The following is a 58,350-nucleotide window of genomic DNA, read 5'->3' as shown; positions in this document are numbered from 1 at the left end:
GGGAAATGGCAAACGGAATTCCCCTCATGCAAGAAAGCACTTCGGCATAGGCTTAAAGTACTTGGCTGAACCTGCGTCAATAAACCACGGAAATGCCCGACTTTACAAACTATCATTTGAACAAACGTCAATAAAATGTAAATTAATATAATTAGGCTTAAAAAAATGTATACAAACAACACCAAATTTGTAGAAATTGTCTTTATACAAGAAAAATAGTGAGTATCTGCCAAAAACACAAAAGAATAAATTTAATTATTTTAAAATGATATTGGTCATGGGTAGTGGGAGAAGTTCTTTTTTAATAATTACCGCCCAACAATCCATACAATAATATATAAAATATTTCGAGAATAATCAAGCCAAAAGCAATGAAAAGCCGCAACCATTTTGATTACAAACTTTCAACACGGGGCGAATACAAAAAATACAATCGTTACCCCAAAATCAATATCAATGACCAGAAAACAACCGCAATGTAACACATTTTCCCCGCACATTTTTGCTTTGAGTGGTTGTTTCAAATGGCCCGCTCATGGCTGCAATTGTTTGCCAAAAACATTAAAGCCTTTATTTGGAAATTACACAAATGCTGCACAATGATATACAGTATGGATTTCTTTGGGGATATTCACATATAATATATATTTATAAGCGCATAATTTTTTTTTAATTTTAAGATCTTTTGTTAAGTTTGATCTGAATAGAAGAGAACAGTTCTATGACATATAGAGAGCTGCTGCTAGCAATAATAATTTTAACCATGCTAAATATGTTTCATATTTGTTTTCCATTTAGCAATGCTTACCCAAGTCAATGAAACTTCAATTAAGAGTATTCTCACAGAAATGATCCGCTTCCTGGTGAATTTATTTCGCTGGAATTGCGGAACACATATTTGCCGATGCATTTGGAAACATCATTAAACCGAAAATTGTTGTGCGGAGTGCAACGGCCTATGAAGAGCTGGCCCTTATGGCCAACGCATTTCCCTCGATGAATGGACGATGCCAATGAATTTTCATGAATGCAGTCAAGTCTATAAAAATTAATGCATTGCAGTTGGCTGCAGTCGCTGTTTGTCCGCTCTTCGGGCCCTCAATGCATTTTAAATATGAGTTAAAAAGCCTGGAAAATGCCTCCCATCCGACTACAGAAAAGGGATGTGTGAGTTCCGGTACGTCCTTATCAAATGGTCATTTCTGTTTGCATTTAATTAAAAATCAACCCAAAAGTAAAACAGAGAGTCACGTGTCCTGGTCGGCAGGCGATAAATCACGCTAAAACAGAACAGAAAGTGGCCGAATTTATCATTGTCATCAGGACGTTCAGGACTCAAAGGGTGACAGATTCGGCCGAAGGACAGAGATCGCAAGGATTAACACTTTAAATTGCCCTAGTTAAACAAAAGGATAATGTCCAGCCTGCATAATGCCAGTTGTTCCTCGCCAATGTTTGCTTTGCTGCGAAGACTTTTCCCCACATTTTCTGTTTAATTGCGGAAATCCAAACTGGAGGCGAATCTCATGGTCTTTCTATTTACATAGTTGGGAAATTGGAATGGTTGTGTGGTGCACTGAAACAAAATCACCTCAAATGTATGCTGACACTTTTCTAATTGAATAAAGTATAGGGTTTTTTAAATAACAAAAGATAATATCCATAAAAGAAAATAAGGCAATGTAATAATACTTAAATCTTATTTTATCTATTCAACATTAATTAATATATTTTTCTGGTGAATAGTTAAAGCTCTAGGAGCGGTCTTGGGTATATTTTTTAATTCATTAATCATAATAGTATCACTACGAACCGAGGATGCATACTTAACACTTTTCCCAGTATATCTAATGAGGTTTGGGTTGGGGCAAAGTTCACTAAATTGCATTTCGTCACGCAATTAGTGGTTCATTTACTGCCTGACTGAGCCTCCTTGGAAGATCCGACGGTTCTGTTTACTCAAAGCTCCTTCGTCCTTCGTCCCATTTGTGCTGCGAAGGAGTGTGGGAATCAGTGAGGTTGGCCAAACTTAATTTCATCTTATTACGATGCAGAAATTTTGCAATTTCCGCAAGGTCCACTCGTAAGCCTGGTCAATTGCGTTTCGGCCCTGTTGCCCTTCTGCCATCGATGTCTTGCAACGGAAATGGAAAATGTTTGTGGCAATGACTTGGTTATTAGTTTATCGGGATGTCCATCCTTGCAATTACGAAGAGATGGGAAGTTAAAGGTAGCATTTTAACTAAGTGTACAGTTTCAGCTCCTGTAAGAAACTACTGTCAACTAACCAGTTTTTATTTTAAATGGCTCAATTGAAATCGTAAAAAATACTCCGGAATTTTAATGGTTTCCAAATTTGCAGCGCAAATTGGTCCCTAAATTGTTGTCCCCTTTCAATGCCACATAATTAAATATTTTGCGCCTTCATTTTAAGGAACTTCCCCCGGAAAAATTCGTTAGGTTTTTTAGTTTTCCCAGTTTTCGACAGTTTAGAAAATATTTTACGACTAACAAGCAATTTTTCATTGAGTAATAACTAATTTTGTGAAGTTTTATTGCAAGGATTTTGATGCCCATTCAGGAAGGCAATCCCCAGTAGCCGTTCCCTGACTTCCCTTCAGTTTTTTTATGACCACAAACCAGAGTCAAAACAGAGCAAAACAGCAGAGGAAGAAACATTAAAAAAGCTAATTTAATTAAAAGAAAATGCAATGAAAAATGCCATTCTGACAGGACAGCCGGGAACAGTGTGGGCAAAGGACTGCTGCATTGTCCTGTGCGTGCTGCCTGGCAATTTTGCCGATTTTTTATGACACAACCGAACTGAACCGAGTTGAACTGCAGGCAAAAGTGCAACGGAGACGATGACGAGAAGCAGAATTCTTCTTGGCGCGATTTTATGCACATTTATCATAATTTCACACGCAGCCAAGGATCCGAGGAGGAGAATGGATTCGGATAGGATGGGTTGGGTTGGAATGGGTTTTGGTTCTGTTGCTGTTTCGGTTTCGGTTTGGGTTGCACACATAAAAAATAATCGCAGGACTGACGGGGTTTTTAGGGCAGAGCTGAAGGGGCGTGGAAATTGCATTTTGCCTTTTACGAGCAATGACATTTATGACAGTTTCCCTTTGCCCACAAAAAGGAAGATAATGCTCAGGAAAAATGAAACGGAGAAATGAAAAACAGTAACAATGATAACCCATTAAAACTATTCGTAAACACACCTTTTCTTCGCTTCCGACTTCAGGTGAGATGTATGTAGATCCTATATCCTTCGCTCCACACGTCAGCACGGCAACAAAGTTTGACTGGTGTTATTAATATTAATGCATCAAACGGGAAAGGACCTGAAAATAAATAGAACGAGAAATTAATGGAAGCTAGGGAAAAATGTTGAGTCGAATAGGCACTGCCCTATAAAGTAAGCCAACGATTTAGTCACCTTTTTACTTCTTACTAGGAACTAGAAAACATAAAAGTTTATAGTAATTATTTGCTCTCATAAAAAATGTTTAAGATCTCAGATCTTAAGATAAAAAGGTAGCGTTCATAAATATAACTATATAATATTTCAAGACCATTTCGCGTAATATTCTTGCCTGTGAATTTTGGGCCATAAAAATAGAATTAATAAAATGACTTTTTACTTACTTTCCTCGCTGGGCCGAAATCCTCGAAGGTATTATCCGAGACACGTTTTCCGGTAATTGAAGTGTTTGTTGTTGTTCCCGTTCCGGTTTCTTCTGCTGCTGTCTTCGTTGTTGGTGTTGTAGTTGTTGTCTCCGGCAGCTGCTCTACTTGATGTCCTTTGTCCTGGCCTCATAATTCTGCTTGTGACAAATCAACGCCCTCTTGTAGCTGACTTCCTGCTGGTTATGTGTAGTTTTTCGTAGCTTGTCCTCGAGTATCCTTGGCCTTCTTGTAGTCGCTGCTATTACTGTTATCAAGAGTAATTTCGCTTTTTTATTTCCTTCGACTATTGCCAGCGATTTCCGTTTTTTCGCCCCTCTCCTCCGTCGCCAATAATTTCATCTCATTTCATTCTTTGTCATAAAGATGGCCAACATTACGTAGAAATGTTGCCGAAGCATTTGATGCGTGCAATATGCAGAAAGTTTCCTATTTCAATAAAAAGCAAGAAACGACGTCGAATTGTGGATATAAATCTATAAAAATCTCAGCATTTAATATCGTAAAAATATCATCCCTCAGGATTCTGCGGGAAGAAGGATAAGAACGAAATAAAGTTTCTTCATTTTTCTGGCTTTGGTTTAGTTGCTCTATTCTGCTGGCAACAGCTGGCAACCTTGCAACATTGTCGCACGAGGCAAGCTTTAAGGATTTCCAACAAAAATCAATCATTAAAAAATGTTAGCTTACGGTAAAAATTCTGATTTCTTAGCTAGAATTTTTATTAATTGATGAATATTTGAAGTTAGGTACTACGCCTAATTTTTGGTTGTGTTTATATGCTAGAAATTTAAATATAATAATATATAATATATGAAATAATATATGAATTTCATTATGCTGCTAAACCTATTGAAGTTCTCGGGAAATATTAGTGAAACAATGACTCTCAATTAGCACCTACATAAATCCCAATTACCATCGCGCGATATCTTATCATTTATTCAACGATAAGCCTAAGATGTTTAAGGAATATCTTGGGGAAATTAATCCAAAAAGGATCTCTGAGGGTTGTTTGTGAAGCAGTGACAAACTCATAAAGGTGACAATGAAACCGCAGATTTTATTAGCTGACACATTTATGAATATTATTAACATTTCGTTTGGCAAACAATAAGGCGGGGAAAAGAGCGCTGAATGCGAACAGGAAAATGCGCAAAATGAAAATGTTTTTGCATTGCCAGGATCCGGATCCATGATTTTGGATTCTGGATTCCGGATCCCGATCCTGAATGCGAATTTCCAAGGGTGCGCGCCTCCGTGGCTCATTAATTTTTATACGCGGTGCGTGTGTGTTGCATTGCAATAAAAACATATTTTATTAGTCGACGAAGAGCCAGAGGCTGCATTCCGAGCCACCACCAAACCTCTGATGACTGCCTGTCAGCATAAATTCATTATTTATGGTGCAATCAATGGAGCTGCCGAGCGTATGTCGAACCCATCAAACTCGTCAGTTCGCATCGCAGTCATCATCGCAGTCATTTTCCGAGCTGATCTCCGTCTGCCACAAAGCGGAAGTTTGTTTATTTTATAGTTTCTGACGCCCGTCGTTCGCCTCCTGAAGGCGCGAAAATGTGTCCTTTTCAATGCGTGGAATACGGGTACTTTCACTTCTATACAACGCTATTTAATCAAACTGGATAACTAGTAATAGGACCTTTTATTTGTTATCTTGTTATTTAATAAGACGATTGAAGTATTCTGACTAGTTGAAGCCATATTATTATGGAAAGCCACTTGTGCCCTAATGCTTGCCTTAAATAGTTGCTCTACAGCTTAAATTATTTCTAGCATGCTGGCACTGCCAAGTTTGTGTTTTTAGGGTGTTTCATGTTCGGTCTTTCAAATTATTTTGAGTTTCGCAAACAATTTGCGGCCCGACGGGTTGTCCTTTTGTGACAGTTATGTGTCTCAGATGCCATTGGCAAATTTGAATGCATTCTGTTTGGTGGACGGGGTGTACATATTTTGATAGAGGGTGTGGCGGGGTATTACCATAACTCACTTGGCGTTGGGACAATTTGCCTTTTGAGAACTATTAGCTCGTAATCTCGGGTTCAAGCTGCAAATAGAAAAACTAATTAAAATGTTCGCCTGGCTTGATGAATGGCCTGGGACTTCCTATAAGCAGACAGACATCCTGATAGGGAATCCACCCTGTAATTAATACGATTTGAGTGAGTGTGTTCCATCATCATCAACATCATCTTGCGTGATTTGCTTCACCACTGTGGCGGAAAGGTTTCCTTCAGCCTATATTCAAGGCACATCCTGACTGCGAAAGGCGGTCACGCATCGTCCTCTTGTCATAATTTTTCCTATTTCGCTGCTCGGCCAAGTTTCCTATTAAATATTCAAGCGAATCTGGAGGATGTCAGCTCGGGCCTTCCTCTTAATGACATTTCAATAATTAATGTGCTTCTCGGCTTTCTTTTTTGCCGCTCGCCTCGTTTCCTGGCTCGTGTGCGTGTCCTTTCGCCTGGACTTTTCGACTCCGACTATCTGACTAGATATCATCAATCAAAGTATATTTTTAAATGTTTCGCTTCTTTCGGCGAGCTGCTGCTGTCGCGGCTTATAAATGATGTTTTTGTTAAGCACTTCTTCCTTTTTTGATTACATTTTCGAGGGCGCTGCTTTTTGCTGATATTTTTCCAGAGGTTACATTTTGATAATTTCAAGCATCTAATCCAATTTCCTTCTGCGTACAATTTTCCTCCATTTGCACAACTGTCATAATAGCCGAGGTGGAATTCTGGTGGAGTTTTCCAATTGATTACACGACAACCACACGGACAGGCCTTTGGCTAATCCTTGGGCAAGGACCCTTGCTCTCATAATTCCGAAACAGGAGCATTTCTACTTTGCTGCACAAAAAGTCCGACCTAATGACATTAGTCTGCGTGCCATTAGTTCTTGGCTGATTCGATTCGATTTGATTTAATTTTAGTTCATCGCTTGCCTGTCGTAAACGATGGGGGGGGATATTGAAACAAATAACCACAGGACTCCCAAAGAGTACATTTTTGAACAACTATATTATGGCAAAGAATGCTGCAAAACTTACAAAAATATTTGAAAATGCAAGAATCTTAAAAATGCTGTCTAAAAATAAAACGAGTATGAACAAAATGGCTGTGATCCCCCGTCTTTCAAAACATCCCAACTTCAGACTAGGGTTGTTGATAATATATCAAAATATCAATATATCGATATTTTTTCTGAAAATTTTATATTTATATCGTGATATTGTTTTTGCCCAAATATCAATATTGCAATATTTTTATATTTTTTTGATATTTTCCCTTCGGTTACTCAGATTTTCAAAGCGATACCGGGTAAGAGTTATCGTGTTAAAATTATCATAAAATACCTGATCACTCCGGGTAGCTCTGTGCCTTCAGAGCGGTTGGCGTCCGCTATAAAATGTGTAGTCTGCGACGCACGAATGATGACGCACATGTTTGACGCACATACATACATGCATGCATGCATGCTTACATACATGCATACATACATACATACATACATACATACATACATACATACATACATACATACATACATACATACATACATACATACATACATACATACATACATACATACATACATACATACATACATACATACATACATACATACATACATACATACATACATACATACATACATACATACATACATACATACATACATACATACATACATACATACACACATGCATACATACATACATGCATGCATACACTACACATACACTACACTCACTGCTCGACCGGTAAGATAGATTACTTGCAATATTTTGTGACTCTAAATTTGAAGACATGCCTTACCGTCCACGCTAGAACCAGTTGGGAATTATAGGACTACAAGACAATATTTTTCCCAAACGTATATTACAAGCGGCAATAACTCTGTGTTCCGACAGTAAGTTAAACATTCTTCAGGCTTTATTTAAGACAATTTTTACTACTTCGTGCAAGTAACACATACACTACTACATACATACAAACTACATACATACATACATACATAAATACATACATACATACATACATACACGCATGCATACATACATACATATTTAAAATACAATATATAATTCTTGTTAAGAAATTGATTACCCTACACTAAAAGGGATATATATTTTTATGTTTATTCGTATACAAAGTGCTACTTAATTAATCTCGAGCTGTAAGTAATTAAATAATAATCTATTATTTTGTCATATTTGTTAAATAGTGAGGTCTTTACGGTGAGTAGTAAAAATTGTCTTAAATAAAGCCTAAAGAATTTTTAACTTACTGTTGGAACATAGTTATTGCCGCTTTTAATATTTGTTTAGGAAACATATTTTCTTGTAGCCCTATAATTCCCATCTAATTCTAGTGAAGACTGTAAGGCATGTCTTTTAATTTAGAGTAGGGATGTCGTGATATTAACAAAAAAAACGTATCGATGATATTTTCCCTTCGGTCACTCTGATTTCCAAAGCGATACCGGGTAAAAGTGATCGTGTTAAAATGACCATAAGATACCTGATCACTCCGGGTAGCTCAGTGCCTTCAGAGCGGTTGGCGTCCGCTATAAAATGTGTAGTCTGTGACGCACGAAGCTGAATGACTGACACACATATAACACAACGAGTCTTCCTAAAATCACTTAACCCGAAGTATTGGAAATAAGTAGCATTAATTTATATAAACACAATCTGTATTATTATCTGTATTAGATATTTGAATATCCAGTTAAATAAGAAACATGAAGTAAATAAGAAACTTTTATATTTTTATTTTGGGGAAAAAACAAATTTTATTTGAAAAAAACAATATATTTTTTTATGATATTTTAAATATTATCATTTTTTTTTTTTTTTTTTGATAAAAAAAATATCATCGGTACGATATTTTTTTAATATCACGACATCCCTACTTCAGAGCCCTTAATTTTCGTTGTTGCTTGGACCCTTTTTTCGGGTCTTTTTTAATTTCTGCACGACCATCCGCAGAATCGGTCTGATTGCGTTCCTACCTTTTGCCTATTCTACTCAAACGAAAAGTATAGAACCAAAACTGGCCAAAATGTCAGACGATTATGTAGAAGGTAGCTGGGCGATCGAACCAACCGATAAAGATCAGACAAGGCTAAGCCCCGAAACATAAAAAAGGGATGTTCCTCTTGACCGAAAATAGTTCTTGGAAATTTATGGGTAGAGTTTTGTTTTGATTCGAGTTCACTTTACCCTCAGCGGGTTCCCCAGTGCTCTTTGCGCCTTTTTCGCATTATTAGAAACACTTTCCGAACTAATTAACAGCAAAGACAGAAGAACAAGTTTTGGCAGAATTTGCTGTTAGGGATTAAATGCGTTCTGTCAGTGATTTTTACAGCACTTCGCTTACAAATCGCTCGACATTTGGCGCAGCTTCAAACATAATCATAAACTTGTGTTAATTATTTTTCATATGCCAACCCCGCTCCCGTGGGCAAAAGTTTTATCTGTTTAACGTTAATTAGTTTTGTTTGGCAAAGTGAAATTTCTGATTTCTTTTGCGCGAGCTTTGCGAACTTTTATGAACTTTTTTCGGGCAATCAAAGTGAATTGAACTGCAGGATGTGCAAGGATATGGCAGCTGCATAAGTGCAAAAGTTTAATTAAAAGTCCTGGCCGCGTTCGCGGAACACAGTCATATCCTTGGAGCTGATGACGAGACCCTCAAGAATTGCACATCGAATTTTTCCCAGCAATTTGGCGCTTGCCAAAATTAACTTAAGAATGCAAATTGTTTTGTTAGCACCTAATTTTTTGAAATTATCGAGGGGAAAAGATGTCAAGACTGCCGGAGGGGCAACTCCCTGCCTGCCCTTGGTTCAAAGTTTCTGCATCGAAAAATCTTGGAAAATATTTTTGTATTTCCTTTTTGCATAATTGAATTTTCTTTGTGTGCTTTCTTGCTGCCGTTTGTTGCACAATGTTGTCGAAGTGGCTGCAAAGTTTTTCTCAGAGTGGAAAAGTTGGGCTAAAGGACTCATTTTCCTTTAACTTTGCAAAATCCTCGAAACTGAAATTTCATTTGTTCTATTAAACATAAAATATTAAATCACTAATGTAACTTTAAGCTTCTGTTAGAAGGAATTGATTTTGTATATTATACATCAAAAACTCGGAGTTGTGATAAGCCATGTCTACCATAGAATTCTAATTATCTAATTTATAATTTGTTAGTAAAAAGGTACAGAAAATAGAATAGTTTTCTATCACGTGAGGTACAACTATTTTTTAAAACTCTTCGACATCGAAGAGACATCAAAAACTAAAGAACATTGAAGCTTGGATACAACTTTTTGCTGGAAAAATAGTTGATAATAACATACCCAAAATTTATGCAACAAGTAGTTTAAAAATGATCTATAAGTATCCTTTCATAGAAATACAAAGTGGTTCATAAGGAAACTGCCGTATTTTATAAATTTATTCGTTCAACAATAAAACAATTAAAGAAATTTGTTTGATATAATAATATAATTTATTATAATTAGTATTGTAATTAGTTAATTATAATCTACATAAAGATGTAGATCTTGATAACGATCAAGATTTATTGTTTTTATAAAGAATATAATATTTTTTGTTTTGGGATTTTAAATCAGCAGAACTCCTGAAATCTAATGCCATAGTTTGTCGAAATCAAAGAAAACAAATAACGTTTTTATTTATCGATTATTATCCAAACCCAACTAGAAGAGAAATTTACCTAGTCATCGCTGATCTTATTGCTCTTTTAATTAAACGGCTTTTTCTAGGAAATTCCTTTTTACCGTCGGAAATTGAAAGGCCTTCTTCTAGAAAGTTCGTTTTTACCGTCGGAGAAGTGAAATAAAATATGTGCTCAGTTTTCGCGTCATCGGCTGCCGCTTACTTAGCTTATTGTAGATACTCTGAAAAATGGTTTGCCATCAGTTATTGAAAACTCAATTTTATATATAGTTTTCTTTTTTGTTTTATTGACTTTTTGTTCAGCAAAAAATTGATGCAATTTTTAGCCAACTTCGACTCATTTTCGTTTTTTCATGGGTTTTGTTCTTTAAAAAAACTTAGAAAAACTCTTACAAAAGAACTTACAAACTATTACAGTAGTAATTCATTTAAATAGGTTTTACGAATAAATTATTTCTAAAAAAGTTGTTTTTTGTCAATAAAAAATGTTTGTAAAAAATTGGGGAGTCTTCATAAAAAATGTTTTTTTTTTTCAAATTTTTCCTTCGATTTTTCGTGGAAACAAAACCATTATCACAATCGCTTTGATGAGTAAACTAAAATTGGGTGGGTGTTGTGGCTGTATCCTTGGCTGCTGTAGAAATCGAGTGCCGTCGGCTGATGAGTGGTGACTGTTTTTTGGGTTGGCTCATGCTCATTTGCTTTGTACTCTGGATCTTGGACTGGACTATTGGTTTTCCCCGTAGTTGTTAGTTACTCGAATGTTCACTGCGATGGCTTGCGGTATTTGCCGCACTTTCTTCCGGTCTTCGGATGACATGGACTGTACTGGCGCAGCGTTTGCAGGACAACGGTGGCCAGGAATCTCCACTGGGACTCCCGCAAGCGGAGGATCTGCTGCTCCTTCTGCTCCGCCTCCCGCAGCAGAGTCGCCTGGTCGGGTATGTAGAATGCCACTGCCATTGTGGGTTTATCTTTCTTCTCGTTCGGAATTACACAACTGGGAGTGACTCAATGACTTTCTCTTCGGCACAATGAATATTTATCAAGTTAGTTCTTTGTTGCTGGCGCACACACTTTGCTTTCGTATTTTCGAGTTCGTTCACTTTGCTCTGCTGCTGCTCTTATTCAAAGTTATTTTTGAGATGCGTTCGCTGCGATGGCTGCTTTTCAACTGAATGTATTGAGTACTGCTCCGATGCTATTTATACCTGCTTCTCTCCCGCCGCCTTGTTCTCTGTTTTTCTGGTGGTGGCTGCTCTTTTTGGCCTTCTACGCTCTTCGGCTCTCTGGCTGGGGTTTTTTTGTTTTGGTATTTCTGTTGACATCGCCTCATTCGCAGCTCCCAAAAAAAAGTACTACCTTTTGTCGTGGGCGGGGTGGGGCGTGGGCGGGGCCACCTTGCGCCTGTTGCCAAGCGCGTTTTTTATGAGATTGTGTTGTTGTTGCCAGGTTGTTGGCAGCGCCTTTGTTGTAACTGTGTGCGGCGAGAAGTACAGTTAGCATATTAATTGTATTAAATCGTCGGAGCATGACACTCGTTTTCACCAAGGAGTTCGACGGAGAAAGACATACGCGTGTTACTAAAGCTTGAAATACCCTCTATGATTAGCCATCCATATTGGAGCGCCTGATTAGTCAACTTCAACCAAACTAAGCAGGATGCCTGATAAGCGCCAGGTACAACTATCCAGCAGGTTTCATATTAATATCAGCAAAATCAACCGAGTTACTTAAGACTAGATCCATCGCTTTCGTGCATTATTATTTCTGAAATATAAAATATGTATGTCAGTCAGGCAATTAACTTTACAGCTATAATAAATACAGCTATCAGAAATAAAATAAAATTTAATTTTTGAATTGCTGATAATTTATATTACAATGCTGTAAGTGCAAACTATTTACTCAAACAGAACAGCTTCCTGTAAGGGTATCACAGAGTGTGATTCGTGTGGGAGGCAGGTTCACTTGAAATTGAAATATGGGCAAGTGGGCAAAGAAGAGTTCCCATTTCTTGAATTATTCTCTTTTCCATGGACAAGCCCACCTGCCATATCTAGATAGATCTCTCTTTATCAGCGACTCGCGCTCTACAAGTGTTTACACAATCATCCGAAGCTTCCGACTAAGAATTATGACAATCTCATAAATTAAATGTATACTTTATAAAAATATTGACAACAATGGGCTCGTCCCACCTTTTTTTATACTTCGTGTGCAATTTTTATTTTCATTAGAGCGGAACAAGACGTATATAATATGATACGATATGAATGTTTTCGGTGGAAATCATACACGAAAATTTCCTGCGGATTAAAGTATTATTAATTGCCTTTCTGATGGATATGATATCCGAACAATGTATTCATTCTACATATAGGAAGTTTATTGTAATTATCTTTAATAACTTATATTCTGCATTATTATATACTCGTAGGTTGTTTCATAGGACTCGGCTGACTGGTTGTTTATATCTTTAATCTGAATTGAAGCTCTCCCTTTCATGGCGTAAATACTTTTTCATTGCACTCTGACATATGAACATAGATACTATTGTTTATAATTTTCATTTGATTTTGAAATTAATTTCATAAATACCCGTACCTGTAAGTGAAAATGAGCTCTTGCAACACCACCTTCGTATTTCAAAGGCTTACCTCACCCAGAGTCCCGGAATGAGTTCCAGTTCCATTCAAACTCCACCCACAAAGCCGTAGTACCGTACCCACACAGGCAAACAGCCGAATCTTACGGCGTGCGTCTCAAGTGTTTCCACTGTGATAGAGAATAGCCACCACTTTGGGGGATGTTCTGCGTCATCGTCTATAGCGACTACCTCTCCAGCGCCGATGTCTAGGTCTATTGTTGAAGGAACTACTTTACTTTCCTCTGCCGGGCGTTCTCGTTGTCGTTCTCTTTCCCTCAATGCGCCGTCCCGGTCGCACAGCAGAAACATTCGGCTTTATAGTTCTTTTTTCATGAGTCTTTTCTTTCCGGGTTCGCGTCAACACATACGTATATAAATCCGGGACGGTTGGGCGTGGCTTACGTCCTAACAGCGTTTTATGCTCCAGCGGGCAAAAAGAGGAAGCCGAAAATGGGCATTTCCCTCTCTTTCGCACGTTTTGGGGAACCAATGTGGTGCAAGTTGGAAATTTATGTTTTGGGTCCGCTTTCGTTTTCTGGGGCGGAGTTTAGCCTGGGACCTTTTTTTACGTAGCTGAATCATTGCCAGCAAGGGTGGAGCCAGAAGGGCCTTAAGTTAACCGAAACATGGCCAACGTTATCCCTTAAATGTATGTCCTTCGCCGAAACCTGCGGTAATTTGCGCATCAGGCGTAATTGAGGCTCTCGAATGTCAATTAGTTCGATGATTAACCTCTCAAGACCTTTACGATACCTTTTGCGTTCAGTTTTTCTTTTCTTGAGATAGTGATCTAAATTTCTAATTGCCCAATGAGGCGATGTTTTCCAACTCCCAGATAGTTATCTGCGTTTTTGTATACTTGTGATTTCCTAAAGGATTCGGGTAATGCGGGTAATTATTGTAATTTTTATTCAAATCAAATATGCAACAAGTAAAGCCTAATTTCGACTTGTTTAATAACCCATATGTCATTTGCATAGCTGGCTGCCTGACTTCCAATTTAACTTGTGTCTTGCGGCCTTTTGAGTTTGTCAAATTGGATTATATTTCTTCGATTGAGTTTTCAATCTACATGTTAAATGACCCACATGATGCGGCACTCATTCCTGGGAAGTGTGTCAATCGAATATTCGTTCTACCCGGAAGTTTCCCGATCCTGTTTCTGATTGGGATTCCAGAAATTCACTTTACATTTCATGAGACAGCCCACGAGAGATTCCCAAATGAAAGCAAATTTTTAGCGATAATTTCGTCAGTGTTTTTTTGCCCATCTTCTGACGTGTCTCGATCTTTGTCTGGGACTGCCTCAAATCGTTATGTCTTACACATTCGTATACGTATACAAAACATTCGTTACATTCACGAGTGCTAATGAGTAATATCAACAGTATCTTGCGCAATCCGCTTGTTTTTTGTTTTTATTTGATTGTACCGTTTTAAATGCTATCTAGATTAATTCTTAAAAAAATTGAAGTAAATGAAGTAAAATCTCACAATACTTGTACGATCCAAAAACTGTGCCATGCACAATACTCATTAATAATTTTGGATTTGGCTACTTCTACCAAATCTACAGGTTGTTCCACATTGAATGGCTAACAATTAGTTCCAAACGCATATTATCTATAGATCGTTAGATAATTTATTGCAGTCATTTTCAGCTTTCTCCCGTTCCATTTCATTTTAAATTGTACTATTGGGTCATTTATTTACTATTCAGTAGGTAAATTGATAGCGTATACTTCGCAGTTATAAAAATTTAATCGTTTTAAACAATTGTATAGTATAATGATATTCCTTAAGCTATACCATAATTCCTTCATTATCCATTGTTAAAATATTAAAAACCAGTTGCAGGCTTGTAACCTGCTCCATGTTCTCTAATATATCCCTCACAATTCAATTTCCTCAGTCAGGTTGCTCCCCCGCCCCTTGCCTTGCGTAATAATATTCCAAGAATTGCGCAACGGTCTCCACCAGACCCCAAAATATTGTCATCCCTTTGTTGCTCCCGCACTGTTCTCAATCTCGAAAACTCTCAATTTCTCACACATTGGTGTTTGGGTATCTTTTTCGGCTGCGGCTGCGGCTTCTTTTCGTTAATTTGTGTTAATTTTTTATGATCCCAACTGGTGGTCTGGTTGGGTCCGCTTTTCGATCTTGTCAGAAATGTATACATATTTCGTTTTATTTGATTTCCCATTTAGAAAGCCCCGACGGCGAAAAGAAACAAAGACAATTGCCCAGTGATCCGTAGTGCTCGGGTCATTAACTCGCTCTCCTACCTTTTCCCCATCCCATCCCCATCCCATATCCCCTTCCCCTTCCCAAGCGCTATACCCTGTACTCACTCATTTTGTAACGCCTGTCATTGAGGGCTGCTTAGGCAGACGGTCCGAACCGATCTCCAGCCATCCGATCGTCCGGGTCGGAAGCTTAAAGCGCGAACCGCTGGGGAGCTACGATTCCCAGACCCAAGACCAAAGACCCCAGCTCCGATTCTCGGGATGAGTCATACCCATGAGATGGGAATTGGACGGGGGGGGGCACGCTCTCATTCCACCGCCCAAAACGAGACCCATTTAATGTTGTTTAACGACTGTTTGTAGCCGGTGAGTTCTCCGCTTTTGTTACTCATTAGTTGGTCGGGGGTATATCAGGTATATGTAATTCCAATGCTTTTGGCTTCTCTTTGATATAAAAACATTTGCCCATTTATAATGCAAGTACTTACATAGATGTAAATAATTTTAAAATAATAATTATAATTTAAATAATAATTATAAATTTATTTTTCATTTATCGGGTGGATTACCACTGATTGAAGATATATTAACGATGCTATTTATGTACTATTTGTTATCACTCTTTTAATTGCAACTAAGAGGTATCGGCTCGGCGATACCCCACTCGAATCGCACTTGCTTTTTCGCTGCTGATTTTCGAGTAGCTTGGTGAGGAGGGGGCTGATGATCGTCTCGTCGTCTGGGGGTGGGGTAGAACATGTGCATAACTGTGTTCGGGACTCGGACACTGGCTCTCTATCGCGTTTTCTCCTTCTCCCCACTCGTCGTACACCCGCAGCAAAAAGCGATACATGGAGTGGTGGGGAGCGAAAAGTGATATGCCGATAAGATTGCCTTGGACCTGCGATCGACTGGCAGACTGGAGACTGCAGACTGGAGACGGAGACCGACCGGCCTTTGTTTAATTTATTTGATTGTTCTTTTTGTTTGTCTACCGTAGACTTGTCCGTCCGCGCGACTTGTTCAAACATGTCAGTTGGTTCCTCCACTTTTGTTTGAGTAATTTTCGCCCTTCTTCCTTAGATTTTCGTAGATAACGAATTTTCGGAATGGTTTTCAGATTTCTTCGCTCCGCGTGCATCGACGTGATCGGAGTTCCTTTGTGTGTGTCCTATTTGCCTTATGTCATTATTTGTCTTTAGTCTTAGTTGCACTAATATTTTCCCCATGGGCAGTAGTCAAGTGTGCAGCAGTGGAGTGGGACTTTACATCGCCTATGGTCTATGAGTCATGCTGCGAGTTTTCATTCGGTTCGTGTGTGTAAATGTGTGGAAATTAGAGTTAGGCTATAAAAACGGTGGTTAGGCACCTACTTGATTGTCTGTGGAGGTGCAATCAGCATGTGAATAACTCTTTTTACGGGACAACTGATGGATGCGCATGGGCAGTTAAGATTACTCAGGAATATCTGCTGCTGCATTTTTATCAACGATTTTTTTTGGCAAAAGTATGCAATGTGCGGGTGAGTAATGAAATAAGCATTTCATATCTTAGTATTCTTGCTCAGACCAATATGTTCAGCTGTATATCCTTGCCTAACGCACTTTTCTAGTTAGCACTCACAATTCCATTTACCGAATTTATTGACCAAAAGCGAGGTGAAGCATTCTTAATAAGCCCAGCCACCATCAATAACCTGGGCAATTAAATTTAATTTCATTTCACCGAGCAGCAAATTATGATATTGATTTAAATAAAAGTAGAAACACACACGGCGGCGAAGAAATTACGATAATTGCTTCCGTGGGTCTGGTAAAATGTTGAATTACAATAAATTATATAATTTAATTTATATTTATGAGTGGAAGGATTCATGCTTCTCAGATACATGGGGCAATAAAACACTTTCGGATAGTATCGTTAACCATTTCCTGCATAAGTTACTCGTGGATGTGACAGACAGTCCGGCGTCCTCAATCCCCAACCAAAACCCGACGCCCATCCTCGTGATCCTATTCAAATTTCGTCTTTTATCTATTTTATGGCCAAGTGTGTGAAGAAATAGTCAAAAGTTCTGGTAGCAGGAGGCATCCAGTCTTTATATACTTTGATTTCGACGCTTTTCTCCTTAGTTTTATAGCTATCTTTTACGACGTTATGCTGAAAGAGATAACTACAGTGGGAAAATGGAACGTACACTGAAATAACTAAAATAAATATTTCTTTTAATAGTTTAGCATTTGCTTTAAAGTAAATACGTACATTAATAGTATGAACTTTCAATGGAAAATCAAATAGAAATAAAATATTCAAATCAGATAAAGTCAATTGTTTTGCCAGTGTAGAAGGAGGATTGATAAGAGAGAGTTTCGCATACGTGACATTTGCAAATTTTTTAATGCGCCATTTGCATTGGCACAGAAGCTCGAATCATAAAACTCGACTGGTAAATGCAGGAGATAAAGAATCCTGGCGAAAGGGGCGTTTGGGGGTGTGGCAAACCATATAAAAGACAATTTCAGGCGCCATGTGTTGCATATTTCATGGCGTTTTGACGCAATGCATTAAATTGGCAAAGGCGAAAAACGACAAGGAAACTAAAACATCGCCATAACCAGCTGAGTGAATCTAGATGGAATACGTTTTAAATGCTTAAGTGGTCATAAAAACATTATTTCCTGCATGGCCAAGTAAGCGATATGCATATGACAAAAGAATCAATATTAGTTCCTAAGCTATAAATGGCTTCCACGCTCTTTTTTTAGGAAGCAAATAACACTTGTTTTTCTGTGCCCTACAAAAAAAATCATTGAAAAAGTTTCACGGGAAATAATTTTTTTTCCATAGATATCCGCGAAAATAACATTTCTATTTAGACGGTCGTATCCTTCGCAACTCCAATAAGAAATTACAAACCAAAATATCAGTTAGTAATATTGGGGCTGTCGTTCTTGCTCTTTACTTTTAAATTATCTGTTTGGGTATAATTACTTTATTTATTGTAATGCGGCAGTGGCTGAATTGGAATATTCTGTTTTTCCCAGTTCTATTGAAGTTAATTAAATTTATGAGGTTATAAATTCTAGCACATAATAAATGTATTATTTATATATTATATATTATCTTCCGGCATACTTTTCACATGCATCTCTATAAATAATGACCTTAATTTTGTACAATCCGCCAATCAAATTATGTATTTTTACTTATCATTCACGATTTGATGATGGTTTTAAGACTTTTCGGTGCGCACGATATTAAAAATGCGCCACGCCCATTTGGGCCTATAAATTGTGCGAGGTAATTAAGTGCCGCCCAGGCGATAAAAGTCCAGCGTGTTGACTAATAAAGCCCCATGAGCCTTCTGACTCCGGAGGTCCCTTGAGATGCCCCACCCCCCGACAATAATAACTCATATGGCCAGTTAAGTGCCGCCCAGACTAATGACCAGATACTCTGCTATCCGCACAAATTGCGCGCAATTAGTGTGCAATTTTTGAGCGCTAGGTGGCGCGCATCTGCGCCAGCTGCCACGCCCCCTCCCACCGCCTACTCGCATGATTAGTACGGCGTGTGTGTGTTTTTGGCGTTGTAATTGCTTTTTGTAATGTATGCCCTCTAGTCCACTGTCGATTCAATAGCCGTAGTCCTGTGTTCTTCCGTGCCTCCTGCCAATGGACTCACGAGAGTTGTCAGCTTTGGTCGCCATGTGCGCGAGCAAGTGGGATTTTTGATACCCCGTGATGGCCGGGTATATCCCTTTTCCACTAACTGAAGCATACACGTTAAGTAAATAATAAATAGGGCCATTTCGCATTTCTTCGCAACTTAACATTACTGAAATCCCAATCGTAGTATTGCAGCCACAATTATTCTGAATACATATTATATATTATATATATATTTTATATATTATATATATATAAATATTATTATTCTGAAGGTAGCTGAATTGGAATGAGAATCGTGAAATGCAATTAAAATGTTTGCTACCTCCTAAAAAAAATCAAATATATATTTTGTGCAAGTTCAAGCCAGCCATTTGTGCATTTGAAATGTTCTACGAGCAGTACAGGGTATGCTCAGCTGGGTCCAAAAGCTAACGATAAACCTTTTTTCCAACATGTCGCACCTAGCCACAAATGTGGCTGCTTCTGCCGCTGATGATGCACTTTGGTCCATCATTATGACAGCTGCTTGACGACCAAAGGGTCGACTTCGTCATCGTTGCTCCTGCCCAAATTGTTGGTTTGGCTGGGATGGATGAGTTTGGTCCGCTGATTGGGTACATTTTTCTTACCCGGCTGGGGCTAATTTTTTCGCGGCATGAATGCGCTTTGTGGCATTTGACATTTGACATGTTTAAGTGCCGCCTGAACTCGAAGCGCAGCTGATGCTTTCCTATTTGCCATGATTTTCAGCCGTGGGAGGCTGCTTCGTCATGGTGATTAGTTCTTACCATTTGTTGCGCTTTGAGGTTTTGAATATGTTTAATTATTTTTGCAGCTAAAAATGTTATTACATGAGCTTGGACCCATTTGTATTTATAACTTATTTATGTTTATAACTTATTCGTTGGGTCGTTAGGACTCCTCTATTCAGACTTCAGAAAGAGGCTCAATCGGATGCTACTTTACCGGTGTGTATTTCAATATCCTGTGCATTTCGTGAATAGAATCCGAAATCAACGTCCACCTGCCGCTCTTTGGTTGTAATTGCCGTGGTCCTGGCGCTGGCCAGATTCATCCATGCACAAATTGTTCAAAGTGAAATCGTGGCCTGCTGCATTTGTCAGTTTGTCCTTTGCCTATTTGAGGATGGATTTTTTGCTATACCCTTGAAACGGGCTTGTCACTTTGTTGTCAATACCCTACGTATTAAAAAAATGTTTGAATTATAGCTAAAAAATACATCTTCAAGTACCTAAAATTCATGAAAGGTTAAACTGCATTTTCAACGATTTAAAAATAAATCTTGACTTTATGTTCTCAAATCGTCGAAAAAGTTGGCTTCTTAACTAAGGAGCCTGACTCATATTACTTATTTTTGAAGTTTTTTACATATAGTATATAGTAATATTTATTATCCAGATAGCGTATCCGACAGCCACTGTTTTTTTAAGCTTGCTCGAAACTTCTGTTGCAAATGCGCTTTTACGCTTTTGACTTCCATTTGCCCAGATCCGCAGTTTTTTTGATATTTCACTTTGCAAAAATATACCTACATATAGTATGTACACACACATGTGCAGCATTTACGGCTCTTGTTGTGCGGCGTGTGTATTTTTTTTGTAATCGCATTAAGTGCGCTTATTTAACGCAAATCTGCCCGAGCTGAGCGAAGAGTCGCCGGCCTGGAATCCTCGAGTCCTGCAGCCTTGATCCTGGCCAAACGCTAATGATGACTAATTTGTTTGCTCTGCCGGAGTCCCGCCAACTCCTTCCAAAAATCCGGCTGAGTGGGGAACATGTGTGTGTACTGCTGGCCACAAGTGTTTGCCAGGGACTTCATATCCTCCCCCTGAATATCCTTTTTTGGGTTGTTATTTTTGCAACATTTAACGCTTATTTGGGCCTTGCTTACTAAGCTTCTCTGTCCTCGGCCTTCCACTCTGTTTGTTTTTCTTTGCGTTTTTGTTTTCGTTATTTAGAAAAGCCTTTTCGATTCGTTCAGTCGAGTTTGTTGTTTTTAGATGCAGCGCACAATTAATTTGCAATTAGCATTTTGTCGTGAAATGTTTTGGGGTGCTAGCTAAGCATCAAGTCGGGTATTCAGGGGAGGTAATAAATGCGAACATAATACAATTTAAACTTAAAGCTTTATGGGTTGAGTCTGATACTACTCCCTATAAATGTGAATGTATTGTCGTAAATAATCGTTCCGCCTTACATATGGTAACGCATATTTTAAAATAAGCTTGGAAATGATTAGTCTTAATACATAAAACCTACGCCCCAACTGCTCAAATCTTTGATGGCCCACATTTAACTTATCCCTCTGATCAAACTCATTGCCCGAATACTCAATCTCGAAGCAAGTAAAAAAATAGTTCAATCCGATTAACCAATTTACTCACCATGGCAAAACATCACCCTCGTCCAGAATTCATTAATCGGACGTCCCAAACGAGGACCAATTGCTAAATTAACAAATTATGCATCAGCCAAGCGGCAAACAGGGGAAAGATTGTTGGTAATAGAACGAATAGAATGGAAAAAAGGAGACGAGCACTTAATTTAGTTAATGTAAGCGCAGGACATTCCGAAGTCTGGAAGGATGCTTGACATTTGACAGATGAACTTGGGAAAAAAAGTAAATTCGTGGGGAGAAAATAGCATCGCTTTAAATCTTGATGCTTCTCAATTTGTTAGTTGCTAAGAGAAAAGACAAAAAGGGAGAGAAAACTTCTTAGGATTCAAGTTGCTCCGTAATTGTTACAAATAGTGGGTGGGATTAAACTGGAGGAAGGAGGAATGATCGACCTTCCTAAAGAAGCACCTTACTTCGGTCGCATCCTTAATGGGCACTCGTCTATTTGATTCGTCTCAACATGGGAAGATGATAAACAAATAGAAATGGGCATTATATAAATAAATAATATTTCTGCAGTTCAGCTGGTGAAATATTGAAGTAAGCCGACAAAATTATGCACAATGAGAAATCAAAGATTATTGTGAATTACTCATTGCGGAACTAACAATATTTTAAATAATGCTTTTTGCCTTTGCTATTAAAATGAGCTTACTATTACATTACTATTACTTTTACTATTAAATTATGATTAACAAATTATTATTATTTTTCCCTTAACATCTTCACTGCTTAGCAACTTTTAATTTCTGGAAGAGTATCCGTGGCCCTTAGATCCTGAAGGACAACAGGTCCTGGCCACCGACCTTAGGGGTTGTAAGCTGGTCTCTGGCTAGATTTAAGCTGCTTTTGAGACGGTCCCAGTATTTTCTGGGGAATCCCCACTGAGCCCTATCATAATAACAATAAAAAAGCGAAAACTTAATGATTTTATTGCTTATGAAGATGTAATTCATTTTCGCCAACCCCTTCGACAATTATCCTTTTAGATAAACAATTGCAGACGGGGCGTAGTAGAATCGTCGGCAAAAAATGTCATAAAAATTTTCCTTTTCTACTCTGTTCTGTCCTCTGGTTTGTTTCCTTTTTCGCGCTTTTGGTGCACAATTTTTTGGTTGATTTTCCTTTTTATTTCCTTTTGTTTTGCCTTGTCGTAAAACGTTTATTTCATTTATGCGGCATATTCCCTTTGGAGAAGATGTCGTAAAAAATTCCCCAATAAAATTATGCAAAAAGCGCAGAAAAGGATTAAAACCATCCACAGGAAGTGGACTGCTCGGCAGCTGTGTTTGTTCCTCCTTTAATTACTCTCTGATAGCACAAAACTATAAGGAACGTTTCGCTTTTTACGGCGCCGATCGTAAATGTAAATGTCTGGGGACTTGCATTGGAAAATATTTGCTCAGAAGGATGTTTGAGCATCGTAAAGTAGGCAGGAGGCCACTGAATCTTCCACTTATAATCTTGGCTTAAAAATCATCCATCCCCTATATGACGCTCCGTTCAATCTCAAATCGAAATCAAGACTTTTTCGCACATAATTCAGGGCAGACAACAAAAGCACTGGCCCACTGCTTAACCTACAAAGGAAACTCGAACGCAATTAGGATTCGACCAATTCATAGGTCAAAGGGGTTCTTTCTATGGAATACAGTGCGTTTCAAAAATAAAAATCGATCTGATAAATAAATAAAACTATAAGTGACAAATGAAATTGTTTTTAAATGTAAGGCCTAATCATTTAGTGCTGCTTAAAACTTTCTATTTTATTACAGTTTTTTGAAGTCTATCCCAACTTATGTTTTCGAAACGTACTGTTTCTGCCACCAATCAATTCTGCAATCACGCCCGAAAAGCTGACCATACAAATATTCTAAAAAAGGCCCTAAGCTGCTCACCTCGCTTTCTATTTCTATCGCTGACGGAAACGTCATCCACACAATTATTTCTAATGACAGGACATATGAAGGCGAGAAAGGACTTTCCTCCCACCACCCAATATTTTCTCAGTAAGCCAAAACGTATGTCAATTTGTCAATTTCGCATATACTTTTCGGCAATTCCATCATGCATTACTTTTTTTCTTGCCAGGCAACGGCAACGAGGACTTCTTTTTATCGATATCGCCCGGGAAACACGTGTGTGGATGGAAGCTTTCCACCACAACAATGTAATCTGATGCCTGTGTCCATGAGTCCATGTGTCCTTTCGTCCACATGTGGACGGCTGCCGTTGGCTTTGGCCACAGCTTTTCGCCAAATCATTATGCCCGCAAAAATATGCTTCATTTCGGTGCTATTTGCCATGGTTTTGTCAGTTATCCTTGATGGTTATTTGATATTTTACAGTTGATAATGGCCAGGCACGCACAAAAGTTTTCACATATCGGACTTTTATTTGTGCCAGATCATTATGGCTGATTGATGTGTGTGTTCATGTCTTTGGAATTTCTGCTCCCTTTTGCGGTTTTGAATTACTTCGTCGACCAGGAGCACAACTGTACCTGTTTTTATTGCGGGAAATGCAGGTCTTATACTTACGTTTTGTGTCTCTTAATTTTACTAAATTACTAAATGTATTTAAATGAATATTGCTTATAGGTCTTATTGAATTCTTATATCAAGTCACTTTATATAAAATTATTTTGTGTGAATATACTATGTTACGTTCAACTATTAAAACAGAAAATACAATCGATTTACGTATTCAAAACCGGAAACGGATTAATCCTTCAATTTATAAATAAAAAATATAAATAAAAAAAAAAAAATAAAAACCGAATTTTAAACATATTCAATGCAATATTATAAAATTCACGGTATCTAAATTAGCTGTATTGTAATGGCTTACCCCCAAAGAAATAATGTAATTGCTCATATCAAAAGCGTCCACCCAACTGCAACTTAGTTAGCCCAGCACAGCTGTACCCAAAGCACTTGGCAATCAAACACTTCAGCTCACCTCCCTTCGCCGAGGGTTGAGATTTAATTATGGGAAAATAAAACATAGCACAAAAAGTCAACAAACTTTGGCCGCTACACGTAATTAAGCACACGGACAGGGTCCACTCTAAACCACCCCGCCCTGATGTTTCCGTTGCAGTTTAAGTTTCAGAACCGGAGCAGCAGAAACAGAGCGACAATCGCCTGCGCCTGCATGGAATGCATTTAACTCTTTCAACTCTTTCAGTCCGCCTTTATGGTCATTAATATGCTTGATTATTTCCCTTGACTGAACCAAACTGTCCTCCAGCATGTCCTGCTCCTTGCGATCCTTCCGCTGAGGAGGCTGACGGACTGGCACGTGGCCGCCGTCGTCGTCCAGCGCCCGCATAAACATTTTCATCCTCAAGTATCAACTTCCTGTGTGTGCCGAGCATTATGAGTAACCAAAGCATTGTGATGGAGGTATTTGTGAAATACAAAAAGTGAAGTAAGGCTGCGACTGTGGCCTCACCTCAAGCGAGAGCGGAGTTATCCACCCCCCGGGCGGCTAAAGGGTTAAGTAGCAGGCGGGGATTCCCGCTTCGGGGTTGGGCCACGCCCCATTATCAAGGCTGATTGACGCCTGTTTTTGTAATTTTGTAATTGAAACTGAAGTTGTCCTGTTGATTTTCGCCTCGTTTTTACCCCAATTCCTGAACTCCTTTTATGGGGATTTTTTGTTGCGGCCGCATTCATTTGTTTGTCATCCTTTTGATCTTTTCGCTGCTGTCGGCTCATGGGATGTAATGCGCTTTTCTCTGGGCAACCTTCTTTTTAATTTTTGTAATGCAAGTTGACAAATTAAGATATTGTCACACTACAGGGGATTGAATTCGAGGTATTCGTTTATTTACCAATACACTTCGTATGCATATTATATATTTAATATATTCGCTTCCACTCATTCGTCACTCTGAGCTTCCATTTGTGTAATTGTTTCATAAATCTAGAACCCTGTCGATTCACACCCGAGAAGCCAGACATTAACCTCCCAACAAGCGGCCAATAACTCATATCAAGAAACATGGAAAATGTCCTGGTCATCAATTTGGTTGGAAACCACATCGCCCCGTTCTAATCTGGGCATATCAAAGTGTCCCAGGACGAGCTGCTCGGCTGCTCAGCTCCAGATCCCGCTGGTCCACCACTTTAACCAAATTTCGACCAAGCGACAAGCCCTCAATTATCAGATTTGCATGAATGATACTCGCTCCATGCTACTGATGCGGCTGTTCCCGGAACGGCTGGCTGGGTGGTCAGAATGGCCGGGATTCCAGGACACGGCGGATACTCCAACTCCGTGCCCGTCGCTCTGTCGCAGCATAATATTTCAAATCAGGCGAACCAAGGCGAACTGCTCTCATTATCAAAGCACAGCATGTGGTTAGCAAGGCAAAACTTCCTGAAAGGAAGCCGAGGGAATGGCCGGAGCGGATCAGGTTGGGTGAGCAATGGAGAAAACTGTAAGGGAACCAGGCAGCCATGTGGCCCATGCACTGAAAGAGATTTGCTTTTCAAGCATATAGCTCGAAATGAAAATGTCCGGAAGAAATGGCACACTAGCACACAAATTGGTGAATCCTTTGGTATGACCCTTGCCCACTTTGGTACCACACTTTCTTTGCAGTGTGCGAATGATGAAGCAACACTGCAAAATTTCAGTCAATTTCCTTCGAAATTGTTTTTTGTTTGTTTGCCAGACTCCGCTCCGCTCAGCTCAGCTCCACTCGCTTAGGCTTCCTGTCTGCCAATCCCCCAGATGGCCCAACTCCCTCCCAGAAAATATACTACGGCTGCATTGTTCCCGGGCTGCCTTACAAGCGACAGTGTTAAATGGTTGCAATATGTCATCAGGTTCGCCTGCGCCCGTTACTAGATGGCAGCCATGATAGACCAATCATGCCCAGCAGTCGGCAGCAGCAGGGAGCGGGGACTGGAGAATGGGTCCTGGGTCCTGGGCACTGCGATTTGGAGTCCTTTTGGTGCGCAGGTCGACTGGAGTCCTTGCTGCCGGGTCCTTCGCTTGGGTGCGACGGCGCCATTTGTATGAAAAATCGCCAGGATGCTAATACGTTTGACTTCCGTTGACGGATTACCGACTATTTTGGGGTTCCCCTGGCACTCTGTCTCTTCCAGTTTTGCGAAATTGCTGCGTTTCACATTTCATTTGAATATTTTACTCGAATGTTTTTTGCTGGTTGTCTTTTTGGCTGCGGCAGGTGGAGGTGGTGTTTGTGGGCAATGCTATCTGATAATTTGCTGTGGTGCTGCTGAAGGGCAGCAAAACAAAACCAGATAAGTAATAGGGCCTAGACAATAGCGGGTTGGAGTGAAAAGCACTGCTAAAAAATATATAAGTACTAAGAATTAAGAATAAAGCTTATACATAAAATATTTGTACCGTGAGTTGGAGGATACTTCACATATTTTTGATCCGATTCTTGTAAAATGTATTCTTGTCAAAATATATTCATTAATACAGATCTAGTAATTTCGAGATATTAAGGCTTTTGGATTTGCTATTGCAAACAGTTTTTTGAGTGCAAGCCTCTGCTGAACGCATTGATATGCAAATTTTCAAATACGCTTCTGCATTGCCGCCTCCCACTCGCGCTTTTCCTGGTTTTCCCATTTTTTGCAGTCCTGTGTTTTGTGCTCCCTTTGGATGGACTTTTTTCCATTTTGGCACCATTTTGATTGCCATGAATGAGTAACGACCGGAAAGCTGTTTTTATGGCCAGTGATAGCGGAGTAACAGTGGCATCCATTCAAACTGAAGGTAAGCCAGACGGGAACGGACATAAAGTTGGATCCCCAACCCCAGCCCCATCCAGCTCTCCAGCTTTCCACTTTTCCCAACACTGAGCTCTCTATCAGTTGCTGATAAGCACGGGGCAAATTGAAAACGGCGTCAAACATTTTTTGGAGTCGCAGAAATGACGAGTCGGCGTTGATTTCACTGGCAATTTCGTTGATGGATTCCTGTTAATGGACCTGGCAAAAATGCCAAAATTACTTGAAAGCGCACGGGGGATGGAGATGTTTTGTTGCGAAAATTTAAATAAATTGCTGTCATTTGTATGTAGTTGCCAGTTGCCCCTCAAAGCAATCATTGGGCTGCGTTTTATTTTGTTTCTAAATTGAAATTGCAATGCAAACAATTTAAATGGGATTTGCATAAATTTAGGACGATTTTGCAATTGGTCAAGCCGGCGAACACGCAGGACAGCAAACAGGACACAGGACCAAAGGACCAGGCCGAAAACTAAATCGGTTTTGTGTGGCAGGACAAATCACTTGTAAATTGAATTAGTTTGCCTGCAACTTGCAACCCTTTCACCCACCACCGCCCATCCCATCGTTCACACCACTCCAGAGTTTCTCACACTTTTCCGAATCGAATTTCACGCATATGTGCGTTTATACAATTTGGCCAATTTTCAATAATAACCGAACAGAACTCACACAATCAGGCCGGATGGCTTATAGAACCAAATCAACATAAAAGTTGCCGATATAAAATATGGAAAAGAAACAAAAAGGCGTGGATGCATTTCAAGGAGAATTGCAAATACTCTATATTTAGCATAATACAAAAAATTAAGCTCTTTAACTTGAATCTTTAAAAATATTGCATGTTTGCATGTTTGATTTTTAAAAGTATTTTAAGATTTATGATTTGTTTAATTAAAGAAGTTAAGTAAATATTCACAATATCGATTAGGCAGTGGACTTTGAGTACTTTGCGTTTCGCAACGCAGGATAGCCACACATGAAGGGTTAGGTGGGAAAGACGCAGAGATTTTTGAGGTTTTTTCTCGCCAGCAACAACTCAATTATGGCCAGGACACAGCCACACACAACCACACACACCCCAACCACCTCAACGGAGAAACCACCCACTCACAGGAATTGACAGGCAGCCGCACAAGGATCGCATTATGTTCGTGTTATTTTTTCCCTTTCGGTTTTTTATGATAAGTAGCCGCTGGCTATGAAAATCCTTTGAAACCGGGCAGGACTCAATCAACACCCCCAAAGAATCTGTCCGAGTCACGAATATTTCCATCATCAATTTTCGTACATGATTTGCGGGAAATCGTATCGAAATGAGAATCGAAGCCGCTTAAAGTCAATGTCCCTGCCATGTGTCGGTTCGAGTTGGTTGTTATTTCTTTATTTTTAATACCCGTCACATGTTTTGACGTGGTCAGCGGATAAAAAACAATATTCCCTGTATTCGTTTTACAATTTTATGGTAATGCTGTAAAAAACATATTTTGTAACAGTCCGCTGGGAGGAAAATAAAGGATAATAATGCAAAAACGGCCACCAGTATCAGGCCCAAACAGGTTAAGTCGTCCCGGCTTGCCGTTTTCAGCCGAAATTGTTATTGAAAAAATTCACTTTGATGTGGCCTTTTTGGGCATTTTTTGTGCCGTCTCTGGGCGGCTTTAACCCATTAATAAATGCAAATAAAATATGTTTAAATTGCATTATTAAAAAAAAGGCACATTTTTGGCATCGTTAATTTATATGCAAATACATTTTTGATAGCTAAAATGTCACTGCAGTTGCCGCCAATTTTGTTCACACTTTTTGCTTTTCACTTTTTCAGGTATTCAAATATTATATTCCCCATTTTATTCTGCTTTTTCTACGAGACAAGCCCCATTAATTTTGATAGTTCCCATATGCCGGGCAGATATCCTGTGATGGAAACGTTGCGGTCAGGAGGAAAATGGGATGGATATTTACTTTGACATTTCATGGCGATGCCATGGCAATCGTTGGATCCCCGTTTTTGCTCGCTTTTGATTAAACATAATTTTATTAGTCCAATTTCATTAATTTGCAGCTTGCACACAATTTAATATTTATAGTTGACTGACCTCGTTTCTAATTAAATGCAAATATTTCTATAATTAAATCTGCGGAAATTAGGTTGATTCATTGGGAGTTGGGGACTGGAAAGTTATGAATCCCTCGGACTTCATATATATAATATCTATCACACCTGGAGCAAAATGAACATATTCTAGTTGTTTTTAAAAATAAAGTCAATATACGTCTATTAAATTAGACTATCGGAGCTCTTTACCTTTATTTATGTTTTTGGTTCCTAATATCCGCATCTTTTAGTGTGGCTTCAAATTTCTTATTTCAAGGAGCCCTAAATTCAGCCAACATTGTCCATCGTTTTGGGCAAGAGAACCAAGCGAATAAAATCCCTGCGGTGGCTGATTTTTGTTGCTGCCGCACAAAAGCTCTTTCTGCTGCCTAATTCACTTTTAATTAACAAATCCCAGTCAGTCAGTTCGGCTAGGAGCAGAAACTTTGTTAGCAAATGAAAAGAAATTCAATTAAGCTTATTTGAGCGTTAAAAGCCAATCATGTCATGGCCCGAGCCAGTCAAAAGCACAATGCACCAGACAAAAGCCGCTCGACGAAGGGGTTGGGCCGAGTTTTGGCAGGAGTAAGGATGATGATCAAGGACGAGGAAGGGTTGCAGCTGAAGGTGTCGTGACGTCAACACATTGCACTCGGATTTGGCAGAGTGCAGTAGCCGGAGATGGAGTTGGAAATCCTTGCAATCCGTGACTTGGAATCGCTGTAAGCCGGTCGGATTTTGGCCGATTCCCCTTGGGCCTTTTAAATGCCTCTTTTGCTTTAATTGCACGGTGGTCAAGCCCTGTCACACCCCAAAAAAGCCCCTTTAGGGGGTGTATAAATTGCATTCGATGTGGCCGCCCTGATGATGATTTGCAATTTGCATTTTGCAATTTCTCCAACTAGTCCTCGTCTCTGTCGCTCCTTTAGGCTCCGGTTTTTGCATACCAATTAATTAGATGCGAATGCAATTTTAATTACAGTCAACGCCGATGCCAATGCATTTGCCAAATTGAAGTTCGCAAATTTATGGCCAACACTCTCTAATCCAAAGTGGAACGAGAGTTTGGATGTGTTGTAGGAAATGAGGATACAAAGTCGGATGAGCAGCTGGGACCGGGACTTGAAAATGTACAGCCATTTCGAATTTATATAATTGGCCTTCCGATTAAATTTCTTATCTTACGAGATATTTTGCATCATTAGAGGTAATTATGGATCCAAGTCGATAATTGGCTCAGATTGTGAAAAAAGTTTAAGGTAATGAGACAGTTTTGTAAGTGCTGCTTACCTATTTTTGGTTTAAAAAAACCAAATAAATATTTTAAAATTTACCTGAGCTTCAAAAGCACTTAATTCACAAATTATCTTTATTTTTATTTGAATTATCTAAATAAAAATGGCTCTTTGGTCAACGGACGCAACTGTACCGAACAAAAGAGTCTCCGACCGAATTCCCACTGTGTTTTGCATTGTCGATTGGACCTTGATTGATCGCCGCAGTCAGCAACCTCATCATCACCGTCCTCCTCCCCGAGATTGGTCTTCATCATCGTCATTTACCCATGCGTCAGTCAAGTCAGTCGAGAATGTAAGCAAACATGATGGTGGTCACGTGTCCGGGTTGTAAGCTCCCAGAAGAGACACGTGTTCCATGCCGACGTCGTTGTCTTGAACATTTGATTTTTTTCCGCTCACTCTTCTGTTTTTTGAAGTATTTTTCTGGGTTGAAGGGGGTGGAATGCATGCACTGTCAAAGTTTATATTCTTCTGATTTTCCATTCCTGCCGAAGAAGCTAAGCCTGAAAGTATGATTTGATTTTCGGTTTTCTTAGGCCTAAGTACATTAACGCTTATTTTCACTCATCAACGCTTTGTGAAGTGTTGGAAATAATGTAGGAGTGGAATTTCAAATGGGTTTTGGGGTGTGGCTAATCAGACATGCATATTCTACTCATATGTTCCTATATCATGTTATAATAAAATAGTTTGTTCTTTCTGTTGCTTATGCATTTTGTGCCTTAATAGTGAATGAAACTTAATTTTATTTACAAGTTGATTCCTATATTCACTTTCTAAAAATGTTTTTTAATAGTAACTAATCTGCTTTCTTTTGTAGTGGTAAAGCTCGTGCATTATTTTTTTGAGTTTCCTAATTACCCGTTCAATTTTCGGTCCGTATCTGTCAAATTAAACCCATTATTATGACCCACCTATAAAGCCATTAAAAACCCACTGAAGCCACGCCCGTTGTTAAGCCACTCGAGATTCACCGATCCCATTTTACAATGATATAGAGCAATAGCTCGCGAAACCCTTGCGGAAGGACGATTTCAAACCCTTGAAAACATTTTCAAATGACTTCATTTTCTAATTTCCAATTGAGAAATTGCATCAACTTAAATGGAAAACGTGTCTACCCCGACCTTCTGCAGTTTGTGCCTAGGGTTGGTAAAAGGTCCTTCAGAAAATCCAGAATCTAAATGCAGAGAGTGCGTGAGGCACACGCACAAATGCCAACAAACAATTGCAAAACATTTACACGGACACACGCCACGCAGTCATACAAAAAATAACACAAATTCGTCAAAAATCAAAATCGAATCACACAAAAATAATAGAATCCATTCAGCGGCGGAACAGTATCTCAGCAGTGGGATGACTTTAACACCCCCAGGCGCATTAGCAGGACACGCGTCTCAGTCCAAACAAGTCCAGATTGAAAGTGGCATCCCAAGTAGAAACAATCGCAGCCCGGCCTAAAAAATAGTGGCGACAAACATTAGCAGGAACAACAGCAAATTGCCCGAATCCATGCCGGCGAGTAAACGTGCCAAAGGACTAGAAGGACCAACAGGACCAAAAGCCCCCGACTGCTGCCAGTGTTTGCACAGAAGTTTGCTCGAACAATTATTACATTTGTTTAACTTTACCCATGAAAAGCGAGGAGTGGAAATTCGGCGAGTGGGCAATTATTCGACACACACCGTGAGTTTTGGGGTATATAAGGAGTATGCTTATTAACTACCTAACTACCAGATTAATATAAGAACAGAGTAAAATCAATAAAATAATCCAAAAAATAAGGTATAACCGCAACTTAAAGCCAGCCTAAAGGAAACCATTTTCTAAGAAAATTTACATTTTAGCATTTGCTTTCTAGGGTATCAAACAGTGTATGCTTGAACGAAGCAAACATTTAGTGTTTATTGTTCTTGTCGCTGGCAATCACAAGCGGTAGCCGTCGGCTGAACAAATTTAATTTAAGAAAAACTCCCACCGAGAGGAACGCGAAAAAGTTGAGAACAATTCGCGTCGAAAAGCTGAAAAGGATTCCCAGCTGCAAATCCTTTACGTGTGCCCGTCTTTGTTTTAATTGCCACGTGAAATTGCTCATACGCCTGATTGCTCTGCGAAGAAGTCGCGGTTCCGTTCGCGGATTTATCCGGAGATACTCCGTTGCTGGCGGCATTTGTTTAGTTAGTTGTTTTTTCTGTGAGTTTTCTGGCCCAGCGTTTTGTTTTTGCTATTGTTGAAGTTTGGTTTTTGGTTTTGGGTTTTGGGCGACCCGGCTCAGTGGCGGTTGTGTAAACATTTCACTTGCAGGAACCACAGTCGCTGGTTTTCCCATGGTGGCAAGAGGTTTTCTGATTTCTGGAGGGGTTAACCCTTCGGAACACGTTTTAAGTGTTCTCTTGAAGCCCTATTTGATACATTTACAATTAAGTATCCTAGGCTTAATCTGAATGCTGCTAAGGGAAAAGTATATTCGTTTAAAAAACGAGTTTTGTAAACCTATGGAAATCTACCCTTTCCAAACCAATTAGAATAGCAGTTGCTAGTAAGTAGACACCATGGATCCTGCCATGGATAGCCAACCCAAACTACTCCTCATCCATTACACTAATTGCCCAGCCAATGCATTGGTCCATCTTTGTAACCCCCCGATAAGTAATGAGTTGCAACTGGCTTACTCCAAAGGGTACTTCATAAATCAGCCCAAACGCGCCATTAATCATAACAAACCCGAGACATACGTATCCGTATCATATGTGTACGTAACACCTGAGCAAAAACCTAAACCGAAACCCGAATTCGCACCGCAAATGTCAAAACAAATTCCGCAGAGGAGTGGAAAAAAATTATGCAAAGCAAATAAGCCGCAAAACCAAAAATTGGCTGCCAAAATCTGGCACACAGTGGCCTAATTGATTTATGAGGGTTTCCCTCATAAGCCCTCTAAAAGCCTCAACCACCCAACTCGAACTCTTTTTCGCTGGAAATTAAGCTGAAAATTACGTAAAATAAATGATTTACGCAAATAAATTGAAATTTATTGAGTCCGAATGTGTGTTTGTTTTGTTGTTTACTTATTTCATCCAATATGGTGCACCCATTCCTCTCTATATGCGTATATATGTGCATTCGGATCGGAGGTATAGGTTTTTGTGTTTGGCATCAGCTTGTGATATGCAAATTCGTTTTTTGTTGCATACTTTTCAGGGAGTGGCTGCAATGGGAAACACGTTGCTCTGCGGATTTTAATTAAGCTTGGAAAGGTTACAACAAATTAGGGAAAATCGAACCGACATTTTGATATCTTTCATTTTTAGCATAATTTTACCGCCTTTTATTTTTTTTACCACCCTGTGATGTTAAGATAAAATATTGATGCACAGATTCTTCACTTAATAAATATATACAGCTGCGGCTAAAATAATAGCACAACTGCAGGTGGAAAGTTTATTTCCTAAACAAAATGATTGAATGTTTATTTTTTTGAAAAAATCATAATTTTTTTTTACACTGGTCTTATTATATTTTCACTTTAACCAAGTAATCAAATTTAAATGAAATCGTCCATATTTAATAAATATAAATATTTCATCAATTATAAAACACTGTAATTGTAATACAAATATTTAAAGTGTGGAACCTCAGATGACCTTCTACTCATATATGTTTTAATTATTTGCTGCTTTTATTTTTTTTTTATTTTATAAAATTTTGAGGTATTCTTACTCATTTCTTATTATATTAGTTATTATTTATGCCTCAACTTCACAGTTTGCAGTGCTTGCACACGATGCCTTATTTATTGCGTTTTGATTCAAGTGAGCTGCTTCTAAAAAAGTAATATTGTAGTTTCCTTTTTTAAGGAATATGAATAACTTGAAATTCGATTCCTCAGAAAGATGTTCATCTCATTGTGCCCTACAGCTACCCTCTATCCCCCTTTTTTAAAAAGGGTATCGGACCACACCACAAACAGTCACACCTATCCTCCTCACCCACATATACGTAGCTGCCACGGAACATGGGCGTGTTACAGGATTAATGCAGTGTTGCCCCTTCTAACCGACCCCTGCCCTTCCGCCCCTCCTGCGCACCCTGCCCTGACATATGCCACAGATTGGCTTTCCATTTGATTTGCATTGCATTTAATGAAAAATTATTTTCAAATTTGTCTGTTTAATCGTGTGACAATTGGTCAAACGCTCCGTCCGCTCCCTCATTGGAAATAAATCAAAGGAATTTCAGGGGATTTTTTGTGGTGTTCGTTTTGGGAAAAAGGATTCCCCGCTTGGTGTTTAATGATTGGTAAGCTTTGCAATTAGGAAATTAGTTTGATTTTTAATTAACATGCGGTTTCGGTCCGCTATTTATTTTTTGCTATTTGGTTTTGGTTTACCCTTATTTTTTGTCGGTTTGCCCAATTTGTTTTTGTTTTGGGTAAATTACGCAAATCATTTAATGCGTTTTTGTGGTTAGAATTGCTTTCCATTTTTTTATTTGGTTTGTTTTTTATGTTTCGTTTGACCCGTTGAGATTTGCATTTAATGAGCTTCTAAGTGGATTTTAATTTAATTAATGAAACACGGATTTTTTCCCATTGGGTTCGTTGGTTAGATGTGCTGAATTAATTTGTTTGTACGCCTGCTCATTTGAATAAAATGCTTAAAGCTGCTGTTTATTTTGTTAAGTTGAATTCCAAACAGTCAAGTGGGTGTTTAGTATAAGCCTTGGTTGAATTCCTACCTATTGCATAAATTAATTGTTAAGTGAAAGGAGTCCGTCAATTACAAGGAATGATTTTTCAAATAGTTCAAAAATAACCTTATTATCAATTCTTAAAGAAAATCCATTCCATTTTTTATAGAGATTAGAGCCCAATACGCTTGCATCTTCTGAATTTCCACTTTCTTCTGAACTCTTTTCCCCTATTAGATAAATCTCCACTCTTATGTAAGCCTTCTCCGTCGGCTTTACCCTGCCGCATGCATTTAATGAAATCTTTTTTCGCCTCGCCCAAATCTAATTAGCTTTTGGGAGTTTAGCAAGAGGAACTAATTACCAGGATGCAGCGGCAGACGACGACTTTCATGTTTGATCCTGTACAAATTAACAAATTGTATACGTTTATTAAGCGAGCAAAGCAAACGGAAACGACACACAAAGGACGCACAAAGGAGCTGCGGAAAAAACTGCAAACGTCATCGAAAAAGTGTTCCAGAAGGCAATCCCCCATGCTGCACTCAAGTGGCTTTATCAGTGGTGTGTAACCGCAGGATCCGCGGCAGGATGTGCCTCGAATATCCCTTACAATATTTTAGGAAAAAAGGAGAAGCGAAAACGACGAATGGAATTGCATTCAATTGAGCGCATTTATTGTTTGAATTAAGTCATGAGGAAAATTCCATTAGAATGGCAGAGAAAACTGCACTCGAGGTGCCTGCGGTGGGTGGTTAGGTGCACAGGAAGAAATTAATGATGGTTAACTGATTATTCAACTGAATGAGGCACAACAAATTTAAATTAGCTTGGGTTTTCCCATTAAATTTGTATACATTTTTAATTTTCTCCCTGACTGTATTGATTTTTTTGTTAGTACATCTTATACTACCCCATTTTTCGCGGTGCAAGTGTGGTGCAGCGGCAGACACATGTGGCTGTTTGGCATTAAATGGGATTTTATGCAATGTTTGACTGGCAAGGACTTCGCCGCTTTTTGCGCCTTTTGTCCCGCAAAGCAATCAGCGCCATTTAGCCAAATGCCTTGAGTTCGGGCGGATCTTCCTCCCCGGTTTCCCATTTTAATGGGTAGCCCAGTGCACCACCTGCAACATGGTGATTGACAGCTTGGGCGGTTGCAATTCGAGTTGCACATGAAATTGAAGGGAAACAACAAAATGCTGCACTTGATTAAGTCCCCTTTTTTGAAAGGGCTCAATAAATGAGGTGGGAGGTTGCCAACGAATTGCAGATGCTCTAGAGAACGGAACAATATATGTCGAATCACTATATATGATAATTAAAATGGCATTTCCAAAGCAGTTTTACATAGACTAATATTTTTCCTAAATAGGAATAAATCTAAGCTTAATCTTTATTACCAACTACCAAACAGTAAGTAGATCTTCATAGAAGTGTGTGCTTTTAGCCAATGGAGCCTGCCAAGCGCCATGGCTTATCTCGAAAAAATTGCACAATGTTATGATTGGTTTTTGTTGACTTTTTAATTAGTTAGGCCCAGATGGACACATCAACCGAGGCCACAAAGGAGTCCGAAAGTAACATAGCCCGCAGGGTCCAATGTTGTACGGTGGCCAGAGTTTATTAATTTTTGGGGAATACTGAGAGAGCTAGAAAAAGCCAAAACGAAATGCATTTATGTCAGCAGACACCAGGAACCACAAAGGGAAAAAGAATTGAGAGGAACTGGACATACCGAGTACGGCTGGTGTTCGCCTGCGAAGGACGATAAAGTTTGTCCAGCAGATTTGAGTAGTCCTCCTGCCCAATCTGGACCACATTGTTTGCCATACACTTCATTTATTTGGAATTAGACCAGGCACTCCACTCAGCTCCGCTGGATGCACTCGAATTTGAATCCTTTATGAAGCGTGGCACCAACAACTGGACCCAAAAACAGGACACGGCACACATGCTCATGCATACACATCTTCGCAGGACTGCACAAGTAGCCTCTGCTCCTCTGCTCCCCAGTTTGAGTCAACTTCGGGTCCAGTATGTGCAGCAGACCAAAAACCATTGATTGTCATCGAATAGCCATGCAGAAGTGGAAGAAAAAGCGCCAGGGCGAGCAGATTGGGCTGTTTTAAGATGCCAACTGCCTTGTACCGTGTACTCCCTTGCAAGGAATCAATCAAAATATTTAACATAATTACTTACTTTGTAATTCAATTATTTTTGAGCATGCAATGGGCTTCTGCAGTTTGCTGATGCTAAAATTAATCATGTGTATTCAGCTTATTGTTTTTATTAAAATAGGTAACAAGAACGGAGTGCACTTCTATGAATAAAGATGCAAAATGTCTAGTTGACCTTCAATACTTAACTTAATACTTAATACTTACTTAACAATTTTAGAAATGATATAACTGACTGCCTATCACATACAAAGCAAAGTTACAGGGTATCGAGTGTGAGCAGCTCCCAAGCTGCTATCGCAACTCCCGTGTCCTGTCGCAACTGCTTAATAGTCAAAGTGTCCCGGCTCCATTTCCACTTTTGCCTGCAGTTGGCAGCAGCCGAATCCTTCCTTACCAACTCTGTCCTTCCACCGAGCTTACGTGTTTTTGTACATTTGTTACGCTACACGTAATGCAATGTGTGCGTGTGTGTGGATGGTCCTTTCGTGTGGCAGTTCGGAGAGGAGGTTGTGGGCGGATTGGGATGGGAGTGCATCCTGTGACTTAGTCCATGCCTCGTCACGCTACACTTGATAAATCTCTAATGCCACTTTGGGTGTGCCAACCACACAAACCCGACTCCCCACCCATTTACCCTACTTCACTTTGTATCATCCCTACGAATTTTAGCCACACTAAAGAAATTTTCCTACGTTTGTTTAATGGAGCTATGGCTTTATAGAAATGGTTAACATTTGTTTTATTCTAATACCAAATTCTAAATATTTTAAATGTTAATTGCCGGTCTATATTTAAAGAATTTGACTTTCTTTTTCATATTTTTTCTTTTAACATACAAGTTTAAGGAAATACCGTGTAGCACACATAATTTTCGGAAAACAAACAATTATGTGAAAAAATGTTTGTGATAGGTTCCTCTCTTTTTTTTGACTGCATTGGAACTCTCATCATTCCCTGCTGAGTGGCCCTCCAAATGCCCCCCTTACCCCTTTCGCTCCCTCCTCACGTTTTCCACATTTGTGTAATTTCTGTTGCTGTCGTTCTGTCGTCCCCTCTCCACAGCACCCCATACTATTTTCCAGTTCGATTATTAAACGTTGGAAATTGTGTACAAATGTTTGGGGCACTTGGTAGTGTGTTTTTGGATGAGCCAGTGTGCTCTCAGGTGTTTTGGCCAAACCTTGGGCTATTGATGATCCATTTGGCCAATGTTTAATCAAAGTTAATTCGAGGTATTGTTAGACGATTGTGTGGTTTTTGGCTTTGAGCGGGTTGTTGCTTATATAAGCGGGGCTCTTGGAGGCAAAAATAGATTAATTGATCCTATAACTAGTACTTTAAGGGAACGAATCAATTTTTAGTTGTATTCTTAGTATACAAGTGAGCTCTTTTAAGTGTGTTCTGAGGTTGTTACTTTCCCTCCTTCATTTTGCGTCATTTCCACGAAGCCAATGGTTGGAATATTCCATTCACTTTTAACTAAGTTTGATGCACTCAATCCCCGATGTAATCCCCCCAACTTCAGGCCTAATCAAGTCTCCCCGAAGGGATTGGCACCCTAATGAGCTTTTCGAGAGTGTCGTCTGCTCACTTCACGTTCGCTCTGCCTAATTCCTTAATTAAAATCGAAGCCTACTCACTGTCCTAGGAGGACAGCATCGGGGAAATCCATTGACTGATTGCAATATTTCACTTTTAAGTCACACGAGCCGCAGTCCATTTTCAATGGTGTTGGACTCAGGCGAACGAACAAACAAACAAACAAACAAACCGAACAGAACTGAACACGGGGCTTAATTTGTATGACCAGGCGGAGCAGGATGTGGCTGTGAAGCTGCGATTTCCTGGCGACTGCTGCCCGACTGCCTTTATTAAAAAGGACACTCTGACCACACGGGCACAAAACTGTAATCTGTGCAACAAAGTTGCAGCTGTCCATGCTGCTCTTCACTGAGGAACCCAATCACTTTATGCACCTGTCTGGAGGAATACTTTGAAGCTCTTATCTTGCCCAACTGCAACAAAAAACAATATTTAAATTTACATATCATTGGAATTATATAAGCCTATTAAATTATTAAAAATTCAATTAAATCAAATTATTAGTCCGTTTTAAATTTCATAAAATATATCCCATCTTAATAGGTAAGGAAGATTTCGTATTTAAGGTAGTAAAATAAACAGCCCCAAAAAGTATGCTTCAAAATTTGAAATTCATGATTCACTTGCTTTTTGTGCTCCGTCTTTTCAAATTGCATTCCTTAAAAGGGCATCTCCTATTCGTTAGTACTCCAAACATCCCCAACATTCTTGTTTCAAAATGAGATTTGCGTTAGTCGGAACCACTTGACATGCAGCTAGCCAAATGAGCTGGATAGAAAATCCGCAGCCCAAACCAAAAAGGAAACTTTTGGCATCTTTGTGTGGGTGGGCGTTTCTGCCTCTGTGTGTGCGTTCAGTTGTGTGGGTGTGCTAAATGATGCCGAGGGAGTCGGGTCAAAATCGTTGCCTTTTCGACGCCGCCGCGTCGCTTTGGCATAATAAATTAACAAATTTGTCGGCGTCTCTTTCGAGATTCGTGGGCCGATGACAGGACACTGGATCCATCCACCTGTGTCCTTTTTGGGCGTATATGTGGGTGAGTCCGTTTCAGGCAGAGAGTGTGTGTTGTCCATTTCGCTGCTGCCAATCATGTCGGATTAATAACAAGCGCACAAGGATGCTTTATTCATGCCAGCCGAAACATTCGAGCAAAATTGCAGCTGCTCCCCTGCCATCGTCCTTTGTCCACGAAATCATGGGCGGCCAAATGACGCGTCGCAGGTTGTCGACTGTCCAGCCTGCTGTCCTCTGCATTGCATAAGAGGGTCCTGTACTGCCCCACGATCTTGGGTCCCTGGCATCCCCGTCACTTCCATCGTATCCTTGCTTTGTTCTAGCAGGCCCACCAGAAAGCGATACGTGTGCCACATGAAATACGTAACACCCTGCAGTAACATTTCGTTCTTATCGGTATGTGGCATTATTAAAAAGAATTTTTATATTATTATATCCGTCGTTTATGTACCTGAATGGGTGTACTTTTCTGCATAGATATATGCAATTTTTTGAAATTTCTTTTATTATTGCAAATGTTAAATGCAGCACAGCTACCTTTTAAAGCAAAGTACGGGCTTTCCAACTTTGGCAGCCTATCCTGGGCTTTTAATTGTAACAGGCAGTCAGTCGCATGTTGCCAGTGCACTTCGTGCCTCGGCTTCCTGTGTTACTGCCACTTTTTCTTTCAGCCCCATTCTGTATTTTCCGGCCTGTCAATATTTTGCACATTTCATTGTTGCACTCCGCCCAGCGATTGCATTTGTTGTTTTCCCCTTTTTGTTCGCTGTGGGTGTGTGAGATTTATAAGCTCCACTTCGCTTTTCCCCTCCCGAGTAACCGCAGCATGTTGCGGCGCCCATTTCACCCATCTATCCACCCACAGAATATATCCTCCCCGTAGATTCTGCGAAAACAGCCTGACCAGATCTGACCAACCTGTGGCCGCACATTCGTCAAATGTTCGACTGCTAGGTCTCAGTTCATTTCGCTCCAGTTGTGCTTTTCTTCGAGTTACTCTATTTCTTTCTTTGTGCACCCAGTATTTTGAGAGTCGAAAGGTGGTTCGAACATGTGGTAGTCTTGCAACAAGTAACGAATTTATTTATGTGTTTGCGAGCCTCAAAAATGCTGGTCTGTGTAGATATTATACTTTGTACATTTGAACAATGAACATGTTTCACTTGATATAGAAAAGAAAAAGTACCAGGTATGCTGCAGTCGCGATAAACCTATATTCCGAACGCTTTTTTCGCCCTTATAGCTGGCCTTTGTGCGAGTGTTTTGACCAACAATTTTTGCAGGCGTCAGTTTTGGCACCTGCTGCTGGTCGGTCGCCAGTTCCTCTACTTCCGCCGTCTAAGCCAAAATTGACCAACAAGAGCGGCGCTTTTTTGGCCACATGTGCCATGGTGTCTATTCCTGGCATTTTCTTTCTTCCTTTCACTCTGGGGGAATTTAATTTCGGCTTTGCAGCGCGTGACGTTCTATTTGTGTTTATTTCGCTGTTGTGTGCGGGGCATGACATGAATTTGCTTTGAAAATTGAATTAGATTGGCCTGCGGACCGGCAGCTGATTTGATTGCAATTTCCCTCGACCGCTGCATGGGTGCATGCCTCCAAAGGAATTTTTCCAGCACTCTGCAATTTGATTAACTGGCCGAGCGTTGCATAAATTATGTCAAATTATGTTGGGGGGAATTGTTTTCGGTACTAGCTAGTTAGTGGCTTTGTTGTATGGGGCGCAAACCAATTTGTTGCAGGACATTTCGAAATGCCGCAGAAAATTTAGGACACGTAAGGATCGTTCATTTCTCTTTATTTTTGATTTCAATTAACTTTTTGTGTTGACATAGCAGTTTCATATTGCAAATACAAAACAACTTTACAATTGGTATTTATTTTTTTGAAGTAAAAGTTAAAGGCCATAAAATCTGAAACTCTAAAACCTATAAAATAGTGCTTGCATTTCCACGTCAGTTGTCTTGCAAAAAAGTTACAAAACAGTTTGCTCTATCATGTAAAAATCCAACCTCCGAAATCGCACCCTTTCATGCAAAACAGTGACCCCTATCATTTACTATCCCATATTTTTACAACCCGTTTACATCGATTTTTCCACTCCGTCAACAGCTCGTCAACCCTGTAAAAATCAAAGTGATTTTTATATTTTATTGCCAGTCGCGAATTTTATTGCATTTTTATCGCGCCTGCAGCCAAATGAGAGATGCAAAAATTTCGCACTCAAGCGTCACTAATCATTTCATTTAACTTTAAAGTCATATTTATGAACTTTTCTGTCGCACAGCATTTATGACGTGCGCCTTTTGCCTTTTCCATCGGACAGATGGTGGAAAAATTCTCTGGCCCTGCACGTGCCTACAATTTTACGATTCCATTCGCGTGTCCTCGGTCTATATAGCTAATTAGGGAAAGTCGCAAATTTGCCTATTGGAAAGTCATAAAATTGTTTAGCAAAGGCTCATTTTTCCTTGCTCCAGTCGTAAAATTTGCGAATTTGCATAATTTTAGCAAGGGACAGGATCTGGCTAATTTTCCTGCCCGCTGACAGTTTTTAAAATTTTACAACTTGACATCATAAAATAGCACTGGGATGACTAATTTTCTGCAAATTTACATAATGAGGTGAGAGGTTGGAAGTCAAGGAAATGTTTTACGGTTCTTAAATTAGCTAGAAAGCTAATCTTTTAAGCTGAACAGTGAAATTTACAGTGAACATTAATTTCTGTACTGGATTGATATTTGCAAAGTTTTTTAAGGTACTTTTTAAAGTTTGAACGATAATTCGACCATATAAAAATTGACTCGATTTACTAAAACCCGGATTATTTTGCCACTCATATGCTGGCTGATAAAAATTCAGCCTCAGTTTCCCTAAATGACTTTTCCAATCTGTCCCGATTGTGCTGAATTTTCCAGTTTATTAATTCGCCAATTGACAGACTTACTGCAAATTGAAAACAAAAGCGCGAACAACGCACCCAAAGGAAAATGCAAAGCGGCAGCAGGACCAAAAAAGGATCTGCAATTCAAAATTCGTTATGCACTCTGCTGCTGCCCTTCGAGCCGAAGCGAGACAGCACCACAGGGAGTGAGCGAGAGGGAACAAAGGATGCAATAATAAAAATCAAGCCCGCAACGAATTTGCGCAATCAGCTGGAAATTATTTACATGTTTATACGAAATTGAAACAACAAACGCTCCCGAGCCGCATTTTTCCGTTCGCCTCCGCACGACGACAGCGATACATGTGCACTTAAAGAAATAATTATAATAAATTGGCTTTGTACTATTATTAATTCAGAATACCTTTTCTAACACAATACAAAAACCAAGTCCAGAAACTTTTACAATTAAAATCGGTTTTCATTATTAGGGATATCTAGAAACATCATAACTACTCTTTATACATGTTATTATGTTTTATCAGTACTTCTTATTTACGAAAAACCCAATTAATTTAGAGTTCAAGATTTATTGGGCTTTTATTATATTTTTCTCAGTGCAGTTGGTCGTGGGTCCTTTACTTGAGCTGACACCTCCAGCACGTACGTACAGCTCAATAAAAGGATCACAAATTTACATAGAAAATGTCGCAGGGCTGCCGACTCCCTTGGTTTTGGGGTTCAAATCATAAATATCGCAATTAATGATGCAAAAAGTGCGAAAAGAATTTTTATGTGTACAATTTTGCATTGCTCGCAACTCGTGTCTGTAGAAGAGTGTAATTGGGTGAGTGCATGCATACATTATGTGAGTTTTCCTGAACACGAAATGTGAGCCATGTGGTTGCCACATTCTGTGTGGCAAATGTGCTTTGGATGCAGTTTAAGAAGTTCTTTAGACACTTTCCAGTGAGCAGAAATACATATCTAAAAATCTTATAAAATAATGTCTCAAAAATAAAATGCCTACAGCGTTATGTTTAAAATGTCACACATTCATTTTAGTAAGTTACCTAATAATTATTTTATTACGAGTAACATGACAATTTTATATTTAAAATTGTTTCACCTCACCCGAATCTATGAAAAATTCAGTTTCTTGAGGGCCAAAACACATTGCAACTGCTTTCCTTAAATCGTTTTTTGCCCCTCTTTTGGTTTAAAGAAATTTTATTTGGCAGCAACGCCGCCTCCGCTGCTGATTTATACGAGGACAATATGTGATCCTTTGGCCAAAAAGAAAAGTAGCACTCGGCACTAAAGAGAGTTGGCAGAGAGAATACCCAAAACAGGAAAGAGAACATCAATTCAGGCAATTTACTGCCTCCTTGGCTATCGGTGCATTTTCCCAGAGCTGGACCGAAAATAATTTGAATGAAAACTCCATTACGGTTTCCTGGGAAAACCGGAGGGTGGTGGCAAGATGGAGACTCGGCGTCGCCAGTGATTCACACAAAGTGACCGCAGAAGGAAGAATTTGCAGGCGGGATTGGGAAAAGCAGGAAGCAATCCTTTCGACTGCTTAAGTGCACTTTACACATTTTTCCTTTATTCCCTGCGAACTGGACCCCATAAATCTCATTTGGACCAAATTGTTTTTCATATCGTCTCGCTCGTGTATTTATTTTGCAATTTGCATATTTAATGACACTTACATGCATGTTCTTCGTCCATATGCAAATCGACTTCATTTTTAACCCTTCGTGGCGGACATATAAAATAATGTATTTTCTTATAAAATAATCATATGATTTCTAAATATATATTTGAATACATATATATTTGCATGCTTTGATGAATTGTTTTCGATAAATTAAATTTAATTACATACCTAATAGAATATATCAAACCTATACCTATTTTGACTTTATTTTGCAAAAATAAGCGTAAGTGAAAATAAACTAAAATATACATGTATATATAAAAAATGTGAATTTTAAAGAACACATTCGCAATGATGGGGTTAATTGAGAGTCGCGTGGCCCAATGAAAAGCGCATTAAGTTGGCTTAATAGTATTCAATTATGCCATGTACTTTTCGCAGGCACTGTGCAGGAATTCCCTGCTCATGCTGCTGTCCCTCTGATAAGACTTCTTGCGAAAACTTTGGCGCTTCGCTTAATTGCTGTCATTAAATTTATGCAGCTTTGCCAATCTTATCATAATCAGGCCGAAGCTGGCACACACATGCGTTGCCATGAGGACTAACTAGCGCGCCCACCTCCGATTTTCCCCTTCTGAACTCCTTGTGATCTGCCACACCCCTTATTGCATTTCACAGTGCACACTTGAATAATTTCAACGCGGATTATACTAATTAAGCGCCTCAACAGCCGATTTGCAGGGAGAAGGGAGGGGAGTGGCGAAATCAGGGGTCTTAAGTCCCATTTCCACGGTCTTACTTCTCTGGTCACTTCGATGCACCCGCTGCCATATTCAAATTCATTATTCGCAGTAGGCCTCTTCGCTGCAGCAGTGGCCAAAAAGGAAATACTACTAGTAAAATGCAGTTTACAGACATTTGTGTCTAATATTCTATGGTGATGATATGGAGGAATAAATGAAAAATGCACATTACTCAGGAACCATTTAAGCTGATTCGATTTTTGGCTGACCATCTCCTAATTTACCCCAACATCCACTTACTTCAAACTCCTGCGACCTTCGTTCACTTCGGCCCACTGTGCCCAAAATGAAGATGCTGGGTGATTTATCCCACGTCATGTTGGCTTAAACAAATCATTTATATGCAGCGCTCGCAATTATTTGCACTTAATTGTGTGTTAAGTGCCCCAGACTGGGATGTTCGGTGTGCTATAGTACACATACTTGTATGTATTTGGCACGGCGGCGGTGTTGTTGGTGTCCTCGCTGGTTATTGCAGCGGAAGCGATGTCCGTTGATTGATATCGCATTCAGGCGTGTTGAAAATTATTTGCATTGATAATTCGCTGATTAATGTTTGCCGCCGAATCATCAGCATCAGCAGCATCGCACCACCCAACCACCCAGCCCGGCATCCATTTCCGCACTCTCCTCAGCCAGGATACTCGCATATCCTGTCGCCGCGATTTCGGTCTGACTGCGTGTTATGTGATGCCATGTTGTGATGTAATATTGATGGCCTGTCCACCCGGTCGCTAGATCCTGATTTCGGTGCGGCGGGCTGGGCTGTTTATTGGATTTGCTGAGGTTTTTGCGTTAATGCTGTAAACAATTAAGCGAAGCGTATTAAGTCGGATTTGGGTCGGAGCCATCGCCATCGCCATTGCACTGCACTAACTAATTTATGTCGGCTTTTTTAAGGGTTGAGTATTAAATGCATTCGATTCAATTAAATGCCAGAAACATTTAGAGGTATGCCACTTCAAAATCCGATTAAGATAGGTTGAGTTATGGACTTTAGAACTCCAGCCTTGGGACATTTTTGAATATTTACTTCATCACATCTGAAAATTTCTAAAGAAAATTAAAAAAATATATATTTCCGAATTTAAATGCAATTTTTTAGAGAATTATGCCAGGGACATTTTTGAATTTCTACAACATCACATCAGAAAAATGAAAAAAAATAAAAAGCTGAGTGAATCTTTAAATTCCGTGGTATTTTACAATCGGTTTCCCTTAACTATTTAAGCTAAACCTAATATAAATTCACTCCATTACGATAAACTTTTGCAAGAACTTCTCAAGCTCCACTCACAAATTCTAAACGAAAATTTGAAAATCATTAGGAAAACATCATAAATAACAAATCAGCTCTGCCGATGCTTTTGATTCGGTTTTTCATTTTCCGCTTTCCATTCGGCTTTGAATTAATCCACGGCAACCGGCGAGACTTCGAAGCATTAGCAAGGCAAACAAAAGCTTCCTGTGCGACATCCTTTCCTCGTCCCTTAAAAGGACGAGCAGTTCAATTGGCAAAAGCGCTCTTTGCTAATTTATGGCGTTTTAATTCATATGCAAAATGACAGCGTGTGTGCTCGCTGATTTTTTCCGAACTTTCTTTTAATGTTGGGTAAATAATAAAACATGCACGTATTACGACATGAAAAGAGGGCGGTAAATCCAGGAAGATAAGAGAATGGCAGGATTCTTATTGGGTGGGGTCCTTGGGGTCACCACTGTGAAGCGCACATATGAACTTAATTTTGGCCAGAAATCCAATAAAACTCCGCAGCAGGATGTCTTCACAAGGAAATTATTTTTTATTCATGCATTAAATTGTTTTGACTTTCGCCCGATAGAGATCAGCATGTCGTTCCTGGATTTTCTTTATGATTATTATTCTTTGGACTCCTCTCTCTCACATTTTCCTTGTTCCCGGTGCTGCCACATGCTAATCAAATTACAAGATATGTGTGTTCGGAATCTCCTTGGATACCCAGCAGCTGAATCATTTCCCAGACGGAATCACCTGATAGAAAATCGAGGGGAGGCGGCAGCTTCGCCTGCAGCAGAAATATCAAAAATAATTTGTTTGACAATAAAAGACGATAAACATTAAAATTATGTGCAAGAGATTTTCCTTTTCTCGGCGATTTTTTATGTCTATACTAAAAAAAGCTGAAAAAATATGACGATAAAGTGAAGAGGGCAATTGCTCAATAGTGACTATGGAATACTCTTAGATATCCTTTTTTTTTAGAGCAGCAAGTCGGATAATAAATTCGATAATACGCTGCCTTTCTCTATATATTCTCTAATTTATCTTCCAAGTAATTTATTTTTATACAAAAACCTTAGATATGTAAAATAATTATTTTGATATTAGCCAACGAGTGTGAACTATGCCATAGCAGAGTATTTCCCAAAGGAAAACCAGAGCTGGCGGCCAAAAAAAAAGCAGAAGCGTTGTCATCCCAGTGGAAAGCACTTTCCCAGCTCATCGCTGGCTTTTCTCCCAACACTACCCCCGTTTGCTGTTGATTCTGGCCTGTGGGGTTTTAAAGAGGGTAGAAGATATCTCTAATGATTAGTCCGCTAAACTCACTCGTAAATTTGTCAAATCGCTCAAGTTATGCGAATCGCATTTTTCTCTTTATCTGCGGCATTTGCATAGCTCTGTTTCCTGCTTTTCCATTTTCTTTTTTTCCCCAGAGACCGTTCCCTTGACCAGCATTTTATTTGATTATTAAATTAGGTTTTTGTTGGCTGGCTTGGTCTTTACAAGTTCTTTTTGCACTTTGGCCTCATTAAATATTTCTACGCCATTTTTCCTTGTTATTTTTGCACTTTTGCAAAGGGGAAACATCAAAAAACGCGTGAAAAGTTTGCTCAACAGCGGAAAATATATTGCTAGAAAATTGCTTGCCAACTTTTTTATACATCTGTATCCCCAGTTCTTTTTGCTTTGACAATTCCTTGCAATATTTCTGTGATTTTTCAAGCATTTTTCATACACGCAGGTATTTTTTTTACTTCTGATGCCAAAGCTAACGAAATCTCATTGTTTTTGCCCCTGGCTCCAGTTGCCTTCGCTGTCTGCTGTTTGTTACAACTTTTCAATTGTTTGGCTTCTGTCATTACCTTTGACATGGCAATGGCAACTTGTGGTTGTTGTTTTTGCCTTTTGACTGTCGCCGCCTTTTGTCTTTCGCGCCTTTTGTCCGCGCTTTCCCCATTTTCCGCCCACCTCCTCCCACTTTGCATTCGCATTTTGATCTGCTGCACTTTCTGTATTAATTGTAATGATGAAGTGCAACCCACGTCGGTCCTTGAAATCGAACGGAAGTGGGTGGCAAAGTGGGCAAGTCCCCATGCCTTTCATTGACATTTTCAATCCAGCAGAGATTTTAAAAATTATTTCACAATTTTCATTAAAAAATGCCTATTGAGATAAATATGTTTTATATTGTTGTAAACAATCTATTCAGCTATAGAATCCAAGGACATATATTTTAGTATTGGGACTTGGACCACGATAACCATTAGAAATGTATAATATTAAGCTTACATAGATTTTATTGAACACAATTATGTACGGATTTACCAAAGAATAAACTAAAAATAGTTACTTGTTATGAAATCAACAGTTTTCTATTAATTTACGGATTGGGCGAATTGTTCAGAGCGCTATATACAGTTTTAGGTGCACTTTAATACACGGAAAGCCTTTGAATTTTCCTCTCAAACTTACTAAGAAGCCATTGACACACATGCTGACTTCCCCCTGAAAAGTACAAACTGCAGCTGCAGCGTCGTACCAAAAACATGTTGGAGTCTCACTTTCAATTTATGTTTGCTGAGTGCACTTCGGTGCCTGATGCTTCTTCACCTTGACCCAGATTTGCTCATTCACCCTTTGCAATAGCGTAAACAAAAGATGTAAGCAAATTGGCACCGATTCTGGGTCCCCTGGATTTTTCACATTTTTTCATTCGTGTTTTTCTCGTTCAGCATATGCAATTCCGACCGAAACGTGCTCAAAGATGCACCATATGCAGTTTTTTCACAAAGGGCGACCTTGAGAGAGGGGATTAAAGTATTTGCGCTTAAAGCTACCCGGCCAGAGTTGCTACTTCTATTTACACTCAATAAAGCACACTAATGATGACCACAAATCCGACCCGAAGAACAACCAAATTGCAATGAATCTGCACTTGAGCACGTTCCTAAATAAAAACCAACGTAGCTGACAGGAAAAAATAAGTGGACCCCCCCTTCATTAGGACCCAGGCAACTCTAATATATTTTTAATAATCTCGTTTTATATACTTTCGAGTTCCCTTTGAGTTCTGCAAACATTACTTACCCTCGGGACGACCGGCAAAATAAGGAAAGCAATTGATTTGCTTAGTAAGTTTGTGTACATTCAATTAAGTTAAAAATGCCTCAAAAGGCACTCAAAAAGCCAGATACCTAACTATATGCTGGATGATATGGTTGTTTGCAGACGGCAATTTTTTAAAAGGAAAAAAGTTTTGTTAAAATAGAACAGACAATTTGGTACTGCATAATTTCGTTAGAAGCGCACAAACGTAATTTTGTTGAATATATAAAATATATAGAATTTTAATAGCAATTGCTCATATTAGTTCATGGTTATATTAATCATATTTTTAAATTATTTATTCTATTGGCTTATTATCATCAATTAGAATAGCTATTCTTTTGCAGAATTGAAGATATATATTTTTTCAAATTCAAATGCACCTCCACATACCCTCTAAAACGCACAAGTAAATCTGTTGCTTATGCTGAAAAAATCTAACACTGTTTGTTTACGGGTCACTTTACCATTCCAGCTCCACCCCATAAAAATCCCAGCTGGACGCACGCAAAACACACATGCACTTGAGCCTTTCACCGCTTTCTCCCGGAGAAAGGGTTGCTGAAGGATGAAGGATACGATATCATGTGTGGACGCTCGGGTAAACAAAAGTGCAAATTCCCGGGGGGACATTTGATTGAATTCAGACAGTTAACCGTCCTCATAATGCGCATTTCCAAAAAAAAGGAAAAGGGAAATCCTTTGGCTTCTGCTTATCTGCCTGGAAGAAAAATATCAAAAAATTTTAAAATCGTCTTCGGGGCTGGGGAACAGTTTATTTGGCAAATGGTATTTGTTCTTTGCCAGTTCTTGCCCTGATTGATATTATTATGGATCCGTCCGTTCATTGATTGATGGTTTCGGTGGACGGCGGTTAGAGAATCTTCTATTTGGATTTTGGAAAATTAAAAAGCGGCTTAGCATCAGCATCCTTTTGCAGTATTATTTGCCATACAAAGCGTATTAAAAGTGGAAAGTTGAAAGATTTCAGTCATCTCCTTTTTCAAGCCCTGCCCTAAGGCAGATTTTAAATTCATTGGGTGGCGCCACGCGACATTTTTTCGCATCGATTGCATGAGTCCGGAAAAACGGAATGAGAGTTTCAGGAATTATTCAGTGTCCTTTGTGTCAAACGGCTTTGATCTCTACCGCCGCGGCAGTAACCATTTCATGTTTGGTTGAGGGGTAAAAGTGGCACTCATTTTGAGGTGGCAAAGTATTATTATCAACGATGATTAGGTCCATTACGACTATCAATGGAACGAAAGTGAAAGTTCTGGGTAAATTAGCTAGTTTTTCATTGTGTTAGCCTCCAATGTAGCCTCGATGTATATTATGTGCCCAACATATATTTTTTTAGCCTTGATACAAATTTAAAACCACAACGCAAGAACCAAGACAAAAAAATCTGAAAATAAATTATTTGACATTTTGAATATACATTTTGAATTAAAAATGAGCCCATTTCAATTTAGTAATATTTTTATTTCAGTTGTATGCATACCATTTGCTTTACTTAGCCTAAATTACATTAAATTGCTTAAAAGAATGTGAAGTTGGAGTATTTATGTGTGTAAATATTTCTACTTTTGAACTTGTACTATGTTTATGCTCGTTACGCGAAGAGCGCCTAATCTTCGATTTATTCTGCATAGATTCTTAGCCACATATTGCTTAAACTAGATTGACACGTACACAGCTTATATATCGACGGCAAAGTAAATATAAAAATATGTTTTAATTTTTAAAAATATATTTCCATAAATATTTGCTAAGTATAAGAAGCACTCTACCTAGGAAGTTGAATCTTTTAAATTTCCCCATAAATAGACACCAAGAGAGTTGTTTGTAAAAAAGTTGTAACTATTTGTAGTTATAGAATATAGAATAGTTTGGCTTATCAACTAAGTTGGTTTGAAAACTAGCTGCTGCTTAAAAAATTTTGTTTTCATCTTTTCAGACCATTCTCCAAAATTTGTTCGGATTTTTCTTTCATTTTTCTTTGCACTGGGCCGACCTCGTACGAGAACCTAACTTATTCCGTTAAACAAGTAAAACTAACTTAAATAAGTTTACTAAACAAATACTTGGACTGTAAATTTTTTTAGCAAAATTATTTATCACATTTGCGCTTATCCAAAGTTTTAAATTTTGTTTTATCCCGACGGATAAGAAACTATGTGCTTAATTTCCAGCAAAGAAAATACATGTATCAAAAGTTAATCTGGTTTTTGGGTTTTCCTTGGGAAATTGATTCACATTTCTCTGTCACTGTCTCGCTCATTCTCTCTCGAATTTTCGGGCTGCGCTAGTTCTCACCAACGTAAAGTAATCACAAGTTGCGCTTTTAGGAGCCTTAGTTGTTGCTTAATTTGTTCTTGGAAATTTTTACTGCGCCTGCGGTTGTATTTGAACGGTGGCCTTTAGTTTGCTGGATTTTCCGGATGACTTGTGCTGTAGGTAAAATTGCTTCAGGACCTTGCACATGGTGATGGCCAGGATTTTCCAGGCCAACAGTTGCTCCTCGGCACTCGGAGGCGCAACTGGCTCACTTGTTGCTCCTGGTGGCGGGGTTTCCTCTGCTGCAGGCGGAGGACCTTCGAAGTCCACTTGATCATGTCCTGGATCCACGGAGAAAGCCATGGGGCTATCCACTTGATCGCCACTGGCTTCCGAGTTAGAGACGTGGTCTTCTTCGAAGAATGGAATCGCCATATTAGAGACCCTCAAAATATTACGTAAAAATGGCACTCAATAACTTTGTTGTGTGGCCGGGGATTTCCTGCTTTTCCTGATCTGAACTCCTGGCGAGTTGTCGTTCGACTGAGGAGCTCAGCTCGCAGGGCGCCTGTATTTATACCCGGGAAACGGCGGGAGAATTAGCAACCCTCTTCGCCCGCTTTCTCTTTTCCATCTTCTCTCCCCTTCTCCCACCGCTCTCTCGCTCCATCTGTCCCTCTCTCTCTCTCACTCCATCTCTCCCTCTCTCTCTCACTCTCTATCGCGCTGACTATGTCTGCTTTCATCACGTGCAGTAAACGTTTCCTCAAACGAAATGCAGAGAGAGTCACACTTGTGGCATGTTACATACGTTTTGGCATTACGTTTTTACCCCGTCGTTACGTTTGGAGTTCGAACTTTCAGGGGGTGGTTCGCAGTGTTGTGGCCTTTCCTACGTTTTTCGAACTCGGACAGGAAAGTTTTCGAAAACAAAACAATATAAATTGAAGGGGAAATAATTTACTTTAGGAAAGTGAAACTGCAGGCATCTTAGATAAACTATTTCTTGCACATTTTATAATTAAAAGAAGTAGAAAAACTACTATTATAATTATTTGTTTTTATAGCCAACTAGGGTTTATTTTAAATTTCTGAATTTTCGCACAACACAGGGGAATACCAAAATTCGAAGGGAGATTTTGCTTCTTGCCTTTTCTTTATTTTTCTTGCCTTGGCTTAGACTTGACCTTGACCAATTTCTTATTGAGAAGTGTGTGCCACCCAGTCTATTTAGTCAGCTTAATTTGTTAATAAAAATTAAATATTTAAGCTTGTTCCCACCACGCATTATTAAAATTGTTACATTTATAAGCGAACGTTGCATATAAAATCGTACCTAATATGTATCAGGCTTAAATTCTTCATCTGACTATTTTTTGATCTTACGAAAAGGACTTTTCGTCCTACAACTCCGTATGACCCTAAGAGCAATCGGTTAACTTTTTGTGAACCACATGCCAGGAATATTTTATAGAGAAAAGGAGTGTCTGTTGAATGCTCCGCCAAATCAATTCCACAAATCAATATAATCAACTTCTCGCCGTGAGTCCAAAATATAATGCACTCGCCGTCAAAAAACTTCTTTTGTTACCCACAGAGTAAAATGGGATTGAAGCAGCGCAGAGTAAGAGAGAAAGCTGAAATAAGTGCAGTAAAAAATGTAAAAACTTTTTTATAGTTGCCGCATAAAAAATGTAAAATAAAAAGCCAGCAGAAGAAATTTAAGGGAAATCCACGAAGGAGTGCACAACAAAAGAAATCACCTTCGTGGGCGTTCAGGTGAGTGGGCGGGGTCCGTTGATGATATCCACGCGATGATAACCCCAAGAAATCAGAGGAAAAATCCATGATCTAATTTGCTAAACACTCGAGCGAAATCAGCGGGGTTGGGCGTATCACTTACATATACCTGAAAAACTCGCAGAAAGGCAAAGGCAAAGGCAAAACAAAGAAAAGAATTGTTTTCGCTTAAAAGAACATTCAAATGGAAATGTTCTGCTTGGCTCAACACAAACAACCAGTGCAGGCGCACACACAAACTGCATTTATTTGGTTAGCAGGAAAAATGGGGAAAAAAAGGGAAAAGCAGCAAAATGGGATCCAAAGGAAGAAACGCATCGCATCGCCTCGCATCGAAAGAGTGGCATTTGAGTACCTCAGACAGACAGACAATGCATACTCATATATACCCATATCTATAGGTATACGTATAAAAGTGAAGTGCGCGGGGCATGTGCAGCACAGGAACAACAAAAACGACGGCAGGAAAAATTACAAGGAAGCAGCGCCCAGAAAGCGAGTTTCCAGTCGAGAGTGATGAAAGGATACCCTATTCTCGTGGCTAATAATTATGAAGGAATGCCTTATATTTTCCCTACCAAAACCGATTAGTTTTTCGCATGAGTAAATCAATAAAAACAAATGTCAGAATTACCAAACATTGGATATATTTTACCAATGAAAACAAAGTCCTCATTGGCAAGAGGTATTGAAATAAGTAGTGTTGGAAATCGGTAATCAAGGTGCTCAAAATATATGCCATTTAACGTGTTCGCACATTTTTCTCACTATAATTTATTAATTATTGATCAATTAATTTATGATTTATTTACCTAATTTAAAAAACAAAATGAAGAAAATATGCGGCGTACATTCTCTTTCTTGGCGAGCTGCGCATTTTCCTTTTGGGATTAATTTCCCCAAGTCACTGCAGGGTACCAAACTTATTGCCAATCGGTAGCCATTACAGGGTATTTACCTTTCCAGAACGGATACAAGGAAATTGCAGCATAAACGCTGGGTCGTTTTCGTCGCAGGGGCACTTGTTGCCTTCTGTGTGTTTGGCTGTCAGATTGATATTAAATTATATACCTTATTATCATTGCAGTGCTTGCTTTTTTTGTTTGCTAGCCATGTCAGAGGGGGCGTGGCAAGTCGTGTTTATTTACAGCTGGCAACAATTGTTGCTGAAATGCATTTCACTTTGGCGCACTTTGGAGGATGCACCTCAAGTCAAAGTCAAAGCCAGGACACTTCACATGTGGTTCCCCATTCTGCATTTATGGGTGGGTTTTGTTTTGTTTTCTTGTGTAAACTGTTATTTTTCAAGGAGGTGGAAGGATACAAGAGCTTTATGCTTGATGGCTGCGCCCAAGTGACATTAAATGCCATCCACATCCTTCGGCTTCCGTCTCGCTCTCTTTACTTGCCTTCTCTTTCCCCGCCGTAAAGTGGCTAAAGTGGCAGCTTAAAGTTCCCCTGCATTTTAAAGATTTCCGTTCAGATGACGTATTAAATATTTATATTTCCAGCTATTTACGCTTTTTTCCTTTATATTGGCCATCAAAATAAATTGAAGTAATTTTAGTTCGATGAGCAAACTAAATGGGATTAAAGATTCGATTGTTGATTGGCTGGGCAGCTTTATTTGTTTATTTGCTTTGGCTTTATTGGAGGTAGAAATTGCAATAAAGAAGTCTAAAGCTTAGTTTTTCAATACGTAAACGAATATGGGACTTATTTATGCTTCAGTTGATCTAAATACGTTTAGGATAGGTTATGCAAAATTTTCTGATGCAATTCATTGAACTGGGATGTATCACTGTGCAAAATAATAACAATGGTCTGTGAGTTTAATCCCTCCTTAAAAAATTATATTTATTTGTTTAAGTCCCATAAGAAACCGGTTTCTACAAATAATTACCCCCAGCCAAAACATTTGGTTACTTGATGTCTCATCTACCAAAAACTGATGGCTAATCGCCTCCATTGTCTACTTCGGGCAACCAAAAGTGCCTGCACTAATTAACAAATTGATTTATGGAAATGAAAATGACAAGTCTCCAGGGGACAAGAACCCAATCATCAGGGTAGAGTCGGCAAATCTCTCATATGCAAATATTTTGGCAAAAAACAAAGCGGCAACAAAAATGAGGCACAACCACCCTTCGGATGGTTCGAAAAACTTTGACTCTGCGGTTAAATCTGGAACTCATCCACCGCAGACAGACATTTAATTAAGGTGTCTTCATGGTTACAATCTGTGACTGAACTCGAGTGGCAAATGAGTCTAATTAATAACGAGGCATTTGCAGCATAATTCATTTGGCAGATCCAACGCTTCCTTTTCAAGCGACGAAGTTGCTAAACCCTATTTTTGGGATGAGTAATTATTTGGAGGACTTGGATGCAGATGCTTTCGGAAGAGCGTGCAAAATCTTTATCAAATATATTTTGTATGTTTTGAATCTAAGAAAAATTTACTTAGATAAAATAAATTGGCTCAAAAATGCCACATAGTTCTGGTTTTTCAAGCCACATTTGGTCAATTACTTTTTTTCATTTTTCTTTCCCGAAAACTTTGCCCTTTGTGTCCGGCCATTTTTCTTTGTGGTGTTGCCATTTTGATGACTTAAGCCAGGCGTCTGGCTTGAATTTATTGCCGGGTGATATGTTTGTGCCTTGGTCCTCCACCGTAATTTATGCAAATTATTTAGCACTTTCCGCCATCTACAACCCCTGGACACTACAATTAATTTTCAGGTTCAATCATGTAAGCCAAAACCTCCGGAAGTGGTATTTATTTTGGGTTGGTTTTACTTATAATCGAGTTTTACGGATAAACATTGTGCTGCAAACTGCAAACTAAAGTAAATAAACATTCTAGCCGGCCAAGACATCAAAAGCGTGTTTAATTTATGGTCGTTAGGTCAGCCAATGGCTGTCAGCAAGTGGAAGGGCTTTTGTCTGGTTCCCGAACCTCAATCCAAACCGTATGCAAATCAAATGGAGTATTCATCTTCGTCAGTTCTTGGACCCTTTTGCGGGTCCTTTGAGGTGTTGGCTTAAACACTAAATGGAAATTATACAAAGGGCAATCAGAACCACTCCCAAGTGCCACCCCCACGAAGGGTCAGGAATAATTCCTTTTTGATTTCCCTGCCCTGCGTTGGAAAACGTGGGAAAATGGTCACGACACATGTGAGACGAGATGGAAAATTTATGTGTGTCCAGTTTGGTCATAAAAAAGGGACAACAAACTTTACTTTCTTCGTGGGGAGATGCACAGCCGTACAAAAGATACAATTGGAATGATTCTGCAAGGATCTTAGTGCGGTCAGTTCAAGTAAACATAAAATGCGACAAAGTGCCACTTTGGTGCTTTCAACTTGCTTCCCCACTAGTTACTTTTAAATGATTCAATGCTTTCAATTGCCAAGTATTTCTTTATTTTAAACTCCCAATTTTGAGGGTTGTTGGCCGAAGAAATGTCTGCTGGGCATATCAAAAGGCCGATTCGGTTGTTATTAAATGTTTTACGGCCCAACCAGACCAGGATATACAAAGGAAATTTTGAATTGTTGAGCTCCAAGGAGAGTTAATGTTTATTGTGTACTTTTTATTGTCAGCTCAGCTTTTAATTTAAATGATATAACGAAATGTTTGAGTTTATATGCTGATCCCAAATGTACTTTGGGATATGTGAAATGTTTTAACAAGGAGCGTATCCGCACAAGGCTTTGGGTCATACAAAATTCTCGAATTCTCGAAAGTCCGTAAGAAAAAAATGTTCAAGAAGAAAAAAACAGTTAATTTAAATAAAAATTATTGTACTATGATTTCGTTGGTTTACCATTTTATTGGCCGTTCCTTTTTCTAAGAGTGTTCGGAATTCCTTGTTTTGTTTTCCCAATTTTCTTAAAAGTAATTCAAAGTAAACGCACCGCATTAAAAATAATTTTTATGTTCAACTTTATTTGCAATATTCTTTTAAATTGTATTTTTTTTATGTATGTCTACGGGGTTGTGTAAGAATGTTTTCGTTTTCCAGCCCTCCCTTCGTTTACTGGATTATATTTATTAGTTCTAAAAATTTGGCTCGACTCGTTTAATTTCGTAAACCGGTGAGTTTTCGCACAAAACGTTTTTAGGAGCAGAAATAAATTTTCTTTGAAGGATTTGCTCGATACAGAACAATTGAAATTTATGATGGCTTCAATTCGAGGGCGCGCACTGCAGGAATCAAATAAATTCAGCGATCATAAAATTGTCTGCCAGCAAATCCATCCAAATATCAATATTTGACTACCAATTACAGACACCTTCTCGTCGTTTTTTGGAGGTGGGAAAAATTCTGACTCCTCGCACATGATAATTTATCGCACATGCCTACAGAACATGTCACCCCCTCGGAATTCCATCTTTTGTGGGTGTGGGTCCCAGTGAATATATTCATATTTCCCCACATGACCATTGTCTTTATCCCTTTCCGGGCTCATCCGGGCGATGA

The 58,350-nt window shown here is 39.1% G+C and overlaps 2 protein-coding genes across 2 annotated transcripts; both read right to left on the bottom strand.

Annotated features, from left to right (window-relative positions):
- Positions 1-10,991: 10,991 nt before the first annotated feature.
- Positions 10,992-11,629, bottom strand: LOC113564033 (cell death protein rpr). Its single transcript, XM_026978194.1, has one exon. It carries the CDS (start codon positions 11,375-11,377, stop codon positions 11,180-11,182), a length of 198 nt encoding a protein of 65 aa, XP_026833995.1. The 5' UTR covers positions 11,378-11,629; the 3' UTR covers positions 10,992-11,179.
- Positions 11,630-51,865: 40,236 nt separating this feature from the next.
- Positions 51,866-52,615, bottom strand: LOC113564034. The gene has a single exon (XM_026978195.1). It carries the CDS (start codon positions 52,494-52,496, stop codon positions 52,170-52,172), a length of 327 nt encoding a protein of 108 aa, XP_026833996.1. The 5' UTR covers positions 52,497-52,615; the 3' UTR covers positions 51,866-52,169.
- Positions 52,616-58,350: the final 5,735 nt, after the last annotated feature.

This window comes from Drosophila erecta, unplaced genomic scaffold (assembly GCF_003286155.1).
Source record: "Drosophila erecta strain 14021-0224.00,06,07 unplaced genomic scaffold, DereRS2 tig00000036-arrow-arrow-pilon, whole genome shotgun sequence".
NCBI classification, from domain to species: Eukaryota; Metazoa; Arthropoda; class Insecta; order Diptera; family Drosophilidae; genus Drosophila; species Drosophila erecta.
The sequence above is the reverse complement of the archived record's forward strand: the minus strand, read 5'-3'. Positions and strand labels throughout refer to the sequence as shown.

Coding starts and splice junctions, on each gene's coding strand:
- LOC113564033 (XM_026978194.1), bottom strand. CDS start 11,377: ATGGCAGTGGCATTCTACATACCCGACCAGGCGACTCTGCTGCGGGAG.
- LOC113564034 (XM_026978195.1), bottom strand. CDS start 52,496: ATGGCGATTCCATTCTTCGAAGAAGACCACGTCTCTAACTCGGAAGCC.